This window comes from Macaca nemestrina, chromosome 4 (assembly GCF_043159975.1).
Source record: "Macaca nemestrina isolate mMacNem1 chromosome 4, mMacNem.hap1, whole genome shotgun sequence".
NCBI classification, from domain to species: Eukaryota; Metazoa; Chordata; class Mammalia; order Primates; family Cercopithecidae; genus Macaca; species Macaca nemestrina.
Genome location: NC_092128.1, coordinates 43,835,388 through 43,907,476, shown reverse-complemented (window position 1 = coordinate 43,907,476; position 72,089 = coordinate 43,835,388).

The window sequence follows — 72,089 nt, the reverse complement described above, 5'->3', positions numbered from 1 at the left end:
GACGAATCAAGAACACAGTCCCATTTACAACAGCCACAAAGAAAATAAAGCACATAGGAATATAATTAACCAAGGAGTTGAAAGATATCTACAAGGAGCACTACAAAACACTGCTGAAAGAAATCAGAGATGGCACAACTAAATGGCAAATCATTCCATACTCATGGACTGGAAAAATCAATATCATTAACATGGCCATACTACCCAAAGCAATTTGCAGATTCAACACTATTCATATCAAATTACCAAAATAATTCTTGAAATGATTAGGAAAAACTGTTCTAAAATCCATATGGAACCAAAAACCATAAAAGAGACTGAATACCCAAGGCAATCCTAAGCAAAAAGAACAAAGCCAGAGGCATCACATTACCTGACTTCAAACTATGCTATAAGGCTACAGTAACCAAAATATCATGGTACTAGTACAAACACAGACACACAGACCTATGGAACAGAATGGAGAGCTCAGAAATAAAGCTTCACAGGTGCGGTCATCTGATCTTCAGCAAAATCAACAAAAATAAGCAATGAGGAAAGGACTCCCTATTCAATAAATGGTGCTGGATTAACTGGCTACCCATATACATAAGAATAAAACTGAACTCCTACCTTTCATCATATACAAAAGTTAGCTAAAGATGGATTAAAGATTTATAAAACCTCAAGTTATAAGAATCTAGAAGATAACCTGGGGAATACCTTTCTTGATATCAGCCTTGGCAAGTAAATTTTGGCTAAGTCCACAAGAGTAATTTCAACAAAAACAAAAATTGGCAAGTGGGACCCAATTAAACTAAGGAGCTTCTGCACAGCAAAAGAAACTATCAATAAACTGACAACCTAGAGAATGTGAGAAAATATCCCCAAACTAGGTACCTGACAAAGGCCTAATATGCCTAGAATCTATAAGAAACTTAAAAAAATCAACAAGCAAAAAACAAATAACCCTATTAAAAAATGGACCAAGGACATGAACAGACAGTTCTCAAAAGAGGACATACAGGTGACCAACAAATATTTAAAAATGCTTATCATCACTAATCATCAGAGAAAAGTGAATAAAAAGCAAAATAAAATACCATCTCACACCAGTCAGAATAGCTGTTATTAAAAAGTCAAAAACACAACAGATGCTGGCAAGGCTGTGGAGAAATGGGAATGCTTATACACTATTGGTGAGAATGTAAATTAGTTCATCCACTGTGGAAAGCAGTTTGGAGTTTTCTCAAAGAACTTAAAACAGAGCTACCAAACAAATTTACAAGAAAAAACCAACCCCATCAAAAAGTGGACAAAGGATATGAAAAGATACTTCTCAAAAGAAGACATTTATGCAGTCAACAGACACAGGGAAAAAATGCTCATCATCACTGGCCATCAGAATGGCCAAATCAAAACCACAATGAGATACCATCTCACACGAGTTAGAATGGCAATCATTAAAAAGTCAGGGAACAACAGGTGCTGGAGAGGATGTGGAGAAATAGGAACACTTTTACACTGTTGGTGGGACTGTAAACTAGTTCAACCATTGTGGAAGACAGTGTGGTGATTCCTTAAGGGTCTAGAACTAGAAATACCGTTTGACTCAGCCATCCCATTACTGGGTATATACCCAAAGGATTATAAATCATGCTGCTATAAAGACACATGCACATGTATGTTTATTCTGGCACTATTCACAATAGCAAAGTCTTGGAACCAACCCAAATGTCCATCAATGATATACTGGAATAAGAAAATGTGGCACATATACACCATGGAATACTATACAGCCATAAAAAAGGATGAGTTCATGTCCTTTGTAGGGACATGGATGAAGCTGGAAACCATCATTCTCAGCAAACTATCATAAGGACAAAAAAACCAAACACCGCATGTTCTCACTCACAGGTGGGAATTGAATAATGAGAACACTTGGACACAGGAAAGGGAACATCACACACCAGGGCCTGTCATAGGGTGGGGGTAGTGGGGAGGGATAGCATTAGGAGATATACCTAATGTAAATGAGAAGTTAATGGGTGCAGCACACCAACATGGCACATGTATACATATGTAACATATGTAACATATGTACATATGTACCATATGTAACATATGTACATATGTAACATGTTGTGCACCTGTACCCTAGAACTTAAAGTAAAATTTAAAAAAAATAAAAAACAGAGCTACCATTTGAACTAGCAATCCTATTACTATGTATATAACCAAAGGAAAATAGATCATTATATCAAAAAGACACATGTTCATAGGCATCACTATTCACAATAGCAAAGACATAGACACAGCCTATATGCCCATCAATGGTGGACTGGATAAAGATAATGTGGTACACATATATCATGTAATACTATGAATCCGTAAAAAGAATGAAATCATATCCTTCACAGCAACATGGTTGGAACTGGAGGCCATTAAGGCCATAACCATAACTGAATTAACAAAATAACAAAATCAAATACCATATGCTCACACTTATAAGTGGGAGTTAAACACTGAGCACACATGGACGGAGATATGCCAACAATAGACACTGGGGATTACTAGAAGGGGACAGGGAGGGGATGCTGGGATGAAAAAATTACCTATTGGTTACTTTACTCACTAGCTGGGTACAATATACCCATGTAACAGAACTATGCATATACCCCTTGTATCTAAAATAAGTGTTGAAATTGTTTTAAAAAACATGGATACCTAAGTATAAGGTTAAAGTCAGCCATTCATATTACTTACAACATTATTTTGCATGTCTTAGAGAAAACTTAGAGGGAAACACAACCAAGAATTTATAAAATTGTGTGAAGGCAAACCTTCTATACAGTTGAACAATCTGAAGTGTTTTCATTACTTTGAAGTGATGACAACAACAAAAATATTTCACACTGACCATTTCATTGGCTAAAATCATCAATAAAAAAAATCACAGGAAATTTATTTTTGAAAATTGACACAATTTTAAAAAATAAAATAAAATTTGTTTTACCAAATTTATTGGGTTGGTGCAAAAGTAACTGCAAAAACCGCAAACACTTTTGCAACAACCTAAAATGAAAATACTTTCTATTTGTATGTGTTATGATTTTCTTTTCCAACAAGATAGGAGAAAGTAAAGAACATAAGTTCAATAACATGAAAAGAGATTCTATAACTACTTGCTGAATTGAATTTAATTGAGGATTATTTTTTCCCTTGTGGACAAATCCTTGTATTTTTCTTCAGAACAGAGTTTTAAGTTAAATGACTTGGGGTGGGAGCAGGACAGATAAAATTAAATAAATAGTTATATTTTAGTATTATAATTATTATTTAAGTAACTTTTAATTTTTTTTACCAATGTTTAAGAGATTCAGAATATGACTGCCACCTGTCACTGGATAATTATTTGAAGACAAACAATTTCACATAGTAAAATATCATGATTCTGATTGGTTCTGATTTTTGCAATAAGAATATTAAATTGTTTTCTCATCCTACCTAATTAGTATTTTGCCATTCACTACCATAATATTGAAAGGCATATTCTTATAAATCTGTTGGTTACACATAAAGCAAAAGTTCTCATCTAAGTGGTAGTTATCCTAAGTAATTAGAATATCCATCTTCTTTCTATTTTGGACAAGAAAACAGCTAAGTCTTCAAGACAGAAAGCTAACTCAGCCGTTTCTTCACTGGCCCAAGTTTAATACAGTGTGAAAATGGCATTTTATATTATGGCTGAACTCCTGCTTTTTCACTGATGACTTCATGATTCTTTTTCAAAATTTTAAAGCTAAAATAATTTTTTAAAATCATAGATTTTGACGGGGCCAAAGTGTAACATTCTGAAGCTGGAGAAGCTCAAGGAATCTCATGGTTAAATTTTAGTTCTGCAAGTGTATAAAGATAGAAGCTAGGTGGAGTAAATACTGGCATGCTCCTCCTCTAAATTCAAGACCCATACTTTTTCCAGAATGCCATATAACCCACTTAACTAACAGGAAGTACGGACGAGGATGCAAAAGATATTAAAAGACTGAAAGCAGGATTTATGGGAAACTAGTCTGGGTGCCCAACTGGTCATTAAAATTCAAAGTTGGGTAAATTTTGCATGATTTAGGATCATGGCAAAAAAAAAAAGAAAAAAATATTATGTTATCACAATTTCATCTCCCATTTTGCTTTTTGTTTCATTGTTAAATAAATATAAAATAAATAAACACATGTAAAAATCAATAAACATTGGCCATTTGAAAAAACTTGAAAACATGACATTTTCAAAGATGAATTCATAGAAATTGGAAATTAATGGTGAGCTGTTCACTTATTCATCCCTAAGGGTGACTCTTTTCAGTTTGACTGAGGAAAAGAGGTTCAGGTTTCTTTTATATAATATAAATAACATTGGAGTAAGATTGCACTTGTCATAGATGAAAATACCATATTTATGTCTTCTTATAATCCATTCATTGCTTTATGGACCCAAAGTCCTCCAGGGAGTGTCACAAATCCACATAATGTTCCTGAGTGTTACGTTTTGCATTTGGATCTATGATTTAGCTGACAGATTTGAATAAACACTTGGAGTCAGGGAACTCTGATAACTGCACATGTGTGGAGCCCAAAGAGTGCAAATTCCTCTAAGGTCATGTTGGCTTTTCCCTAAAATCTTCTATGAGTTCTTTTTTGCCGATGTTAAAATTGTCTTTTATCGATAAAAAGACATCTATTTTAAAAATTTATATTGTGTTGAATTTTGTTCTTTTTTTAATCAAGTTTTACTAAATTCATTAAAATGAAAATATTATAACTTTCATAAAGAAACAAAACCATTGAATGCTACAATTTTGAGACATACTCTTTAACAACAATGAAAATAAAATTCCATTATTTGTCCCTTTGCTTTGGAGAGCAACTTTAGGCATTATCCCATGCATGACACTGTCTCAAATATCAGCTTTAGACATTTAAAAATATTGGAATATTTCATTGGACAATTATAGAAAAAAATGATGAAGACATCTTTGCATATATATTTCTGTTTAATATTTAATTATTTTTTTAACAATCTCTGCCCCATCAAAAACAAACTCTCCTATGACCCACAAATTATTTAAATAACTTGTTTCTTTCTGCACCTCCCTTCACTTTTTGGGCTCCACTGAACTCTGATCTTTCTTTAAGGCCATTCCCTCTCTTGTACTGCATCTCAAAATGTTGACTACTTCTTGGCTCCTATCCAACATGTTACAAAGATAGGATACTGTTGACATTCGTCCACCATTTTAAAATCTTTCTTTTGAAGTAAATGACATATAACCAGCTCGCCTTTCTATACTTTTTAAAACCACTATATTCTACTAACTTCCTGGTCACTTCTTCACCTCTATCAGGTATTTTGAAACCTGTCTTACTATTTACCAGCTGTAAGTATCCATCCTATTATCCATGTAGAAAATGTTGCTAATATTTCAAAGGCCCCACCAGTCATATGAGCTGGAGTGAGATTTAGGTTCAGAAGGGAGTCACATGAGGATGGACAAGCACTCAAAGTCCACCTTGCAGCAAGAATGGCGCCAGAACTATTTGGCTTTACCAGCCAGTGGTGGTTGTGCATCAGTCATAAGCAGCAAGACTCAGGCAGTAGTTGAGTTTGTAGCAAAGTCAAATATTTGGCTCCTTTAAGACAAGCTGTAGAATCTACTGCTCAGTGACATTTATGATGAAAAGTTTTCAAAGCATGCTCCTTCAAAGCATGCTCCTGGAAGCTAGGTCTTGAACTTTGTTCTGGAATCTTGTTCTTTTCCCAAGAAAGCTGTGAGCTGCTGATATCTACTTACTAAGCCTCTTCTCTGGTGAAACAGCCAGAATCTGCATCCTTTGCTTGAAATGAAGAAGTCTGAGTAAAATCAAGTCAGCCTCGTTCCAAAACTTTCTTTAGCAATTCTCTGTGGCCTAGGAGCAGAAAAAGAGAAAGCAGTTGATTAAGGTGATTTACATAAATTCAATATGTTAATGACTCATTCTTATCTAGTTAGTAAAGCAATGCTAAATAAATCCACCTGACAAAATATCCTAGCAACAATTTTATATATTTTTAAATAATAAAATAACCTTACAGTAAATGTAGTTTAGGAGAAAAATATGCTCACCTTTAAGCTAATCACCATAACATGGTATTCCACTGGTTTCTGTCTTTCATTTGATCTTTAACCTTATACATTATATTTTATATTATAATGGTCATAGAATATAATATTTTATTTTCTGCCTGTGCACCATGAAGAGTACAGGAGAAAATAAATGGCACACTCAAATTAGATAATTTAAGAACAGTTTAATAAAGGGACAATTTATAAAGATGTGGGCTAGATATAAGGAACCAAAGGTATAGGGATCCTTGTACAGGATCCCAGGGATCCCAGGGCTGGTAACAGGGTGCCGCTCTCAACTCAAGGATGAAGAGGCCAGGGATGAGAATGTTTACTCAATCCAGATACGAAGAGTGTCCTCTGTAGAGGTCTGGGTGACAGAAATCATCACTTTGGACTGAGGAGCCCATACAGCTTTCAGTGATCATGCAACGAGGCACTTGGAAGAATAAATACCAATGCCCTACTCTCCTTCTTTCTGATATCCTGCCAGTGCTTCTCATTGCCATGAGAAAAATAACCTGCTGATAAAGGTCCAAGCAGGTCAGCCTCCAGTGACATGGAGCAGGGTGGATCTGGAAGGCAAAAGGAATATATGTATCCAGCAACACCTATTTGTATAATATTTTATTACGATGGCATGTCATTGTGAAACTAGTTACCCTTCCATTGTAAAACTTTTTAATTTTTCCTCTTAAAAAGAAATGAGCAACATTTTTATGAATATCTTGTTATACAATACTGTTTTTACCTGAATAATTCGTAAGAAATGACACTCAAAATTATATGATTGTTTCTCAGGAAAAGGATAGTTTCATGTGAGAAATACCTATTGTTTTAATTTGGGAAAACTGGCTAGCCATATGCAGAAAATTGAAACTGGGCCCCTTCCTTACACCTTATACAAAAATTAACTCAAGATGAATTAAAGACTTAAATGTAAGACCTAAAACCTTAGAAACCCTAGAAGAAAACCTAGGCAATGCCATTCAGGACAAACACCAAAAACAATGGCAACAAAAGCCAAAATTGACAAATGGGATCTAATTAAACTAAAGAGCTTCTGCACAGCAAAAGATACTATTATCAGAGTGAACAGGCAACCTACAAAATGGGAGAAAATTTTTACAATCTACTCATCTGACAAAGGGCTAATATCCAGAATCTACAAAGAACTTAAACAAATTTACAAGAATCAAACAACCCCATCAAAAAGTGGGTGAAGGATATGAATAGACACTTCTCAAAAGAAGACATTTATGTGGCCAACAAACATATGAAAAAAAGCTTATCATCATTAGAGAAATGCAAATCAAAACCACAATGAGATACCATCTCATGCCAGTTAGAATAGTGATCATTAAAAAGTCAGGAAACAACAAATGCTGGAGATGTGGAGAAACAATTTGTGTTTCTATATCATTTTTAGAGTATTTGAACTGTAATTCATTAAAAATTATGTTAAATTTGTATACAGTAAAATGTTTTCGGAGTTCTTAGAATATATTTGTCATATAGGAATCACACATAAATCAAGAGAGTTTAAAGAAAAGATATTTGTTTTAGGAGATAAAGAAACTCAGGCTCAGTAAGGTTCATGGTTTGCCCTCAAGCCATGTGGCCAGAAGTTACTAATGCTTAGGCTACATGCTAAGCTACTGCAAGAGAACTTTACTTAAAACAAAGCTCCACTTGTTCAAAATCTACTTGACTTCATCCTCTATACAGCAGAAAGGTGGAGTAACTTCCATTTAACAGCTGTGACCAGATGTTGCATATATCACATTTGCTTATCTACTCATCATGTTCTGTTGGCCAGATTTTAGTCACAGGCTTTCACCTACATTCAAGGATGGCTGGGAAATGTAGTTTCTACCTGATCACTCATGTTCTACCAGTAAAGATTCTATTAAGGAGGAGAGTAGAATGGATACTGAAGACAATTAGCAGGCAATTCTAGGGTGCCTCCCTCTGACCATCCACATATCAATATATACCTGTATTGTACACATACAACATTCTCATTCCTTCCCAATGGAAGAGCATCTAGAGTTAAAACCAACAAAAATCTGTGTATCACGGTGAAACATGGTACTCCCCAGTGCAGGAAGTGACCACCTATTGTTCTGTGACTTTTAAACTAAAAGGCACATGCCCTCCACATGCTCAATCTACATATAATGGTGCAGTAGGAATAATATAACTAAAAATTCTAAAGAGGGAAGAAGGTAAAACACACATGTCATTAAATCCTGATGATTGGAAATTCTGAAGACATCATGCTGTGAAAGTTCTTTTGTTAGCCCAGCTGTTTGCTCTGGGTTTTGGAAATGATTCCTTTGTCCAACATTCTCTGTAATTCTGTCTTTGTCCTCTTGTAAAATTTACTCTGTCGCCACAAATGAAAATGGAGTTGAAGAACACGTCCTAGCATTCTTATACTGCTTGCATAGACTTTGGGAAACAAAGATTAATTTAGAGGTTCTGTACCACAGGCTTTTGCTGGCCAGACTATGGGGAGCAAGGTTTCCTTTTCACCACTTTGCTTCCTGTCAGCTCCATGCAAAGAAACCAAAGCAAAAGAATCTTCTCTGGTTATAGATTTTATAACTTCAAACTTTCATTTATATACTAGTTCCTAGGCTCAGAATATTCCCCACCCATCTCAATTTAATGGCAGCTCCCTTGAGACCATCTGTAACATTAGCCGAATGAGAGGACAATATTAAACTGACCTCAAATGCTGGGTTGTTCCAATTTTTTGCTGAAGGAAATTTAATATGGCAATCTCTAGAAAGGCTCTCAGCCACCATGCTCTCTTCTGCTGTTTGGGCTTCAGATATATTTGGAATTTGGCTTTTTTAACTTTTTAAGGTTTCAAATTTCTGAACTCACAGGTTTTATATATATATATATATATATATATATAGTCTGTGCGTATACATTACATATATATATATGTAACGTAAGAGGTTTGCTTTGGTAACAATTTTCACATTGATTTGTTGTGTAAGAGATATTAAATTTCTTTTGTTAGGCTAATTTGACACTTCCACTTCCCCTTTTCTCTAGCAATGTATTCTTTGACAAGCAAATTACCCACAAAGCTGGCCAGCTAGAAGAGGAAGCAAAAATGAAACTTTCAACTAGTCTCCTTTCTCAAACCAAAATGGCCTATTTCTAATTCAGATAAAACCGTGACTTTGAAAGACCATTGCTGCAGTTTCTTATTGACCCCTGACTCTGATTTTATGATTAAAACAAACAAATTTTATGATTAAAACAAAAACAAAAGCAAAAAACAGAAAAATAAAAAATCCCTGCAAGAAAATATCGTCTCTTCATATAACAAGATCAGTGCCTGTTGTGATTAATGGGACAGAGAGTGCTCCATTAGAAAGGATTTCTTCCCTTCCATCTCTGCTTCAGTCTGGCTATTGATTGACTAAGTCTCTTTCCTAGTAACTTACTAAAAAGAGAAAGAATCTGCTAAAAATACACAGACGTTTGAACTTTTTTTTTTTCTAACCACGTACCCTAGAGCTTCAATTCTAATAAAGATGTGTTCTACCTCTAAAATGATCATAGTTAACTGTTTTATTAGATTTTGCCCCAATATAACAAGAACCACCAGCTTTTTAGCCTGCAATATAGATAGGTCCCTTGCCTCCCACCACCTGAAGGCAAAGCCAGTAACACCTTTTGGAGTTTATTATGGCATTACTCCACTTTTAGATGCCAATTTTCAAATTAGGATACGAGCTACTTGTAAAAAAGATACAGCAAAATACCCAATTTCAATAGAAGAACTTTTTTTTTTTTTCTCATTTTGCTGTTCAGAGGAACTTGATCCAGGGCAGATAGGTTGACCATGCCATTCTCAGTGAAAGATTCTGATACACGGATTCAAGTGAGCTGTTCCACTTAGATCTATTTTTTTTTTTTTTCCACAGTAGCAGAAAACAGTACAAAACAAAACAAAAAACAAGGGACATGGAAAGTAAGTACTTTTCTATGGAAAAATGTGACTTCAATTGCAAAGTTCACTTCAGCTTACGTTATTTTGGCAAGAAGTTAGTCACATTGCCACACTTAACTACAAAAGAGAAAGAGAAATGTAGTTTGGCCAGGCAGCCTCCAGGTAGGAGGTTTTAGCATTGAGGAAGAAGGAAATGGCTACTGGAGGAAAATCAGAAGGTGCTGTATTCCTCTCCACTGTTCTTTTCACTAAATTGACCTTGAGAAATAGCCTGGCTTTTTGGAAATATAAATGATGAGAGAATCGAGTGCCAAGGTTGAATTTAAAAAAGTAGTTTCTGGGGGGTAGGGTATGAGAAGATATTTATTTCCAAATTTTCCCTCAGGTCAAAACAGCTGAGAACCAAGATACTGAATTATAGATCTGGAAGAAATTTTCAGACTTCATCTTGCCTTTAGTTTAGATCACATCTGAAACACCCTGGGAAAAATGTTAGCCCAATTTAGCCTTCTTAGATCTCTGAAGGACATCTCTAGCTTCTTTTTGCAATATTTTCTGCTATTTAATTTTAGAGAAGGGCCGTAAGATCCCATTCACCACTTCTACTGTATATGTCTCTACAGTATAGGGTAGTGGTGATAAAAATGTAAACGTGCAGTCTTCTGCTTGGGCTCAAATTCAAGGAATTCCAGCTCTGTCGTTTACTAACATGATAACTCTAGAGAAATACTTAATCTTTTCAAATTTCCACTTCTTAATTTATCAAATGGGGATCATATTTGAACTCACTTGTGGGGGTGTTAAGAGGGTTAAAGAGTTGAAAAATGTATAAAGCATTTGGAGCAGTGGCTGGTATTTTATCAATTCTCAATAAGTAACAACTATTATTATCTCCTTGTATCTTTCTCGGGTCAGGAGATGCTCCCAAAATAAATAATACTGAAACCTTTTTAAAAAACAGATAAATTGTTTAATTATGACTGAAATGGATCAGAGAACAAAAACCTACATTATTTTGTATTATTAAAAAGTACATTATAATAATATAAATTAATAGCATACGTATGACAAAGTGGTACATTACTTAAGAATGAAAGCCCAACAAATCTTTTCAAGTACCACCTTAATGGAAGATTTTGCATTAGACATAAAACTATACTAATTAAAAAATAACTGTCTTCTGTTTGTTAAAGCACTTTAACAGTCTCTAAAATTACATCTCAGCTCCAACTTTTGGTGTTCTTGTTCTTGCAAACTGTTACAAAATGAAAGTAATAGAACGAAATGTTCTTTTTATTCTGATTATAAAGATAACATACACCCATGCAGAAAAATCAAGAAATAGAGAAAAACATAAGAAAGAAAATAAAAGTTATCTGAAATTCTACCATCATCAAATGACATCTAGTTAACAATTGAGGATTATTTTTCTAGGTAATTCTGGAATTTAAAAGAAAATAAGTCCTTTCTGGTAATGACAAGTAATCCTTTCTACAATAACAATTTTAAAATCTGGACAAAATTATTAAAAATAATTATTGGAAGGTATTGGAAATTACCAAAGTCAAGTAAAAATCTAAGAATAATTTTCTCTTAAAGATGACTGTTGTATTGGATACGTACTGTGAATTTGAGATTTTTATTTTTTTTTTTGGATGCTTCACAAACTATCCCACGTGCTCAAACGAGGTGGTGGAGAACTGCAGTCTTAGCAGCTGAAGGTGGCAGATGATAGAGAATAAGGCAACAGATTAGCTGGATATTTCAGAGGAATATCTTGTAAGCAAAATAGCCACAAAAGAGCTGTAATTTAAAAATCTAAATATAAAGTCTGCTTAAAATTTCAGTTGTCTCTAAACTACACACGAGTTTGGGAGAACACAGAAAGTCTGTTAAAAAGCAGGTGGAAACTAAAAGATCTACCTTTGAAAGGAAAACTAACTGCTGGTGTGACTTGAGAGTATGCTTATCTTTAACTGAGTGCATTTTCCAACCCATTTACAACTCTAAGGGCAAAAAGCAAATGCCTTACTGACTTGAGGTGTCAAAGGATAAAACTCAGGGCTAGAAACGACAGTGGGAAATTTACACTTAGTATATGGCCCAGCAAATCACCCAAAAGGCATGGGAACTTATGCATCTGCAAAGACTTGTAAATAAATTTTCACTGGAACATAATCGTAAGAGCTCCAAGTGGAAAGCAACTTAAATGTCCAACAATAAGCAAAACAGAATTTGTATATCTTTTAAAAGCAGTGTCATTCAGAAATGAAAAGGTAAAATATGAATTTATAGAACATTGATGAAGTTCTACAACATTATGCTAAAGGAAAAAAGTCAAGCACAAAGACTGTATGCTGGATGATTCAATTTATTGAAATTCTAGAAAAGGAAAAACTACACAACCAAAATGCGGATCAGTAGGAACCTGGGCCTAGGGTAGGAGAGGAGATCAACTTCAGGTGACATCGGACATTTTGGGGGCGATGGAAAGTTTCATAACTTGATGTGGTGGTGGTTTCAATAATTTCTACATTTGCCAAAACTCATTACACTGTACATTTAAAATGGATGTGTTTTATTGTAGGACAACGATTCCCCAATAAAAATGTTAAAACAAAAGTGCTCACACACCTTACATTTCATATCCCATCCCCCCAAATTGCTTCTAATATAATATATTGACCAAAATTCTTCCAGTGAAAATGACCCTTTGAAAAACAGAATGCATATTGAATTAACTTTTTATATGGTATAAAGAAGGGGCCAAATTTCAATTTTCTGCATATGGGTAACCAGTTATCCCAACACCATTAATTGACTAGGGAATCCTCTCCCCATTGTTTGTTTTTGTCAGGTTTGTTAGAGATCGGAGAGTTGTAGGTATGCGGCCTTATTTCTGGGTTCTCTATTCTATTTCATTGGTTTATATGACTATTCTTGTACCAGTGTCATGCTGTTTTGGATTAAAGACTTAAATGTAAAACCCAAAACTATAAAAACTCCAGAAGATAACCTAGGCAATACCATTCAGGACATAGGCACGAGCAAAGATTTCATGACAAAGACACCAAGGGCAATTGTAACAAAAGCAAAAATTGACAAATGGGATATAATTGAACTGTATGTTTTAAATGGGTGCATTTTATTGTATGACAATAATTCTCATTGATAAAGAGTTTCTGCACAGCAAAATAGACTATCAACAGGGTAAAGAGACAACCTACAGAATGAGAGAAAATTTTTGCAAACTATGCATCTGACAAAGATTTAATATCCAGTATCTGCAAAAAACTTAAACAAATTTACAAGAAAAAAGCAAACAACCCCATTAAAAAGTGGGCAAAGTACACAAACAGACATTTCTTGAAAGATGACATACATGCTACCAACAATCATATGAAAGAAAGTTCAACATTATTTTTCACTAGAGAAATGCAAATCAAAATCACAATGAGATACCATCTCACGTCAGTCAGAATGGCTATTACTAAAAAGTCAAAAAATAATGGATGCTGGTGAGGCTGGGGGTGGAACGGAACGCTTATACACTGTTAATGGGAGTGTATTTGTTCAACCATTGCAGAAGGCAGTGTGGTGATTACTCAAAGGCCTAAAGACAGAAACACCATTCAACCCAGCAATCCCATTACTGTGTATATACCCAAAGGAATATAAATCATTCTGTCATAAAGACACACGCATGCATATGTTCATCACAACACTATTCACAATAGCAAAGACAGGGAATCAATGATAGACTGGATTCCAAGTCTAAATGCTCATCAATGATAGACTCGATAAAGAAAATGTGGTACAAGTACACCATGGAATACTATGTAGCCATAAACAAGAATGAGATCATGTCTTTTACAGGGACATGGATGAAGCTGGAGGCCATTATTCTTAGCAAACTAACGCAGGAACAGAAAATCAAATATGGCATGTTATCACTTATTAGTGGGAACTACATGATGTAAATACATGGACATATAGAGGGGAACAACACACACTGGGGCCATGAGAGGGTGGAGATGGGAGAAAGGAGAGGATTAGGAAAAACAACTAATGGATACTAGGCTTAATACCTGGGTGGTGAAGTCATCTGTACAACAAACCCCTATGAAACACATTTACCTATGTAACAAACCTGTACATCCTGCACATATATCTACTCTGGACTTAAAGAAAGAAAGAAGGAAGGAAGGAAGGAAGGAAGGAAGGAAGGAAGGAAGGAAGGAAGGAGGGAGGGAGGGAGGTAGGGAAGAAGGGAAGGAAGGAAGGAAGGAAAGAAAGAAAAAGAAAGAAAGAAAGAAAGAAAGAAAGAAAGAAAGAAAGAAAGAAAGAAAGAAAGAAAGAAAGAAAGAAAGAAAGAAAGAAAGAAAGAAAGAAAGAAAGAAAGAAAGAAAGAAAGAAAGAAAGGAAGGAAGGAAGGGAGAGAGAAAGAAAGAAAGGGAGAGAGAAAGAAAGAGAAAGAAAGAAGGAAGGAAGGAAAGAGAAAGAAGGAAGGAAGGAGGGAAGGAAGGAAGGAAGAAAGGAAGGAAGGAAAGAAGGAAGGAAGGAAGGAAGGAAGGAAGGAAGGAAGGAAGGAAGGAAAGAAGGAAGGGAGGGAAAGGAAGAGAAAGGAAGAGAAAGGAAGACAAAAGAAGAGAAAAGAGAAAAGAAAGAAAATAGAATGACCTTTCAGCTTCTCCCAAACCTGTGGTCATCCATGGATTTTTAACTGAGATAATCCCTGAAGAAAGACAATGAGGCTAAGAATAGTAGCTGAGACTGTTACCAGATTTTACAAAATAGTATATAAGTTCCATGATAAAATTTGTCCTTAAGATTATGGGGACAAAATAAACAGCATCTATAAATACACACAGACTATTTTATATTTTATTTTATTCTTATAATTTAACGATGTATGCCTATGCTTCATATAATGTATGTATGTATATATACATATGGATTACTGGATCACTCATATGTTGCTGGTGGGAATGTCAAATAGTACAGTCATTTTGGAAAACAGCTTGTTAGTATCTTATAAAATGAAGCATGAATGTATGCATATATATAAATACATATAAATATGCATAAATTGTTAAATGTATATACATATTTATATACATGTTTATATGTATGATTGACCCTTGAACAACACAGGGGTTGGGGCACCAACCACTTGTGAGGTGGAAGATTTTTATATAAATTTCCACTCCCCCAAAACTTTAGTAATAGCCTACTGTTGACCAGAAGCCTGAACAATAACAAAGTTGATTAACACATATTTTGTATATGCATTATATACTGTATTCTTGCAGTAGAGAAAAAAAAATGAAGAAAATCGTAAGGAAGAGAAAATATTTCCTACTCATTCAATGGAAGTAGATCATCATAAGGTCTCCATCCTTGTTGTCTTCACCGTGAGTAGGCTGAGAAGGTGGAAGAAGAGGAGGGCTTGGTCTTGATGTCTCAGGAGTGGCAGAGGCAGAAGTAGAGAAGATGGAAGGGGAGGCATGAGAGGCAGACACACTCAGTGTAACTTTTATTGAAAAAAAAATTGCATATAAGTGGACCTGTGCAGTTTAAACCTTGTGGGGAAAAGAAAGAGAGATCAGCCTATTATTGTATTTATATAGAAAGAAGTAGACATAAGAGACTCCATTTTGTTCTGTATTTGAGATGCTGTTAATCTGTGACCCTACCCCCAACCTTGTCCTTGCAAGAGACATGTGCTGTGGTGACTCAAGGCTTAATGGATTTTGGGCTGTGCAGGATGTGCTTTGTTGAACAAGTGTCTGAAGGCAGCTTGCTGGTTAAAGGTCATCACCATTCTCTTAATCTCAAGTACCTAGGGACACGTACACGGCCAAAGTTCTCAGAGACCTCTGCCTAGGAAAGCTAGCTATTGTCAAAGGTTTCTCCCCATGTGATAGTCTGAAATAGGGCCTCGTGGGAAGAGAAGGACCTGATCGTCCCCCAGCCCAACACCTGTGAAGGGTCTGTGCTGAGGAGGACTAGTACAAGAGGAAAGAAGGCCTTTTGGCAGATGTTGACAGTTAAGATAGAAAAAAGCATCTGTCTCCTGCCCGTCCCTGGGCAATGGAACATCTCGGTGTGAGACCCGATTATATGCTCTGTTTACTGAAATAGGAGAAAACGGCCTTACGGCAAAAGGTGGGACTTGCTGAAACAATGCTGCTAAGAGGTTTATGGAGATGTTTGCACATGGATATCAAGGCACAGCATTTTCCTTTGAACTTTTTCATGTCACAGAGATCTTTATCTATATGTCTTACTGCTAATTTTCTCCCTACAATGATCCTATTGTCCTGCCACTCCCTTATCTTTAAGATGGTAAAGATAATTATCAATAAATACTAAGGGAACTCAGAGACCGGTGCTGGCGTGGGTCCTCTGTATGTTGAGTGCCGGTCCCCTGGGCCCACTTTTTCTTTCTCTATACTTTGTCTCTGTGTCTCATTTCTTTTCTCAAGTCTCTCGTTCCACCTAAGGAGAAACGCCCACAGGTGTGGAGGGGTAGGCCACCCCTTCAAAACCTGCCATTGTTCAAGGGTCGATTGTATATACAGTGTATATGGAAACAGAAGAAAATATTTGCAAACTACATATCTGACAAAAGACTGGTGTCTAGAATATATAAAGAACTCTCAAAACTCAACAGTAAAAAAGCAAACAATCCAATTAGAACATGGGAAAAAGACAGAAAGGAACATTTCACTGAAGAAGATATACATATACAAATATCTTTATCAATGTCAATATTCTGGTTGTGATATCATACTATAGTTTTGAGGATGTTATCACTGGAAAATTGGGTAAAGGGTATACAGGATCTCTCTGTCCTTACAACTAAATATGTATCTACAATTACCTCTAAATAAAATGTTTAATTTTAAAAAGTTTATGCCTTACGGTAGCGTACAAAATGTCATTCTGAGCATTTATATTTATATGTTTATAATATTGTACTAATATATTTTGTATATAGTCATTTTTAATACAATTTCAAAAGAATCTACTAAAAAGAAATATGAGAAATACAAGAAATGTAAGGGAAAAATTCAACCGAATACATTATGGTGGGGCTAATTCTGAATTCTCTAATCTATTACATACCTCCCTTTGGCATTATCACAGAGTCTTGATTACTGTTACTGTACAGTAAGTCTTTAAATGAGATGTTATGAGTCTTCCAACTTTATTTTTCCAATTATTCACAATATTTTTGGCTTTGTTCTTTTTCCTTTTAAATAAATTTGAGGATCAGCTTGTCTAGATCTATTGTTAAAAGCCCTGCTGGAAATTTGGCAGGGATCATGTTAAAACCATAGATTAATTTGGAGAGAATTAGCATCTTTTTTACATGGATATGTCTAAATCATGAACATGGTATGTCTCTTTTTATTTTGGTGTTCATTAATGGTATACTTTAATTTGTCAGCATTGTATACTCTTCAGTGCAGATCCTGTATATATAAGGGTTTCATATTTTGGAGCTATTTTAAATGATAATATTTTTTAAATTTCAGGTTCCAATTGTTCATTGGGAAAATTGGAAATATGATTTATTTTTATGTGTTGACCTTCTATGCAGTGATTTTACTAAATTTATTTATTAATTCTACCTTCTTGGGATACATTTCTTGGGATCTCCTATATAGATAATCATGTAATTTGCAAGTAGAAGTAATTTTTATTTGGTCTTTTTCCAATCTGTATGCCTTTTATTTCTTTTACAAATTATTATTTTGGCTAGGATTTCTAGTATGATGTTAAATTAAAGTGGTGTGTGTGTGTATATCCTTACCTTGACCCCAAGCTTCAGAAGAAGGCATTTATTCTTTCACTTTTAAGTATGATATTATCTGTATTGGTATTATCTGTATTATTTCCAGAAGCCTGTCATCGGCAGAATTATATCACCCCCCACCCAAGATATTACACTATAATCCTCAGAACCTGTGAATATGATGTGCTATCATGTACATAAATATGTTATATTTAATATGGCAAAACAAATTTTACAGAGGCAACAGGTTACTAATTCAATTGACTTTAAAACGTTTCCTTGAGTTATCTGAGTAGTCATTTCTATTTGATTATTAGATTTTCCATCTTCCTGCTTATAGTGTTCATCTGTTCTTGCACGCTGTCTACTTTATCTATTAGAGACTTTAATATGTTAACAATAATTGTTTTAAATTCTTGGACTGATAATTTCAACATCCCTGCTATATATGAGTCAGGACCTGACGCTTGCTCTGTCTCTTCAAACTACAGCTTTTGTCGTTTAGTATGCCTTGTAATTTTTTCTTGATAGCTAAACATGATGTACTGGATAAAAATAACTGAAGTAAATAGGTCTTTAGTAATGTGGTGGTAAGGTGTGGGGAGGGGAGGCATTCTCTAGTCTTTTGATTAGATCTGTCTTTTAGTAAACTCGTTGACTCTGGACTGTGAACTTCGCAAGTGCTCTTTTGTCACCCTTGCCCCCAATATCATTGAGAATGGATGGCTTGAGTGTGTATTTTCCTTTCCCCACTGGAAAGGAAGAAAGGCCTGAAGTTGGGTACTTCTCTTCTCCCGGATGAAAGGCTAGAGTGAGCTACAGTTGGCAATTTCCCTTCCTCCAGGTTGGTTATACTCTAAAAATTGATTTCGATTTAGACTCTGGTAAAACGTTCTTTTTAGGGCAAGCCCTGTTAAAAATAGAATACTTTGGAGCATATTAAAATGGTTACTTTTTGTCTCCTCATGCTGGAAAGCATGAGAAAATTTTCTGCAATATTCACTGATATAAGGACTTGATCAAACTCCCAGAGGTAAAGCTTACGAAAGTGTGGGGGCCTCCTACGACTGGACATCCCTGGCCTTTTTAACTCTCAGACTTGTCCACACTGAGATGCCAGCAATTTATCAGTTATAGGTTATGTTTTTCCTACCTGTTACTGGTTTCTGTGGAGGTGTCCATTCATGAGAATCACCTCAACTAAGTTGTGTTCCTCTCCAGTTTTGGGGCCATTGGTTTGCTCTGTGACTCTACTTCTCTGAGAGATCTAAGATAAGTTGTTGATTTTTTAGTTTGTTCTTTTTAGTTGTTATTAGGATGGAGTGACAATGTCCAAGCCCTTTACATGCCAGCCCGGAAACCAAAAGTCTACAAATTTATTTGTATTTATTTATTTGAGATGGAGTCTTGCTTTGTCATCCAGGCTGGAGTGCAGTGGCACAATCTTGGCTCACTGTAACCTCTGTCTCCTGGGTTCAAGTCATTCTCCTGTCTCAGCCTCCCGAGTAGCAGGGACTACAGGCGTGCGCCACCATGCCTGGCTAATTTTTGCATTTTTATTGGAGTCGGGGTTTCGCCACGTTGGCCAGGCTGGTCTCAAACTCCTGACCTCAGGCAATCTGTCTGCCTCAGCCTCTCAAAGTGCTAGGATTACAGGCATGAGCCACTGTGCCCGGCCCAACAAATTTATTTTTAAAGAGTTTTCACTGGTTCTAAAATTCTAAGTTGACAGTCTTCTTCTCCCCACCTCTCAGCCCTTAAAGATATCATTAATTTCTCTTCTGGCTTGCACAGTTTCTGAGAAGTCTGCAGCCATTCTTATTTTTGCTTCTCTGTAAATAATGTGTCTGTTTTTCTCTGGCTGCCCTAAGGACTTTTTCTTGAACACTGGTTTTTGCTATTTTGATTATGATGTGCCTTCATTGTGTGTGTGTAGGGGGGGAGGGTCTTTATCACACATTTGTTTTGTTGAGCTTGTTAGATCTCTGGATTTTTAAATTTCCTCAAATTTGAAAAAAATGTTCAGCCTACATGTCTCTAAATTTTTGTGTCTCCCTACTCTTCCTTTTTGTTTGGGATTTCCGTTAATGTTATGTTAGACTTTTTTTTAATTTTAATTTTAATTTTTTAAGTTCCAGGGTATATGTGTAGGATGTGCAGATCTGCTACATAGGTAGATATGTGCCATGGTGATTTGCTGCACCTGTCAACCACTCACCTAGGTATTAAGCCATGCATGCATTAGCTATTTTTCTAATGCTCTCCCTCCCCTACCCCACCCCCCAAACAGGCCCCAGCGTGTGTTGTTCCCCTCCCTGTGTCCATGTCATTCTCATTGTTCAGCTTTCACTTACAAGTGAGAACATGTGGTGTTTGCTTTTCTATTAGTGTGTTAGTTGCTGAGGGTAATGGCTCCAGCTCCATCCATGTCACTGAAAAGGACATGATCTTTTTCCTTTTTATGGATGCAAAGTATTCCATGGTGTATATGTACCATATTTTCTTTGTCCCGATGTTAGACTGTTTTTTAGGTACAGCAGAAGAGCAAAAGGACCTTTGATGTTACATTTAATATTTTTTATAAGTTTGCTAATCCCATTCATGAGAGCTTTGCTCTCATGACTTAGTTACCCCCAAGGCCTCACTTCTCAATACCATCACCCTGGAACTTAGGTTCCAATGTAGGAATTTTGGAGGGGCACATACATTCAAACCACAATGAAGCCCTAATCCATATTGTGACTGCATTTGGAGACTTTAGGAGGTAATTAAGGTTAAATGAGATCACAGGGTGGAGTTCTCATCTGATGGAATCAGTGGCCTTATAAGAAGAGACAAAGAAAGACAGTGATTTCTCTTGGCTTGAGCATGCACCTAGGAAAGGCCATCTGAGTGCATAGCCAGAAGGCAAACATCTGCAAGTCAGAAAAACAGTCCTCACCAGACCTAGTCATACTACCACCTGATCTTGGAATTCCACCATCTAGAAAGGCAAGAAATACATTTCTGTTGTGTAAGCCACTCAGGCTATGACATTTTCTTACAGCAGCCTAAGCAGGCTATTACAGGTTATACCATTGATATCTTGAGCAAGCCTTATTTACTCAATAGACATTGAAAAAAATTTACAACATTCTGATATAAAACCTTTAGAAATTATTTCGTGAATAAAACAGTTATAAGGTAATTTCATTAAGATAGTATATTAGGCCGGGCGCGGTGGCTCAAGCCTGTAATCCCAGCACTTTGGGAGGCCGAGACGGGCAAATCACGAGGTCGGGAGATCGAGACCATCCTGGCTAACACGGTGAAACCCCGTCTCTACTAAAAAAATACAAAAAACTAGCCGGGCGAGGTGGCGGGCGCCTGTAGTCCCAGCTACTCGGGAGGCTGAGGCAGGAGAATGGCGGGAACCCGGGAGGCGGAGCTTGCAGTGAGCTGAGATCCGGCCACTGCACTCCAGCCTGGGAGACAGAGCGAGACTCCGTCTCAAAAAAAAAAAAAAAAAAAAAAAAAAAAAAAAAAAAAAGTATATTAAAATATTTTTTGTTAAAACTAAAAAGCAAATTAAACTTGAACTCCAAGAAAGTGAGATGATCTCATAGTCGAGAGATAAAGTAGGTTGTATAGGATAATTAAGACAAATAATTTCTGAAAAAATTAATACTTTACCAAGTATGACATAAATTTCTTAGTGATATCCTTTCACTAAAATACACCAAACAAGCTCAGAAATGATGTTATTTTATTTATATAATATATAAGTGAGAGTAACTATTAAGCAATATGACTAAAATATGATTGAGATTATCCTACATAAATGTGCTAACCCCAGGCTAAATATACCCTAATATTTTGGTTATATTTTAAATATGATTGATATTGACATTATGACACTTATTGAACTAAAGAGACCAAACCACATACCCCAATTCATTCTCAGAATAAGTAGGCAATGGAGGAAATGTTGTGAATATTTACAGAAAATACCTTTACTAATGTGATGTTAGAGTCCAGAAGTTGAGTGAACAGAAACTATCAGGAGCACTATTATGTAAAAAGAGAAAATTAAAAAAAATATGATCCTGATTCTATTTTTTCTCTCAATAAGATGTTAGAAAGTGAAGAATTGCAGACCTATACATTATCGTCTGTACTCTGTAGTTTTGGTTCATATTCAACACAGTCAATTCACAGAAGACAGACATAGAGAAAGAAAAGGAGATCGTAAATGGTCAATCTCCTCTACAATGAGCTAGTTTTCAAAGAAGGGCATATGAACAGTGCGCTAATGTCTGGTGTTCATCAAAAAAACTCTCTATTTTGAAACATGAGATTTTATTAAAATTGTGCACTCAAAGTATACTCAGTGGTTTTATTTAACTCCTCAGTTTTTATATAAATATTGTTACATGGATCATCAGACCATATTTAAACTTCTATTTGGGGTTAAATAAAATAATCTAAAACAAGTAAATACTCAGACAGAGCATATGGCTCAGTTAAAAAATTTAGGGCGGGCGCGGTGGCTCAAGCCTGTAATCCCAGCACTTTGGGAGGCCGAGACAGGCAGATCACGAGGTCAGTAGATTGAGACCATCCTGGCTAACACAGTGAAACCCTGTCTCTACTAAAAAATACAAAAAAATAGCCAGGCGAGGTGGCAGGCACCTGTAGTCCCAGCTACTCGGGAGGCTGAGGCAGGAGAATGGTGTAAACCCAGGAGGCGGAGCTTGCAGTGAGCCGAGATCTGGCCACTGCACTCCAGCCTAGGCGACAGAGCGAGACTCCGTCTCAAAAAAAAAAAAAAAATAATAATAGTTATAGCAGATAAACTGGGAAGGTTGAGGTCTGACCAGCACCCATCGACATCTGTGGTCTTTCTCAATATATATATCACCCTGCTTAGGAAGCTGTTTGTATTAGTTGGCTTGATGACTATCTTCCAATTTAAAGAGAGGTACATATAACCTTGGATAGCTAGGTGGAATGTTTGGCAGTGGAAATGTATGTATAATTATTTACTTGCCACTGCCAACTCACCTCTGAGTTGAAATGAGCAGATACAAAAACAAAACCAGTGAATGTAATAGAAAGTCCGTTTAGGACACAAAGAGCAAGAATTGGAATCTTTATAAATGTTTGAAATAGTCTATCCTGGTAATATGTTTGAGAAGTCTTCCCTCCTGTTCTTTCTTTCTTTTCTTTTTTTTTTTTTTTTTTTAAGATAGAGTCTTGCTCTGTGGCCCAGGGTGGAGTGCAGTGGTGCCGTCTCGGCTCACTGCAAGCTCCCCATCCCGGGTTCACGCCATTCTCCTGCCTCAGCCTCCCGAGTATCTGGGACTACAGGCACCCGCCACCACGCCCGGCTAATTTTTTTTGTATTTTTAGTAGAGATGGGGTTTCACCACGTTAGCCAGGATGGTTTCAATCTCCCGACTTCGTGATCCGCCCGCCTCGGCCTCTCAAAGTGCTGGGATTACAGGGGTGAGCCACCGCACCCGCCCAGCTCCTGTTTCTTAATTGGTAATATAATTTTCTTTCTCTCTCTCTTTTTAAAGTAATTATATATTTTTGAGCATATCCTATTTGCAATGTCCAGATATTGGCAGTATTTTAAATATGCCTACAAAGATGTAGCAGGTACAGTTATTGTCTTTAAAGAACTTAAGTCTTGCAAAGAAAGATAATACAAGCATACTAATACCAATAAAGCAAGTCTCTTAAGAGTAGAACAAAACAAGTGCTAAAGGAACTTCACTCCTTCTAGGTCTAGGGCCCCAGGGGTGTAATTCAGCTAATCAAGAGGCCATAAATTCTAACTTTGTTCCACTCTACATTTCTCAGATGACAGGGCTAGAAGTCTACTCCCATTGAGATCTATGGCTTTTGCTACAAGAACAAAAAAAAAAAAAAGAATTATTCTCTGACAACATGGACTCCTATTTGGCTTGGTTAACTTGCTCTCACTTCCCTTAGGAGGATAATTGAAGTGAAGGAAGTTGCATGTAGCGAGCCAGAGGTTTGTAACTAGGAAATTCTTAGATTTAGGGGCATATGTAGCCTTTCATGTACAAAGTTCTCATTTTAACCTACCTCAGGCTACCCGGCTTTACTGATTTATAGTTAATTAGGATTGAGATTTTCGTTGAAAATTCAAATACTTATATGCTTTTTCGTATGCATTTCAGATCATGTTGGCTGAAGCAAATAATTGTAACATCACTCAAGAAATGAATGAATACCACAGGGAAGAGCTTCAACCACCACTGCCCCTGACAACCTGTAAGTAAATCCTGCTGTGTTCCCTGTTCACAGAAATATCTTTCTGACATCACTTGTGATAGCTGAAAGATTTCTTTCCTATCAGCTAACAAAATCCCAATACCATTTACTCACTTTGAAACCATGTCTCAAAACTCCTTAAGAAAGTTTCTGTTGTTCGCTGTTAGACTTTTACTCTAGTCAGACCATATAGACGCTTAGTTATTATATATGTGTCCAAGTCCCATTATGATAAATGAACAGCAATTGGGAAGAAGGTTGAGAGAGGAAATCCATATTAATTATGGCAAAGAAGGCAGAATATATTGTTCTGAGAATGATTCAATGACATTATACCATTGTGCATTCAAGGCATTTGATAAATACAGAATTCTAGCAAAGAAAGACAGTCTTCATTCTTACTTTTAAAAAGGAAAAGCCTAAAAGATCTAGATGCATCTTTTAAATACATCATTGAATAACTGTTAATGAGATAAGACTTTCTTCATTACTAATGGTCAAGAAAACAAAATAGGATCAAGTCCAAACTACCTACAACTGATTTAATTTGTCTGTAAGCTGTTCCTATATAGAAAAGAAACAGCTCTTGAAAAATAGCTAACCGGTCAGGTCCAGGGATGCCTTTTATAAGCTATTGAATCCTTTCTGTCTCTTACTTAACACTTTGCTGCTTATACACTGCTAATGAAAATATTTTACATATTTGGATGCCTGGAGTGAAAATATTTCTGTTGTAGTTGAACTTAAGAAACTATATGAATTCACTTGTTATTTCAGTCATCAAATTAGAATCTTATGGCAAGGAAATGTTTTACCTGTAGATTTATAATTAACGCAAGATTCCTTAAGAAAAGATATAGCTTCAAAAGTATCTGAAAGGTGGGTAAGCTAGATATTTTGCCTTTCAGAAGCTGAAATTAATGAGACCCCATAGAAAAACAGGAATTTTCTGATTTCCAAACTGATCTCCTGCCTTCTTTTGATGCTCACTTATATGTAAGATTATTTGCATGCTACAATAAACTGTAAAATAGTGACCAACTGAGAAATCACAATACAATGTGATGGTCATGTATTACTACGTTATATAAACAGTGTTAAACATGTTAACTTTGTTCCATTTTCTGAAAAAAAATAATCTAAATGTGTTCTTCTATTCACTTAATTCTTGATTCCTCAGTGAGAAGCAGCTTCTACAGCCTTAGCAAAATGAGTACCTAAATATCACTGAACATTAGCTTAATATAGAGAATTTTCCACCTGAGGAGATACCTTTTACTCACTAACTTGACACTTCACCTCTTAAGATTTATAGTTCTTAACTAAAACTGGAAGTAATTGTTTTGTTAACTGTAAGAGAAAAATCCTGATTCTGTTTGAGAAGTGAAAATGTCCTCATTGTTCATAGTTTTTGACTAAAAAAGAAATCTGAGGACTAAGGGTCTATGATTGGTTCAGCCTCCCCTAACTGGTGGCAATTAAATTGTATGAGTGCATGTTACCTTTAGCCAGTCAGAACACCCACCCCTCAAACACAACATATATACCGCACACATTATCTTTCTCTTTTCAATAAAAAGTGTATGTCCTGTGATCAGTAATTTCTGAGAATTACGTTGTGCCTCTATGAATAGTAGGTTTAAAACAGAGAAGATGACGACGCAATAGAGCACACTATTTTGTGACTTTCTAAACCTGGAATTAAGCCTGACATGGAAATAGGCTATTTGTTATTGTTTTCCAAACCCCATTGTTAGTCCGCATTCTTATTGGTGTATTTTGGCAGAGCTCTGAGTGATATGCTGCAGCCTTCTTTTCTCTAGGATACCAAGAGAACAGTTCTGTAATTTGCCTTCCGTTTTGAAAATTAGCAGAAATGTCCATTTGGTCATTACATTTGAATCCTGAGAATTAGATTCTCTCCAACGTCACTATGCACGATGAGGCTCTAGATGTTGTTTCAGCAGCTAAAACCAGTTCATGACTCAGGAACCAGCATAACATCTCAAGACCCTAAGTGGCCCTCTCCAAGATGGTTGCTGTTGCCACGCTCCTGGATTTTGTAGTGACTGACATAACTCCTCTATGGCTTTGTTTGAGACTATTTCTGTAGAATACATCCAGTGATTTCAAATTTTGTTACAACAAACTTTTGGGATATCTACAATACAGAGTACAGAGACACCCGAAGCAAGTCAAGGGTTTATTCTAAGGGGAGAGAGATTATGATTTATATTTTTTCTTAAAAGCATTAGTATATGTTTGTCAGGGAATAAGCAATACAAGCTTATGTAAAAGGATAATGATGATTTTAGGTGGTGGGTACTATAATTTTTTTTTTTTTTTTTTTTGAGACAGAGTCTCGCTCTGTCGCCCAGGCTGGAGTGCAGTGACACAATCTCGGATCTCAGCTCACCTCCTGGATTCACACCATTCTCCTGCCTCAGCTTCCGAGTAGCTGGGACAACAGGCTCCGGACAGCATGCCTGGCTAATTTTTTGTATTTTTAGTAGAGACGGGGTTTCACCATGTTAGGCAGGATGGTCTCCATCTCCTGACCTCATGATCCACCCGCCTCAGCCTCCCAAAGTGCTGGGATTACAGGTTTAAGCCACCGTGCCCAGCCTATAAAATATTTTTTATTTGTTAATAGTCCAGTTAGGTTTCTTTTTTCCCATTTGAACTCTTTAGTTCATTTCTGTTCTTTCTTTTCTATTATTTTCTTTCTTTAACTCATGGCATATTTTTAACACAAGGCTTGTACTTCTGCCCCGATCATGAGATTTATTTCTGTCATATACTTGATATGTGCTTAGGAATGTAGACTGAGGTCATAGAATGAATACAGTATTTAGAGTCAGATTACCAATTATTTCATTAACTGTCCTCAAGAACCAGGGAAGGTCACTTTATTCCTCTCCAAGCTCTATTGCCTCATCCAAAAAATAAGGATGCTAGAAAGAAAGGATTATCCCTAAGATCTTCTCCTGTGCTAAAGCCCTTCAAAGTTATTAACCCAAGTGCTGATATTCTATATGGATTCGCTTCAGTCTTGAGGAATATCAAGAATTGGACAACACATAACTTTTCTATTTACTGAAAAATAAATGAGATCTCATCATTGGTATTGACCTCTCCACTGAGAGCTTTGATCTATATTAGTAATCATATGCCGTGAGATTAAATGCTGTTTAAAAGCTCAAGGTAAATGTAGTTGACAGTGTTATTTAAAATCTCTCGGTAAATGTAGTACCACAGGCTTTGGTATCAGAAAGGTATGGGCTTGAATTCTGAACTATACAGTTATTAGCACTGAGGTTATTCAACAATTTGAGCTTTTTCTGCAGATTAGGAGTAATTCCTACTGCACAGTCATTTTAGTGGGTATTACAAAAATGTGCCTAAAGCATCTAGCGCAGCGCCTGTCATAAAACGTATATTTAAGATGAGAATTATTTGTTGTTATTGGTATTACTAATGAAAATTGTATTTATTCTTAAAAATATAATTTGAAAAGAAAATATAGAGTATGAATATAAGAGTGTGGGTGATAGGGAATGAGTGCTATCAATAGATACTACAATTGTAGAATATGAAAAATCTTATCTACTATAAAATGTTCTTTAAATTAAGATGGAAAATGCCATGTTAGCACTCCCCCCACCATCCTCCATGGCAGAAATCATTAAAACTAATCATCCAAATGAGCTTGGACATGGCCCTAGAACCGTCCTAATCTTAGTGCCTATTGGAAGCACTCAAGATAAAACCTAACTTACCATCTCTGGCCTAGATCTAGGCTTAACCTAGATTCTAAAAATAAAAAATCAAAAAGGCAAGAAACTCTGAATGAGGAATGAGGATGTGCATGTACTGGGGGTAAAACGTAAATTAAGTCACAGTTACTATAATTGCCTGCCTTACCTTATTTTGAATTTCTAGAGTTTTTTCATTAGCAAATAGCTCAAAATCAGTTGCAAAATTGTGTTTAAAATAACATTGCAAATCAGACTATAGGGCATTCTTGGATATATTCATTAATCAAACTAATTTATTGATAATCTATTTTGTATGAATCACTGTGATTTTATAAATGTAATGATACCTTCAACACAGTTCTTGAAAGTAACTTTTTTTGGAATTTGGAACATCATTTTGTATAGAGGAAGAAAAGGGATGAGTAACTTCAGAAATTCTGACTCTATGTAGAAATATTTCCTGGAGAACTACAAAATAAACATGGACAACATTGCAGATATTTTATGGCTGCATGGCAAATCCAAAACACATTTCTTCTTCTTACTCATATTTGAACAGCCTTGCAGCAATACTGACAATTGAGACTAGTGTAGAATGTTCAGTTGAAGGCTGCTTCAGAAAGCTAAAGCACTACTAGAATAAAAAAGAGTCATAATTGAATGAAATGAGGGGTAATTTAAGGTATCATAGTTAGTAAGAAAAAAAACTGAATTCGGTTTAACCTGTCTACCCTCTTTTTTGAAACAAAAATTACATCTTCTAAAACATTATTAATTTATCACCCTTGTTAATAAAGTTTCAATTTGCAGAGAATTTTATACCTTGTATTTTACTTCCTAATACATGTGGTATAAGTGAGTGAATAGCATATTTGGTATTTTGAAATATCTCTTAGTGGATTTAAAATAGATTATATTACAATTGATTAGATATAATTATCTAAAAAGACACTTGCCATTGTTTTATATAATTGCAAGTAGAAATTTACCAAATTTGAAATTGTTTTAATAGTTGAAAAGTGATTATAGTATACTCTCTTTTCCAAAACTAATTGGAGGTTAAATACACAGCAAATCAAATACTGATTTTTTGACAGTACATTTGATAAGGATATTTTTAATGAAAGTATTTTAGAGCAGTGATCATAGGCCTGTCAGATTTTGATGGCAGTTGTAAAGTGATTGAGGCTGGTCAGGTGATAGAAAACGTGTGAATACGCTTCCTCCATTTTGCTACAGTTAGGTCAGAATTAGTTATAGTAATGAAAGTCCTGGATTGTAATTTCAAATGTAATGGATGATGTGTGAAAGAAAGGAAAATGCTGCTGCTGCTTCTTTTAAATAATTTTTTTAAATGGAGCATCTAGTACATGCTAGAACTATTCATTATTGTGTAATTTAACTTTTTCAATAGTTTTCTATGGTTAGTTCCACTGTCTGTATTTGATAGCTATGGAAATTGAAACAGAAAAATTTAGAAACATATCTAAGTTACAGACCGTACGTTCATAGTAGTCTTCTGGTTCACCATGTTCTGAACAGTCTGACTGCCACTTTCAACTTCCTAAAGACATGAAGTCCTCTCTCATGGGCTTTATAGTTTCCTCTGCGTGGCATACCCTTCTCTTGGATAGTACTAAAACTGGTTCATTCCTGTCTTTCAGGTGTCACCTCAACACTCATCTCCTTAAATAGGCCTCCCTTGACTATGATATTTGTTCTTTGTTTTGGCAGGGGAGGTTTGAGACAGTGTCTCACTTAGTTACCCAGACAGGAATGCAGTGGTGCAATCATGGCTCACTGCAATCTCGACCTCCCAAGCTCACACCATCCTCCTACCTCAGCCTCCTGAGTAGCTGAGACTATAGGTGTACCCAACTGTGCCTGGCTATTTTTTGTATTTTTTGTAGAAACATGGTATCTCACTATTTTGCCCAGGCTGGTCTCGAACTCCTAGCCTCAAGAAATCCTCAAAAAACCTCAGCCTCCAAAAGTGCGGGGATTACAGGTGTGAGCCACTGCACCCAGCAGACTATGCTATTTGAATGAGCTCACCAGCCAGCTTCATTCCTTCACAATAGCACTTTGAATACTGCCTTCAGAGCTATATCTTAATCTTTATGGGCTGAATTGTGTCCCCCCACTCCCCAAATTCATTTGTTGAAGTCCTAACCCACCATACTTCTGTATTAGTCTGCTTTCATACTGCTGATAAAGACATACCTGAGACTGGGCAATTTACAAAAGAAAGAGGTTTAATGTACTTACAGTTCCACGTGACTGGAGAGGCCTCACAATCATGGCAGAAGGTGAAAGGCATGTCTCACATGACAATAAACAAGCAAAGAGAGCTTGTGCAGAGAAGCTCCCCTTTTTAAAACCACCAGATCTTGTGAGACTTATTGGCTATCATGAGAATAGAATGGGAAAGACCCGCCTCCATGATTCAGTTACGTCCTACAGCCCCACTCCCCCAACAATATATGGGAATTCAAGATGAGATTTGGGTGGGGACACAGCGAAACCATGTCAACTTCCAAATGTGGATGTATTTGCAGATAGAGTTTTTAAAGAGGTAATTAAGGTAAAATGAGGTTGTATGAGGAGGTCTTAATCCAGTGTTAATAATGAAGAGATAAGGACACAGACACACACAGAGTAAAGACCATGTGAAGACAAGAAGAGAAGGTGGCGATCTATAAGCCAAGGAGAGATGCCCTCTGAAGAAACCAACTCTACTGATATCTTGATCTTGAGCTTCTAGCCTCCAGAACTGTGATGAAATAAAGTTCCTTTGTTTAAGCCACCCAGGCTATGCTATTTTGTTGTATCAGCCCTAGCAAACTAATACACTGTTGTTTTCTTCGACTTATTTTTCTTTGCCCCACTTCTAGAAAACTGAATCCTAGATGCAAAAAGACTGTCTTATTGTCTTATTTCCAATAATTTTCCCAGTGCCTGACAAATTGGCTGGCATTTATTTATTCTCAATAAATTATCTCTGGATAAAAGAATGACAGATTGCAAAGCTAGAATGGACCTCCATATTTGCCTAAATCTAAATCTGATTCTCTTCCTCTATTTAACATATGCCTTCTGTAAACAGGCTACACCAAAGGGCTCTTATAATAAAAAGAAAAGCAGGTTCTGACTTCCAGTTATCCACATAGAAGCATTTTAGTAAAATAATTCAGGATTTGAAATGTGGACACTGTATCCAATACCTGGGAAACAAGAGGAGCTACAGACTCCTCGCTTGTGTAGTCTACATGGAGAAGGACAGAATTTACACTCCACAGCGTCAGTGTTAAAGCATCTTATGAAATAATCTGGGACAGTTGATATGCTCCTGAACATAGTTAATATGATCCTAATAACTCAGGGATCACTGAAATGACGAAGGGCATCTGTGTATCCAGTTATGAGGAACTGGAAAAGACAGAGGAGAGAAATGAGACAGGGTCTGAAATAGGTAGCTCAGACATCATTTCACCCAGCAAATTATCCATAACCTCCTACGTTATTTGCTTCTAGAGTAGCCTGTGTATACTTTTTATTATTCTGTCCACCACATTGTAGTGACATTACATGTTTATACACATTTCTACCACCAGAGCTGTATTGTTCAGTTATCATGTCTTATTTATTTTTGTATCTCCAGCACTTACTATATAGAGCCTATCATATAGTTGGTCTTAAATAAGTATTCAATATAATCTGAAATTGATATGAAGAATATCCAGTATACTTATATCATATAAAGCAGCCAAAAAGTACATGTATCATTATTTACTTTGTTCTTGTTTCTTACATTCCATCTTGTTATTAATAGAGGGCCACTAATTATAAATTCTTTTACAGATATAGATATTATTGAAACTTGAGTTGACCATTGAACAATGTGAAGGTTAAGGATGGCAATCCTTGCACAGATGAACACATGAGTATAACTTTGGCTCCCCCAAAACTTAACTATTAATAGCCTACCATTGAAGAGAAGCCTTATCAATAGCATAAACAGTCAATTAACACATATTTCATGTATTATATACTATATTCTTACAATAAAGTAAACCAAATACAAGAAAATGTTATAAAGAAAATCATAAAGAAGAGAAAATATATTTACTATTAATTAAGTGGAAGTGGAGCATCATAGAGATCTTCATTCTCTCTATACATTAAGTAGACTGAGGAGGAGGAGGAGGAGGAAGAGGAGGAGTTGATCTTTTTGTCTCAGAGGTGGCAGAATCAGAAGAAAATCCATGTATAAGCAGATCTGTACAGTTCAAACTTGTGTTGTTCAGGGTCAGCTCTATATATCTCTGATGCTAGTCCTTTTCCCATTCAATGATCACCTGACTTCCTCATCCATGATTAAAAACACATTTATTCTGAATTTTTTCTATTACTTCCTTCAAAGGCAATATTAGATTATAGACAAGTGTCTCAGATAAGTACCTCAGTCCCTCAGAGGTTGGCTAAGAGTTCAGCCTCACACAAATAACCTAAATGTCATAACTCAGTCTGGTATCATGACCTTGCCATTCACTCTAGTTCAGCCTGTCATTTAGAGTCTCTCTCTTTTTAATTCAATGAGGTTTAGAAAACAAATGCTGGGGGCTATAATAGCCAAGTCTACTGAGGGAGGCTAGGCAAGGAGTAGGTCAGAATACAGAAATTCCAAAGAGCCTAGGGTAGTCCACTGGGACTTATCTAGACATCCTCCTGCTCAGGGAGGGTATGAACTGTTATATTAGGAAAACCTCTGAAAGTTTCTGTCTTTCCTGAATCTGGGTGAGTCAAAATATGTAACATTCAGGAAATAATGTGTTGGTATAAGAAATATCTTTTTTTTTTTAAGTGGTAGATATCCAATTATTTGAATTACAACTGACTTTGTTCTCTCAATATTATTTTTACAAAGAAGTGAAGAAAAAGTAGAACTTGAGTGAACTTAAATCATAATGAGATAAAATAAATTATGTGAGGCAAGTTGTTTATGCTGAATTAAGCCTCAGGACAACTGAACCTTAAGCCTTATCACACACTGAGATGTAACATAGGGAAGACACTTGGAGAGGCTGCTCTTGACCCATAGGGTCTCCTAGCCATTATCTAACTCATTAACTAGTCTTATTGCTTTATTAGCACCAACAAATACTTGAATTTTTATTTTTTTTACTTGTTTATTGTCTTTCTTCACACATCCTCTGAAAGAGTAGAGGTTTTATCTTTTGTTTCCTGCGGAAGAGCACCTAGGACACTTCCCAAAAAATAGTTAGGGCTTAAATGGTCACAGTATCTACCATGTAGTAGGTACTCAAAAAAAGTTTGCTGAATAAAGAGATGATCAACTCACAACCTCTTTCTTAATATGTGTTTTAAAAAACCCATGTAAACTCTGATAATATGTTTGCTGTCTAGGTTTATAATTTTTTAGTTGAGAAATAAAAATTGTATGTATTTACTGTGTGCAATGTGATGTTTTGAAATAAATACATTGTGGGATGGACAAGTCAAGCTAATTATCATATGCCTTATTTTACACACTTATATTTTTGTGATGAGAACACTAAAAATATACCTTTAGCAGTTTTCAAACATATAGTACATTGTTATTAACCATAGACACCATGTTGTACAATAAAATGCTTGAACTAATGTCTCCTTTCTAACTGCAATTTTCTACTCTTTGACCAAAATATTCTAATCCCACTTCTCTTTCCAGCTTCTGGTAGCCCCCATTTCTACTATTTTATGATTTTGCCTTTATAAGATTCCACATATGTGAGATCATGTGGTGTTTGTCCTTTTGTGCCTGGCTTATTTCACTTAACATAATATCCTCCAGGATTGTCCCGGCTGTCACAAATGACAGGGTTTTCTTCTTGTTAAAGAGTGAATAATATTACATTGTGTATATATTAAGCTATTCCTATCAAAATAACAATATAACTTTTCACAGAAGTAGAAAAACTATTCTTAAATCCACATAGAACCAAAAAAGAGCTCAAATAACCAAAGCAATCCTAAGCAAAGGAACATAGCCAGCAGCATCACATTACCTGACTTCAAACTGTGCTATAAGGCTACGGTGACCAACATATCACAGTACTGGTGTGAAAACAGACACAGAGACCAATGAAACAGAATGGAAAACCTAGAAATAAAGCCCCAAACCTACAGTAATCTGATCTTCAACAAGGCCAACAAAAATAAGTAATGGGGAAAGGACACCCTATTCAATAAATGGTGCTGGGGTAACTGGCTACCCATTATGCAGAAGAATAAAACTGGACCCCCACCTTTCACCATAACCAAAAATTAACTCACAATGGATTAAAGATTTAAATGTGAGACCTCAGAATATAAGAATTTCAGAAGAAAATCTAGGAAATTCCATTTTAGACATTGACCTTGGGAAAGAATTTATAACTAAGTCCTCAAAGGCAATTACAACAAAAGCAAAAATTGATAAGTAGGACATAATTAAACTAAGGAGCTTCTCTACAGCCAGAAAACCTATCAACAAAGTAAAGAGACAACCTACAGAATGGGAGAAAATATTCACAAACTATGCATCCAACAAAGGTCTAATATCCAGAATCTATAAGGAACTTAATAAGCAAAAAGTAAATAACCTCATTAAAAAGCGAACAAAAAACATGATCAGACACTTCTCAAAAGAAGACGTACAAGTGCCAACTAACATATGAAGAACTACTCAGCATCACTGATCGTAAGAGAAATGCAAATCAAGACCACAATGCGATACACCTCACACCAGTCAGCTATTATTAAAAAATCAAAAAACAACAGATGCTGGTGAGACTGCAGAGAAAAGGGAACTGCTTATACATTGTTGGTGAAAATTCAAATTAGTTCAGTCACTGTGAAAAGCAGTTTGCAGATTTCTCAAAGAGCTTAAAACAAAACTACCATCCAGACCAGCAATCCTATTATTGGGTATACATCCAAAGGAAAATAATTCATTTTCCCAAAAAGATATATGCACTTCTGTTTATGGCAGCACTATTTACAATAGTAAAGACATGGAATCAACCTAGGTGCCCATCAGTGGTGAACAGCATTAAGCAAATGTAGTACATATACACTATGGAGTACTACACAGCCATAAAAATCAACAAAATCATGTCCTTCTCAGCAACATGGATGGAACTGGAAGCAATTATCCTAAGTGAATTAATGCAGGAATAGAATAATCCCACATATTCTCACTTATAAGTGGGAGCTAAACATTTGGTATTCATGGACATAAAGATAGCAACCATAGATGCTGGGGACTACTAGAGAGGGGAGGGAGGGAGGGAGGAGGTCAAGAGTTGAAAAACTATTTGGTGCTTTACCCTCTACCTGGGTAATGTGATCAATAGTACCCCAAGGCTCTGCATCATGCACTATACCCATGTAACAAACCTGCACATATACTCCCTGTATCTAAAAGTTGAAATTATAAAAAAATGTAAAAAGACAATTGAATTATTAATATGGGTGATATGCCCATTTAAAAAGTTCAAATGCTGTATGGAAATTACCATTGGAATTGTTATTGCTTTGATTTCTTTGAACGATAAACAAGCATGTATAGAAGAGAGAAGCAAAGGCCATAACAGATAGATCCAAAGTCTCTTGTGTGTGGCTTCTTGCACTGTTAGTCAGACTAATGGTTGGATTTTGGCTCTATCACTTCCTGGGTGAACTTGGATGATCTATTTACTCTCTGTAAGCAACAAGGTATTTATTTGATTGTCTTTATGGCAGGCACATTAAACTAAATAATGTAAATAAAATGCCTAATGTGTTCTCATGAATTCTAGATATTCTGGAAACAATTGGCAGTATTGTACTTTCTTCTTTAATTTTTTCACTCTACACAAATGTTTATGGAATATGGTCACTTAAATGACCTTTAAAAGTATTGACTGTGTGTATGTGTATTTAAACATGTGCCTTCTTTTTAGAGAGGATATAAAAATACATAGAAGAAAGTAGGGTATTGACACTGATATATCAGCATTCACATATGAAAGGCAGAACCATTATTTATGGATTTCAGACAGGAAATAGTAAGTTTCTTTATGTTCCAGATTGTCTTTCCTGAGACCGGCTTTGTTAACACTTGTTGATTTCCCTTAGGTTCTACAGAAACACTGACCAGTCTGTGTTCTGTATTTTTAAGTGATAAAATGATTCCCTTCCAAAATGCACCATTACTGGCAGTGTGATGGTGGGCAAAGCTCTACATTCTCTGGACCTCAAGTGTAATATAACCAAGAATAATATTGGTTTGTGTCTCTAGTTATTTATATAACAAACATTTATTGAGCGTCTACTACTTCTGTGATATTATACTAGTTGCCTCAAATTCATCAATGCACAAACAAAAAACCCTGCCCTCTCAGAGCTTAACTAGAAAGGTAAACAGACAACATAAAAATAAACTTGCTAAAATAAACATTAGGTAAAAATATCCTTAAATTAAAAAAATTCAACCAGGGAAAAAGAGGTTAGGAGGGTTGACGGCAGGTGCTTGGCAGATTGAACATTAAGCAGGTCACCAGGCTAAGCGTCAAGTAGAAGTTGAGATTAGCCCAGATATTTGAAAGCAGTGAGATAATTAATCAAGAAGACATCTGTGAGAAGAACGATCTAGAATGATGAAACAGCTAGAGTTAAATTTCTCAGGTAGATGCCTGCCTCGTATGTTCCAAGAATAAAGAACTTTTGTCAAAATCCAAGGAAGTCATTCCCACTTGGGAAATCTGTCAGCTACGAAGTTACACACGTGAATGTAGATGTCGTCATGGTTAGTCGTCCTCTGTCACTAGGTAGCCATGGCAACTTGGGCAACTCACTTTCTCTTGACACCTTTTTTTTTTTTTTTTTTTTTGAGATGGAGTCTCGCTGCTCTGTCACCCAGGCTGGAGTGCAGTGGCACAATCTCGGCTCACTGCAAACTCCGCCTCCCGGGTTCCAGCCATTCTCCTGCCTCAGCCTCCCAAATAGCTGGGACTACAGGCGCCCGCCACCATGTCCGGCTAATTTTTTGTATTTTTAGTAGAGACGGGGTTTCACCACGTTGGTCAGGATGGTCTCCATCTCCTGACCTCGTGATCCGCCCACCTCAGCCTCCCAAAGTACTGGGATTACAGGCATGAGCCACCGCGCCCGGCCCCATCTTCTCTTTTACAGGGGATCTTGAAAGTTACAGCCCCTCGTAGTACAAAAATTCTATAATTAATGTTATTTTGCCAATTCTTTTATCTTTAAAATTTTTCTTGTACGCTTACTATGATGAAAGGAAACTAAACAGAGTTCAGATGGGTGTGAGAATTAATGAGAAGGAGAAAGAGTTAAACAAAAAGTTTTTAATATAAATAACTACATTTCATCATTTAGACTACAGACATAAGTTATATATTATTTTTTAGGTTAAAAAATGTCATGCTTCAAAATAATCAAAGTCATAAAAAACAAAGGAAGTGTCAAAGATATTTGGCAAGCAGGAGATGTGACAAATACAATGCAGCATCTTGGATATGATCCTGGAATCGAAAAACTGGTGAAATTCGAATGAAGTCTGCAATTTAGTTAATAGTGCTGTACCTATGTTAAATTGATAAATGCACCATAGTTATGTGAGATGTTACCATTAGGGGAAGCTCAGAGAAGGGAATGGGAGTGCAAGCGTCCTCAGGTGACAAAAAGACTATCTTTACAGGTCTTTTTGGTCCCAAATTAATTCAATATTAAATTCTGTTTGAAAAGCGTATAGGAGAACATTGCCTCATGATTTATGCTTTCCTTGAATGTCCATATTCATTAATAATTTTCAATTTTTAGAAAATTTGTAAACAAATAAGATATAAATAGCTTCATGAATGTATAAAATAAAAGTATATCTTCCTTAAAATAACATTTAAAAAATAAGTTTGAATGGAATACCATCAATAAGCCCAAAGGAAGGAAAAACAAAACCATAAAAATATTGTCCAAATAAAAAACATGTAGAGAAAAAACTACAAAACGAAAGTCAGCAAAATCCTAGCCTGTCTATGCTTGGAAATAAAATCTTCCTAAAATGACTTAGTATGGAGCCTTGCACGTAATAGGCAAAGATGTATTTGTTTTTGCCTATTATGTGAATGTGAGTCATGGCTTTAATGTGAAATCATGGCTCCATTTATATCAGCCATTAAAACCTGCATACATTTCTGATGAGAGGTGTTGTGATAGATAGAGTTTTCTACATAAAGACATTCCAAACTATGTGTCAAACAGGACCTGGCATAATCTTCTCTGTGTTTGCCAAACCTCCTCCTTGCCAAGAACCCTTCATTTATAAAATAGAGTTGGCAATCTCTCTCCTTGACCTTGAGAGAATATTACAAGAATAAGTAAGATAATGTCTGAATAATGCTCTGGGATCTCATGTGAAGGAACCCTGTCACTGCAATGTAAGAAAAACAAAATTAGTCTTTTTTGTCTTTTTTTTTAAGTTGGTAATTAATATAATGGCTAATAAACGGATCTGTCTGAAAGTTCAGTGTGATCGTTTTTATGTCTAATGAAACAATTGGTCTACTTGCAATCAATATCTTATGCTTCATCAGATCACAACTTCTTGGCAACAAATTGCCAAGAAAATCACACATAATTGGCGGTCATCAGGAGGCTATGAACACTATCTCATTGTCAGGATGTTCCAAGTTTGGGACAGCGATGCCAAATCTGAAGACGGAGTTCTCTGCAATTTGTCACACTGTTTGATTTGTGCCAGTATAAAATACTCGAACATGAGGCAAAGGCTACAGGGAAGCACTGCCCAGTGTGAAATAATCAGGATGAGAATAAGGGAGAAATGATTCACAGGGTCTGCTTGTTGAAATAGCCTATCAGAGAAAAGAATAATTTTTTACCAAAAAAGAGAGTAAAATTTAAACTATCAGCTGAACTCTAAAATAGAAGACTTTTATAAGCACTATTGGTGTAAATAAGCATTTGCATACAGCAGAAAGAAGAATAGAGACAATGGGATTTGAAAAGGATTATCTTTCTTCATAAAATGCAACTATGAAGAATGCCCAAATAGAAAGTATACAGAACAAAACGGGGGGGAACAGGCATAATAGTTCTTCCTAATCCTCATTCAAACTTGAAATTCTGAATATAATGTGAATAGAGAATACACTGCAGGATTTCCTGTTGACTTGAAATGGTTTCATCAGGGGTATCAATATGATATTTCATATTGATATGAAATATGATAATATCAATATGATATCAATATGATATATGATATCACATGATATTTCAAAGATGTGGTGTTTGTCTGCATAAGAAACTGGATTTACGTATTTTGAGCAATTCTTAGCTCTTCCTTTACATTCAGCTACTCCTTTGGCTTATTCACACACTTGAGTAAATTGAAAATGTAATGAGAAACATACTTTCTCATGGTGTTTCTAATTGGAAATAACACAAAGTCTTTACCATATTATATCTAAATGAAAATTCTCTCTGAATGCATGTTTCCCATAATATATCCTACTGGCTTTCATAGGTGGGCACTAAGCAAAGAGCCTTTGGCTGTACATTGTGTGGTGAAGAGCAGCATCGACATTTAACTCATTAGGCTCTGCCACCATGCAAATATTTAAATACTTTCTTAGCAGAATGCTAAAGTGCTTGCATAGCCCACTGAGGTAATGCATTACTTGTGCTTTCTAGAAATACAGGTTCTCACTAGTGTGCATGGTGAATTAGGGTGGAGGATTGCATAAGGCAAGATACTGACAGGTCCTACTGAATACTACTTTTGGTTAAGAAAGGAAAGAAGGAAGTAGGGAGAAAGGGAAGGAGGAAGGGAGGTAGGTAGGAAGGAAACAGGGAAGGGAAGGGAAGGGAAGGGGGATAAGGTGAAGGAAAGGAGAGAGCAAGGGAGGGAGAGGACACAGAAGGGGGAGAAGAAAATGGCTTTATAGAGGAACAGATTTATAAGAATTCTGTCTTTCATAGGCTGATTATAGTCAACCATTTAAAAAGCAAAAATAATCAGTGTTTCAGGGGTTCACTAATTGATCATGCATATTGCTTCAGTACAAATACCAACTGTAACAAAACAAAAATGCAAACATTAATTTGAAGTAAAATTCAGGTTTCATTTGCCTTTTCAGAAGCAATGGACTTTTCTTTTAAGCAGAAAAATAATCATTGATTGAAAGAATAGCCAATTCTCCTGATGAATAACACTTTACTTAGAGGATATTATTATATACTTTATTTACAATGGGGAGGGTAGGAGAACATTTCAATTTTATAAAATAAGTTTTGAAAATTTCCTGAACTATAAGTTATAAATTTGTAATGCTACTTCTGTTTTGAGTGCAATTTTTAAATCCATAGTTTAAGAATGTTTAAAACATTAAATTTTAACTCCACTTTCACACTATTGCCTTGCTGAGTAGTCTAAATAATCGTTTGTTCAAGAGAGAAGTATTTGAATTATGCAAATCATTTTACTCTGCTCTATTAGGGACTTTATCAGAAAAAGCTAAGCAGTCAAACGTTTATAATTTGTAAAATTCAGTTGATTTTTAATCAGCATTAAAGAAAATAGGCCATCTTGTTTTTCAAAAATAAAACATATAAACAATTATTCAGTACCTTTTTATTTTTATTACAATGTATATATCATGATGAATTATGAACTCAATAGAGGGCAATATAGTATAATGGAAAGACTAAGGGATTTAAAGTCAAAAGACCTTTGTTTGAGTCCTGGTTCTGCAATTTACTAGATACGTGACCTCAGGCAATTGATTTAATCTAGCTCAATGTGTTTCTTGCTGTGTGTACCTCTTGTGGGGATAAAATGGGGTAATGTCTGTAAACGTCTATTCCACCCAATAGTAGGCATGAAATGGTCAAAAGGCTGTCCTCTGAGCTACAGCAACCAGGGAGAGTATTTAACAGCATCACACAAGAGTGTCATGGTGCTGCATAAAGGAGGAATCAGTTTTCAACTTAGACCTCAAAAAGAAAGTTACTTTTCAGCCCAAGAGAGTACAAAATAATCCTCCCCATGCCTCAGTGTGGTAGATAGAACACTGTGGATGAGAGATGAAATACAGACATAAAACAGTGCACCAAGACTGAAGAATAAAGGAAACACCACTCCTGAAGCATTAGATTAATACAGCAGACAGACATTCTGCAGCATATATGGGAAAGAATAAACCACCACAGAAATTAACTGATGAAAGTGTGGGTACTGGCAATAAACGATGAACAATGGCAACCAAAGAGAGAGAGATAATTTACAAACATTTGGAACTGTGAAAAAATATACTTCTTGATATATATGGAACAAGAACATGATCATAGCAGTGAAGATTAGGTGAATTTGAAAGAAAAAGAATTTATACCATATCAGAAACAAAATTATTTGCCTAGTTTGTATGTATGTGTATTTAATGTGTGTTTATGTGTGCATATTAGATGGATGTATCACACTAATGTGTGTGTGTGTATATATATTACATATATAATTTATTGGATAGTAAAATGTACAGACTTCATTCCAGACTTCTGTCAGTCTTATCTATTATGTTGTCCTCCACTGACAAGCTGAATTACATAGAAAGTCTGGATGTCATTATCATACAAAACTGTATTTGAAAGGAAAGGGTTCTACTCTACCTTAGAAATTCAGTTAAGATATCAGTGCCTCGGTTGCACAGATGTCAGTAAACACCTTGCTTAGTAAACTCTGTTTTTGTTTGGAGATGTTGCACTGAAAAAAGATCTTAGGAAACTTAGAAGCTTGTTTGAAAATGTCACTATTCCAAACTGTATCTCAGCTACTGAAATATCTTTGACCAAAGAATGGTCCTTCTCTGTCGGGAAATGTCTTTGAGCAATGCCTCTGAAAGAGATGCCTATGGAAGATGAATCAAGTTTTATCCATTCATCTTTTGGAGTCAGTCAGCTTAAACACATGATTTAGACAATCAGTAGAATAGAAATGACAGTAAGAATGTTCTTTTATTTAACTTTAGAAAACATAAAGCATTATTTTGTAAATGTAAGGGATAATAACTGAAATGTAATGTGAGGATTAACGTGGAATTTTCACGGACTTACGAATATCTTGGTCATCACCATTACTAAGTTATGACAAGACAGAAGAGGGATCCAAGCTGTGCCTAGAGCCTGGGTCTGGCACATTCTGCCAACTGAGAAACAACTAACAACAACAATAACTCTTCTCCTTTCTCCTGAGTAGGTGTTTAGACTCTGCATTCAATGGAAAATTCATTCACGTTATATTGTCAACAAAATTATTTAATGAAAACTTCGTGTTTTCCTCTTAGCTTTCATCTTTCCTTGCAGTGTGGTTTCTTCGGGGAGACAGATATATTTGCACTTGGTAATTATGAGCCTAATTATGTTTTAAAACGTAGTAGGCATTTTAGGAAACACTCTATCTATAACTTTGTAGTTTGGGTATTTTTGTGTTTACAGGTCTGCACAAAAATTGATTTTTACAACAAGTTTCTATAAAAGCTAGTCAGAAGTGACGTTTAGGGGCTGATTAACCCAAACAGGCCTAATCCTTTTCCAGGAAGTATTCTATGATGATGATTTCCAGAAGTTATAGAGGTGGGATGCCAGTAGAATGACTGTCTTCCTTAGAAAGGAAATGTTAAGAAAGCTTCCTTTTTAGTATTTTAAGAGGTAGACACTCTTCTAGGATTTTTTTACATGCGTATTTTTTTTTAAGTTGCAATAGTCCTGTGAAGAAAATATGACCTTTCACAGATGGAAAAAGTAGTGCCCAGAGAGGGCGAGTGACTTATGTGACATCATACATCTGGGCAATGTTGGAACAAAGTTTTGAACTTAGGTGTTCTGATTCCAGAGTCCCCATTATTAACCTATACATTGGCTTTAAAACATCCATCTCCTGTCGTTTTTTCCTACGTTTCCTAACAAGTGCCCTCCAGTGAAATCAGCTGCTTCTGGAGCTGAAATTTAGCTTAGCCAGCTGATCCAGGGATTTGCTCTTTAATTGTACTTGCCCACAACATTTACACAGATCTGATAAAGATATCGATCACTTAAGGCCCATGAATATCCAGCTCCACTTCATGTGGCACCAAGTATAGTATTTCTCTTTTCTTTCTGCCTTCTGCAGAAGCCTAAGTTGATATTAAAAGGTTGTGGTAACATGAAACCTGCTTTCAGGCAATCAGCTTAAGTCATTGGCTCTTCAATGTTATCCTATTTATACCAGTTCATTATATTGTACTTAATATGAAATTACAATGACTCACTCATAAGTGCAGCTTTCTTAGACTTAATTAGACACAGAAGAATTATTAAACATTTGACAGCATATTGTACATTTGATCTTGGTATTGAATTCTCATTGATATTAATGCACACACAATGTAATATAACATGTTCCTCTGACTGTGAGCTTATGTAATTTTTCTCAATTTAGCAGTTTTTTGGATGCCTGATTCTCTTGGCTATTCGGCACATAAATGTTTTCTAACAAGCTAGATGTTGTTCTTAAAGATAAGACCATTTGATCAGATAGAGAACAGTGTAAAGACCATTTCAATTAGAGGAAGGTCATCTGGTTTCTAAATTTCAGGTCTTCCCCTGACTACGGGAAATATCAGGTGTGTTATTTAACTGTATCAGTTTCCTCATCTCTAAAAATCAATGTATTAAAAAGATGGTTCCTATCCCTTTCTAGCTCTAAAATGTAATGATTTAACAAATTGATTTTGTAGATTCCATCATAGAGCCGTTTTACTTAATTAGAAATCTGATTTCACCAAATTCAAGTACCTCATAACTCTTGTCAAGTAGTTCATTTTAATAGGCAGAGGATGAGTTCTACTTGTGTTAATCTTATAGTTCTTCCTTATTTATTAAGGTCTTGAAAATATTTATGTTGTTAGAAACACATAATCGAGTAGGAAAATGAACAAACTGAAATTCAATAGCATTTTAAATGAGTAAGATATACATCCAACTATTTAGTTAGTAAATAAATAATTCTTATACTACAAAACGTATACATAGGAAACCTGCGTAGGTTTCTGCATAGGAACATGTGTATACTTAGCTTAGCTCCTGAACAGTTTCAGCAGCACCACCAGCAGGGCATACTGACCTACAGAATGGATCTTCTAGTTTAAACACGTTTTCAAGCTTCTTGGATTTATTAGTTGTTTAAAAAATGATTATTAGTAGAAGAAAAATAAATGTTAACTTTCTACCATCTAATATGTAATCATATACAAACGTAGCATAATAAACTGTTTTTTATTACAATTTCATCACCTGAATAGAAATTATAGTGTTAGCACTTTCCAGAGATGGTTCTATCTGCATGCAGAGTGAGGGAGAGTTCGCATAATGGTCTGTAAGGCATATCAAATTTATTCTGTGAGGTAGATAAAGGTCTTTTAAAGGTCTTACTCCACTTGTGGAATGAATTTCTTACCATGTATGAATTCTGAGTATAACATGTTTTTTTCCCCCTCTGAAATGTGGTTTGTTTTCAAAAAGAAGAGAATTACTAAAGAATTTCACTACTGTATATTAGAGCATCTTTTTAATTAAAGAAAAAATATATCTGGCATGATCATTAGCATTAAAATTCTCTCAATATTATACAAACATTGTTTAAAAATTATACAAATATATATACTCATGAAAGGAAAGAAATATGAATACTCAAATTTGACCATAAGGAATAAAACTGATTATTAGGAAACTGATAGATTAGGAAAAAAAAAAAAAGCATGGGGAAGGGGACATAGCACTTTTCCCTCTCTGAAACATACGTAAGGGAAAGTTGAAAAGATACGCTAAAAGCATATTTTTCTCTTAGGTTTCATCATCACCGAGTTTCTGTTTGTAATAATGCTTTTAAAATATTTTAAAATTTGGCTAAAAAATTGAGCCTCTTATGCCTGACATCATGTAAATATTTTTCAATACAATATGTTATTCTTCACAACCATGTAAACATTGACATAACTACTGTTACTATCATTATTATCTACATATCTGTAATTAAAGAAATGGAGGTACATAGAGATTGAATACTTGTTTAACAAACCTTATTGAATTTCTTATATGTACCAGTTATTTCAGTAGGTCAGGGAGCAAGTAACTGTTTTGCCCCTAAGAAGACAAAATACGGAGGGGAAAAAAACCAATATATGTATACATATATATTTAGCTTTTAAATTATATATATATATAATTATTATAAGATTTAGCACTAAATACAATATAAAAAGCAATATACATTGCTTTTTAATTGTATATAATTATAAGATTTGGTACTAAATATAATATATTAATTATATTATTCTAATGTTAGTCATGTGAGAAACATAAATTCAAACATTTTAACTTAATATAACAATTTTCACATTTCTTGATACATGAGAATATAACCAGCATAAGGACAAAATTGTCTATTTTATTCACTGCTGTACTCATATGTAGGTAACTGGCACATAAAGATCCTCAAAAATATTTTGTTTCATGAATTAGCATTGAATAAAATCATAACCCTTTTTCTTATTTCCCTCACTCATGCTAAAGAAATAAATATGCTATGACTGGCATGGCCTTTTGTTCATGATATAGATTTAGTCAAAATTTGTTGAATAAATGAAGAAATAAACCATGGATAATTTCAATGCCAACTTGGAAGTATTACATTGACTGACAAAACTTACAGATGAAAGTATTTTCCTGTTTATTTTCCACCAAATGTGACTATTTTGCAGTATTTCAATGACACAAAAATATATTGCCTTACCCACAAATTATTTTTATTTTCTGCATCTCTAGTTTTATGGCTATTTTGGGTATCTACAATATTGTAACTGATACTTATTTTCCTTTTGCATTTTTCTGTTTTAACTGAAAGTCCTGTGCAGATGGAATATATCAGGCATTTAAACTAAAAACAAATAGGAAGGAATTACAAACATAAATCAATAAAGAAGAAATATATTTTGGAGAAATACTATGACATTTTCAGAGAAGGTAGATAGATATGGTCTGCTGTAGATATTTACATAGTCTTTTAAAAGCAGGTAATCTGATAAGAAAATGCTTTGAGTTTCTTTTTTACATAGAGTCTTTCATAAAATAGAGTTTATAATAATTTAAAATTACAGTTCACGATGAAATGCCTCAATTGAAGAAGGCATCTATGGGAAGTCTAATTACTTGTCCAGGATAATATAGCTGGGAATAAAACATAATTCTGCTTTCCCAGTTTAAGAGCATAGCCACCTAGTTTCCTTTAGGTTTACAAGACTCTTCCAGAAGATAAAAGATGAGGCTTCCATCTGCAAATATGGGCTTTTCTATTCACTACCTGAAGTTTGGGCTCACCTTTATGCTCCCTGGAACTACTAAATACTGTGAGTCAGTCAAAACAAACACTTTCAAATGTAAAACATTTACTATATCATCAAACAATGTTGCTGTAAATGTCCGTTTGTTCTCTTGGATACACATGCATATGTGTGTTCCTCTACAGAATATGTCAACAATTGAAATCAAATATCGGTATCTATATATTGTCATCTAAAATGGCTTTCCAATTCATACTTCCACTACACTGTTTCAAATTCTAATTTCTTGTACCCTTTGCTGACACTTCCTATTAGCACACTTTTTGTTTTTCACCAATCTTACATTCAAAAAAGATCAATTGGTGCTTAAATTTGCATTTTCCTAATTACTAGTGAGGTTAAACAATATTTATCAATCAGACATGTTCCCTCTTCAGATAATACTCTGTTCTCATCCTTAGTCTTATTTATTATTATTATTATTTCTTTTTGAGACAGAATCTCACTCTGTCACCAGGCTGGAGTGCAGTGGTGCGATCTCTGCTCACTGTAACCTTTGCCTCCCAGGTTCAAGCGATTCTCCTGCCTCAGCCTCTCGAGTAGCTGGGATTACGGGTATGTGCCACCACGCCCAGCTAATTTTTGTATTTTTAGTAGAGACAGGGTTTCACCATGTTGGCCAGGATGGTCTCGATCTCCTGACCTTGTGATCCACCTGCCTCGACCTCCCAAAGTGCTGGGATTAGAGGCGTGAGCCACCGCACCCGGGCCTCATCCTTACTCTTAACTTTTATTGTCTTTTTTCTTATTACTAGTTATTCATATAATTTGAACATTAATTGCTTTATTTGTTCCATTTAGTTCAAATATTTTGGATAGTCTATTACTTGTATGGCATTTTAATTAAAATACACAGTCATATGTGTACATATTTTTATTTATTAAGCTTTTGTGCATAGACTAACCCATTTCAAATTTAAAACATAGTTTTCTATATTATTACCTAAGGAGTTATAGTTTATTTTCTAAAAACAGTGTTTGTCAATTTCATATAGACTTTATTAGGAATTTTATGTGTACGTATTTCCATGTGGGTGAACAATACCATTTATTATGTAACCTATTTTGACAGTCCATTGTTATAACTAAATTTTCTTATGTACATGAGTTAACTTCTTTCCACATTCCCATGTATCATCTAATTTTTAAACATTACTTATGTAAACTGAAGTTTTATTTATTACTTTGTCCATTAATGCTATTCACATTCCTATTCTACCCCCTACAACTATATTTCATTTGCAGCAGTATCCTCTGAGAACTCTGTAGTGGTAATCTTACTGAGTCTCTGTATTTCTGAAAATGTCTGAATTTCAATCTCATTGAATAGTCATTTGGCTGGGTTTAGGATACTAGTTAAAATATTCACTCTCAGCTTATCCTGTCTATTCTTCTTAAGCATTGCTGATGATGGCAGTTTGATTCTCATGTATTTGTAGGTAATATGGATATTTTTCCTCTTCTCTCACACTTAATAAGTTCTAAGGTTTTTTCCTTTATTATTATTATTTTTTTTACTTTATCTTATTTAAACTCACTTGTTTGTTTTTGTGAGGGTTTTCTTTTGAAATTTATTTTTACTGAGTCCTTAACAGACCCCATCAATCTCAAAACTTGTATATTTCTTCAGTTTTAGGAAATTCTGCTTGCTTTCTCTTTATTGTATCTATTCTTTCTTTCTCAAACTCCTACTGAAATGATTTTAAAAACTCTCAACCCATCCTGCATGAGAAATTTTTGAATGTCATACATGCATATTTTTATGCCATCATCTGATAACACTTCTTGCCTCATTCAACCAATAAGCTAATTTTCCCTCACCTACCTCCATTCTGTTATTCATTTCAACAACTGAAGTTGTGTTTTGTACTAAAAACTACACTATGTATTTCAGTGACCTCTGCTCTTATTTCTCTCAGAATTTTAATACAATTTAAAGTCCTCTACAGCTTACATTTATTAACTCTGCTTACTTTGTTGTATTAGTTTTTGAGTTGATCATCACTCACTTATGATGTTGGCTGATGTGGTTTGGCTGTGTTGCCACCCAAATCTCATCTTGAATTGTAGTTCCCATAATCCCTACATGTCGTGGGAGAAACCCAGTGAGAGGTAATTTAATCATGGGGGTGGATACCCTCATGTTGCTCATGCTGTTCTTGTGATAGTGAGTGAGTTCTCACAAGATCTGATGGTTTTTTAGGGGCTTTTTTCCTTTTCCTCAGCACTTCTCCTTGCTGCCACCATGTGAGGAAGGACATGTTTACTTCAACTTCTCCCATGATTGTAAGTTTCCTGATTCCTCCCCAGCCCTGCGGAACCATGAGTCGGTATCTCTTTCTTTTATAAGTTACCCAGTCTTGAGTATGTCATTATTAGCAGTGTGAGAATGGACTAATACATTGGCTTTCCTTAATTTTATTAATTTTTTATTACGCATACTTTTTGGAGTTGAGATGCTTTTCTAGATTCTGTCTGCACTGCCTGCTTAGTGGAGGGGCAGGGACATATCATGGCTTTTAATTTGGTATGTTTTTAGCGGGAGTAGCCATGGGTCATGCCCACACCTGAGGCTAGTTTTGTGGCCTGCAGATTCTCCCCACTTCTCCCAAGTGTTACCATCTATCTGGGTCATTGTTCTCAGAGCAAAGTCCCCCTCCATTGCACCCATGTTAAGATAATCAAGCCATGCCATTGCTGCTGCTTATCTCAAGATGTACAAGAGACTGGCTACTCTGTCTGTGTCAACTCGAATAATCTTGTTATTTTCTGCTGTGCCTTCTCTTCCAGAGATGAGTATCCACCATTTCTGGGCAAGAAGCATCCTTGCCACATCTTCCATTTTTGCTATAATAGCATCCTTCATTGATTTTGAGCTGTGATTTTATTGTTTATTTATATTTCATCTACTTTTATGTTTTCAAGATTCATTAGTCTATCATGGTGTCTCCTTCTTATTTTCACAATCATTAGTCCATCGTAGTGTCTCCTCCTTATTTTCCAAAATGATTATACATTTTTGGAAATATATATTTTCTCTAATCTGTATGGCTTTGAAGAAGGTGGGGTAAACCATAGAGTGTGTATTGTATATTTTCTTTAAAAGAATACTTTACTGTTTATTGTATTTTTTCCAATATGGCTAGTAGTTATGTTTAAAACTCCTTTAAGAGAAAATATTTATTTATTTATTTATTTTTATTTTTATTTTTTTTTCTGAGACGGAGTCTTGCTCAGTCTCCCAGACTGGAGTGCAGTGGCGCGATCTCAGCTCACTGCAAGCTCCGCCTCCCGGGCCTCACGCCATTCTCCTGCCTCAGCCTCCTGAGTAGCTGGGACTACAGGCGCCCGCACCACGCCTGGCTTTTTTTTTTTTTTTTTTTTTTGTATTTTTAGTAGAGACGGGGTTTCACCATGTTAGCCAAGATGATCTCGATCTCCTGACCTCATGATCCGCCCGCCTCGGCCTCCCAAAGTGCTGGGATTACAGGTTTGAGCCACCGCGCCCTGCGGGAAAATATTTATTTTTAATATTTCCCTGAAGAACATAGGATGGCTTAAATTCACAATAAAGTGTAAATTTCTGATATAAACAGAGTTAAAGAGGACTGTTCCTCAGTTACTTGCTATTTGAACTTAAGCAAGTTGCATTACTACTCTGAGCCCATATTTCTCATACATAAAATTGTGATGATTGCCTTATTGTAATGGTTTTTCCCTGATTTAGAATATTTCAGAAGCCCTCTCAAACTATTTATGGAGAAAGAACAGTTTTTGTTTTTATTAATACATAATAGGTATGTATATTTTCAGGGTATATGTGATATTTTGATATTTTCATATAATATTGTCATATCAGGGTATTTGGGACATTCATCACCTTAAACATTTAGTTTTTAATGTTGCTGTTGTTTGTTTTTTAATTTCTAGTCTCTTTAAGATGCATACATTTGTAAAATATAAAGTCATACACTTGGATTTCCTGGTAATACTAAACTTCCATAAAAGTTTCTAAATGCTTTCTCTCATGTTTTCTATTTATCTCATTGAGGACCAGTAAGAAAATTGGCAGATTGGCTTCAGTTCACAGATCACGCTTTGAATGGGACTGTTCTCTTGGACAAAGTGCCATCTTCTTATAGTGGAAATGCAGATGGAGTACTCTGGTTTGTGTTTGCTTTCATCCTTGCACACTACTGACTGCTTCCCACTCTCTGCTTCATCAGGCTATCTGCAGGTCCCAGAAGATGATGCAGCCTCTCACATCATTGTGCCTGTGTGCAGATTGCCTAGAATTATTTCTCTCACTTGCTGAAGCAGTAATCTTCCATGTTATTTGCTTTTTTCAAAACTGAGCTCAAGCACCATTTCATTTTAAGAACTCCCTGACTTTGTGAGACAGCGATGGACCTTCCTCCTCTCCAGTCCCTTAGTTACACTATACTTTACCGGCCTCTATGAGACCACTGTGGTTTTATCTATGTTTGCTTATTGAACCTCCTTGTATCAGAGTGTTAACTTCCCGACTGCTTATGTTCTTGTTTCATTGTATCTTAAGAGCATAATGGCATAGTACCTGGCACGTGGAAAGTGTTTGACATGGTTTGGCTCTGTGTCTGCAGCCAAAATCTCATCTCAAATTGTAATCCCCATAATCCCCACATGTCGGGGGTAGGACCTGGTGGGAAGTGATTGGATCATGGGGGCAGTTTCCCTCATGCTGTTCTTATGATTGTGAGTGAGTTCTCATGAGATCTGATGGTTTTACAAGTGTTTGATAGTTCCCCCTACACATGCATTCTTCTCTGTCTTGCCTGCCGCCATGTAAGATGTGTCTGCTTCCCCTTCTGCCATGTATGTAAGTTACCTGAGCCCTCCCAAGCCACGCGGGACTGTGCGTCAATTAAACCTCTTTTTTAAAATAAATTACCCAGTCTTGGGCAGTTCTTTATAGCAGTGTAAGAATGGACTAACAGTGTTTCATAACTATACATATTTAGTAATAAATGCAAATAATTACCATTATTTGCATAATTGCTAAATATGTAATTATGAAACACTGTATTTAATGTTTGCTTTAGTACATAACTCGCCAGTGTTTTAATTTTTCTTCTATAGATTCAGTGTGCCTTTTTCAGTCAGATGACTCCTGCTTTTATTAAATTCTGAGAAATTATTAGCCATTATTTTGTCTCTTCCCTAGTCTTCCTCTTCATTCCTTTTGGAATGCCTGTTTGACATGTATTGAACTTTCTCATCATTTATTCTCTGAGTTTTTATAACATCTTTATTTTCTATTTCTTCATCTTTTGTTCAATAATAGATTTGATTTCCTCAGTACACCAAACTCACCTCCAATGAATTTACATTTTTTTAACCAGTGTTGAATTTTTAATTTCAAAAGCTACATTTTTTAAATTTTCAGACTTTCTGTATATAATAAAGTCTTGTTATAACATATAAGAGAAAACACAAAAATGTAATCGTATTAAATATAGAACCAGGTTTTTTGAGAAATATGTTATGAATTGCTATCCTCAACATAGGCACTAAAACTGTCTCCTAGTACAAAGCATATATCTATAGAACATTCCGTTAAACTCCTCTTCATCAATTTCACTTTGAAGTGCTTATTTTGGGCACTCAAGAATTTCCCTTTCATATTTTTGATTTGCTAAGTAAATATTAAATTATTACATTTTATATTCGCTGCTTTGTGTTTGGTATGGAGAAGTTTATGATGTCGGTTCACCTTACTCGATTTCTCCATCAGGTGAACTGTGTTTATGCTAGGCTGGGAATTTATCCCTTGCTTTCTGCTTGATGTGAGGGCCAGAGCCAGGCCAAGTGTTCTGAACCAATATTCCCAGACTTTTGACATCCTGACCTAATAATTCTGGACATTAGACATTCAATTGAGGCCCCTATGCACTCTGTATGAATTTCACTCACTCATACTATGAGATTATTGCAGTACAGACCGGCATTAGGTATTTAGGGAATTCTCTATCCTTTTCTAAACACATTTCAATGTAATATGTTTAAAATCATTTGCACTGCAGTAAGTTTTCTAACAGTTGGCAGGTATGTACATCAGAATTCTGCTTCTGGAAACAAGTGCCATTCACAAACTTTGTAATTGAATGCACTGGCTTGAATGGTATCTCTGATGTAACAAATGAGAGCTTCCAATCAGGAAAAAACATTGACTTCAAAGTTTGTTTTTCATTTAGAGCCAATATAGTTTCACTGTTTTCATTTCTATTGCGTGTTAAAATGGTACTGTCGAAGGAAGATTACAGAAGTTTCTTTCCCTACAAGTTAAGAAGAGTAACAAAGAAAATTAGGAAAACAGATGAAAAAAAAAATAGCGTTTATAATGAGATAGGGTCACAAGTGTATACCATAAATGGTGACATGTGCTATCCGGGTGTGGAGAAAAAGAAAATATCAACACAAGCAGCTACCATTTTTCCACCCCAGAAGCTAGCTATGACAGAGGACAGTGAGTTACCATTATCTTGCACATTTTTGTTAATACCCCACAGACAACTTTAGGGAAAGCAGACTGTAGGGCATGGGTAGGAGTCCATAAGAAAACACTTATGATTAACATGAAAAAATAGAAAACCTCTAAAAACAGGAAAGTTGTCTCACCATTCTTCCTAGATGGAAAGAAGGTGGGGGGAAAATACTGGATAATGTGATTAGTCTCTTCAACTTCAAACAAGCAATTTTAAGAATAGGTGGAAAAAAATGAGGATCTGAGAGAGGGCAAATGAGGTGTAGGGAGAATCAAATGAAACTTTGCTTGACATTTTACTCCTCCAAAGAGAAGTAATAATGACATGAGCCAAAACATTGAATTCACCTACAAGAAGGAAATGCGTGTTAAAAACTCCTACAGAGGTAGGAATGAAAGGAAATTTTCTTCATTAGATAAAGGTTATGCTAATCTAGCTCCTCATAGAAGAAAACAGATGTCAACACAGGATTAAATGTACAAGTATTTTATTAAATGTCTGTATGAGAGAACAAGGAAAGGGAGCCGAGGAGCTGGGAGAGCTGTCAGGCCAAGAGGCAAGTCAGACCCTGTGTGAAGGAAAGAAGGTTGTGTGGAAGCATCTGAGACTCTTAGGCAGTTTAAAGAAAATTCAGCCAGATTGTCAGGGATTCTTAAAGCCAAATTCAGCCATCAGTGGAGTACCATGTGTTCTAAGAATGGGCCTCACCTAATTTCTTGCCATGCTCAGTCATTGGCTTGGAGCAACCCATTGAAGCATGGCCTCAGAGCAAACACAGCAGTAAGTCTCAGAGTGTGACCACTGGGGCCTTTGGTCAATTAGGTCAATTTCCTATAACTGTAAGGCTTCAAAGTACATTTTCATGGCTGCCATAAATTCATAGGCATAATCTGCAGCAAATATCATCATCATGCACCACCATGACAGTGGAAAAATAGAAGCATTCTCAAACTTAATAGGAAGATACATTATATTGATGATTTGAGCCAATGCAATATGATAGGTAAAGCAGATGGGAAAAAATTGGAAATCAAAGGCACAACTGTTGTACTTTGTAGATAATGTAGTTGTTTATAAAATCTAAGTGAATCTATTTATAAATTCTGAACACTACTAGTTAGATAATTCAGCAAATTGACTGGGTATAAGGTTAACATGAAACAATCTCATATAAAACCAGAACCAAAATTTATTAATCTTCCAAATGAATAAGCAAAAATCAAAAACAAAAACATGAAAAGAGAAAGCATACTATTCCACTTCAATTAAAAAAATAAAAAAGTAAAAAAGCCTGACATTTCTAGCTATTGGTGAGGGTTTAGGGAAAATTGAAACCTGCAGCAATGCTGGTCAGAGGGTAAGCTGGTATAATCACTCTGGAGAGAAATTTAAAGCTGATATGTGGGAAAGCTGAATATGCATACAGCCCAATTCCCAGCAGTTCTACCCCTAAGAAGGAATGCAGAGAAACTCTTTTGCTAATGAACCTGGAAGCACATTAAATATATTTTCTGAATTATGAGTAATATGTAAGAAAAATTGCAACCATCCCAATGCTATTCAAAAAGTGCATAGTGTTGCTCTGTGAACAGTTTGTTACCAATCTCTTGTGAAATAAGGGGGTTGCTTCAGAGGCAAATCAATTACCTCATTGCACATACTCTGGTTTAAACTGCCTCGTTTCCATATACTGTTTTGTTTTGTCTTTTAGCATGGCTTTCTGGATGAAGGAAACAATAGATTGATATGCATTGTGGTACAAGCTTCTTATCTCATTACTGACCAGGTCTAAACAGTTTGTAGACCATATACTTTGAGTAGCACTGACTCACACGAATACAAAAAGAGAAGAAATTAAAAAATACAGAATCAATATAATCTGTAGTAGCATATCAAGGAGGAAGGTGGAGCAGAGGTGGTGGGAGTGTTCAGCATAGGTGCAAACAAAAAGGGGGAGAATTGTCTGTATTTAACAACAGTAAGACAACAAAAAGTTAGCAATTCTAAACAATGTCAGTGACAAAATACACCCTCTTCCTGGCAGATAGTTACCACCCACCCCTGGCTTCTCTTCCCACTCTCACCATGGCTTACCCTGGTATAAAAAAAAAGTATATATATATACACACAAATTAAATAGGGGCCAGGCACAACGGCTCATGCCTGTAATCTCTGTACTTTGGGAGGCCAAGGCGGGTGGATCACTTGAGGTCAGGAGATCAAGACCATCCTGGCCAGCATGGTGAAACCCTGTCTCTACTAAAAATACAAAAATTAGTCAGGTGTGGTGGTGCACACCTGTAATCTCAGCTACTTGGGAGGCTGAGAGAGGAGAATCACTTGAACCCAGGAGGCAGAGGTTGCAGTGAGCCCAGATCGCATTACTGCTCTCCAGCCCAGGCAACAGAGTGAGACTCCATCTCCAAAAAAAAAAAAATAATAACCATGGCAACAACAACACATAACCATATACAAGTTAAATGAACTATAATTATGTGTATACACATTTAAGAAATGTCAAAAATTCACACTAAGACATTTCTGGATGTTTGTCTTATGTTATAAAACTCTAAAACTGTGGACAACTAAACTAAATAGCAACTTCTTGTTAGTGGAAAATAATGGAGGGAAATAAGATAGGGAAGAGGCACAAAAGGGACTTCAACTGAGTTTATAATGTATTATTTTTTAAATGATTTGAAGCAAATATGACAAATGGAAAGATATACACGGAAGATTACTTTCAAACTTGTTTTCTTACAAAATACGTATTTATTTTTTAACACAATGCACTGTTTCAAGCTTTTTTTCACCGTGATCCATATTTCTTTACTTATTCTTTTTACAAAAATTATTATTAGATATAAAGATAAAGAGAAAGAAAACAACAGTTCATGGCATCTGGATTCTCCTGTCATGATTATTATTATTCTTTCTTCACATTAGTAGAGTAACTAGTAGCTATTTCATAATTATGAATTCTACTAAAATATTAAGTTAGCTGTTTATCATATACTCACACTTTTCAACAAAATTTTCAAGCAAAAAGTACATAGGGTAACACAATAACATATCACCTCACACCTGTTAGGTTGGCTATTAGATAGATAGATAGATAGATAGATAGATAGATAGATAGATAGATAATAGGTAGATAGATGTGTTGGCAAGGATGTGGAGTAAAGCAAAGTGAAAATGTGAACACTGTTGGTGGGAATGTAAGTTGGTGTAGCCAGTATGAAAGTTACTCTAAAAATTAAAAATATGACTACCATATGATTCAGCAATCCCACTTCTGAGTATATATCCAAAGTAATTGAAATTAGAATCTTAGAAAGATAACAGCACCTTCATTTCATTGCAACATTATTTACCACATTATTTACCACATAAAAAATTAAATTCACCTCAATATTGATTCAACATATATATCAACAAAGAAAATGCAGAATGCATATGTATATATTATTCAGGATTAAACAAAGAAGGAAATCCTGCCACTGAAAACATGGATAAACCTGGAGGACATTATGCTAAATGAAGTAAGTCAGACACAGAAGGACAAATGCTCCATGATACAACTTACCTGAGGAATTTAAAATAGACTCATAGAAGCAGTGAGTAGAATGGGTGGTTGTCAGGGGCTGGGGCAAGTGTGAATGTGGAGGTATTAGTCAAAGGCTACAAAGTTTCACTTATGTTAGATAAACAAGTCCTAGAGATATACTGTATGGCATAGTAAATATGGTTTAAAAATACTGTATTGTCTACTTAAAAATCTGCTCAGAGTAGATCTTTCGTTACGTGTTCTTGTCCCCCACTGAAACTTAACAATAGTAATACATAAAACTTTTAGAGATGATGGTTATGTTTATGACAGATTGTGGTGATGGTTTCACATATGTATACTCATCTCCAAACTCATCAAGATGTATACATTAAATATGTACAGCTTTCTGTATGTTCATTATATCATAATAAAGTGATCTAAAAATCACTAGTGAAAGTATGTTTACTCTTATTAGGCACTGCAGAGGAATATTTTGAAACCATTACAAACATATTTATGGTTTTTTTTAAGATATAGAAAAATGTAATGCATTGCTTTGAATGTCCAAAATAAAAGTTAATATTTAAAAAGCTACAGTAAGATGTAGTTTTAAGTGCTAGAAGGAAAGAAAATTGAATAATATTGTATAAAGTTTCTTTTTATAATATAGATAAAATTATAAAACGTATGGTTACTCTGAAGAAATAGTCAAGATATTATCCTTTTACAAACAGAAATATATATGAACTATCTGATACTTTCCATTATTGTTTTATTTAAATCACATTCAATTAAATAGTAGATAGCAAGAAGAGCTTTGTATTTTAATTAAGTATTATTAAGTTCCCATATAATGAAATTGGCAGATGCTCTCTGTTTGGGGGAGGTAATTAGGAATTAAAGCAACTGAGAAAAGCAATGAGGAATCAAACATAATATGAGATATAAAAGCATCATATGACATCTATTATTAATCCATTGTTTTTCTAATACTGCACTTATAAACCTGAGTACTGACATTAAAGCTAAACTAATAAAAATGAGTAGAGAAATTCTTTTATAAGGAATGTAGTTTGGGGGTGATTTTTAATGAAAGAAGCTTTTTAAAAATTCTAAAAGTCATATTATGCCATCTTCACAAAGTTATTTCAATTTTCTGGTTTTTAAAAATCCTTAGGGTGCTGTTTTTAAAATACTATGTCTGTTCTTTTTGTTCTCTTCCATTAGATAAAAGAGACTTATTCTCAAATGCAGGTACAACAAAATAGAGCACTATCATTTTTTATTTAATAATGCAGATTAGATTTAAATTTACTGCTGAAATCTGCTTAAATTGATTATTTTCAAAATGGAATGCTACAATTTACCTATTTAGTGTTATTAGAATATTCTTCCTACTAAAATGCTAAGAAAATAGTTTTAATTTATTCTTCCTTTCAGTGTTAAAAAATCTGGTTTATTGGTACATTTAAGAAAAAAATTATCATAGTTTTCATTTTCCAAAAGGACCTCAGTGCATAACCACATAGGACCCAAAGTACCATTATCACAGCTATTATTAGCCTAAGAAAGAGGAACATAAATAATAATGCCAACCTCGGAAAAAAAAAATTGTGGAGTTAGTCAAGTGCATTTTTGTCATCTTCAGTTATTCCCACTCCAAATTTTAAGTGTTAAAGAGCTAAAAAGCTTTCTCCCTTCTTCAGAAGGAAAGAGCAGCTTTTCCTTTAAAGTCACTTGAGATGTACAATGGAGCAAAGATCCAGAAAACAGTTTCCCCTTCACTCTGGCTCTATTCCTGCCCGCACCAGTGCAAGGCAGTGAGGATGTGTTTTGGCCCTTCGTTACCTACACTTAGAGAATATCCTTCAATGGGATTAGTGATGAAAGGTTTAAGATGTAAATTCCCAGGACATTCTATAAAAATGAGTTTCAGTCAGAATGCTATTAACAAGCTGGTAGTCATTTTCTGCTGCCTAAAGCTCACATGCAACCAGGGAAATTAACATGGGTAGAGGGGATCCAGTAAAGAACCCTTCAGGGAGCTGAGGAACTATGGGAATATTGAAGCGGAAGATCATGAATGGAGCACAATCATAAAAATAATGATAACCATAGCAATAATAGCTAACACATAGTGTTTAATTTGTGCCAGGTATTGTTTTAAGTGCTTTGCATAAATTACTCAATCCTCACCACAATCCTTTGAAGTAGGAAATATGATTATCCCCATTTTACAGGTGAGAAACTGAGGCGTGGAAGGGATGATTAACCTGCCAATGTTCGCAGCTTTTACGGCTCTTTCAGTGGAAGCCTGTAGGAACCAAATACTGTAGTTATTAGAAATAAGATTTAAACAAAGCAGCCTTTCATATTTCTGTGTGTGTGTGTATGTGTGTGTGTGTATATATATATATATATATATATATATATATATATGAATGAAAGTGTCAATTTTTGGTGTGTTTATGGATGATAATGATAATCACCAAATAATATATGTTTTCCAAGAAAACTCGTGACACTGAAAACAGCTATTATTCTTATTAATAATTATTTTTTGGGACAGAGTGTTGCTCTGTCACCCAGGCTGGAGTGCAGTGGCATGACCTCGCCTCACTGCAACCTCCGCCTCCTGGGTTCAACTGATTCTCATGCCTCATCCTTCTGAAAAGCTGGGATTACAGGTGCCCCACCACCATGCCTGGCTAATTTTTTGTATTTTTAGTAGAGTCGGGGTTTCGCCATGTTGGCCAGGGTGGTCTCAAGTTCCCGACCTCAGGGGATCTGCCTGCCTTGGCCTCCCACAGTGTGGGGAGTATAGGCGTGAGCCACTGCTCCCGGCCCTAATAGCAGCTATTATTAAGGACAGACTATTTGAGAGGTACTGTTTTAAGTGCTGTTCATGTATTATCTAATTCAATCCCCCTGATAATTTTTAAAGAAAAATAATAGTATTATCCTCTTTTCATATATAAGGAAACAGAGGAGATGGAAGTTAAGTACTATGTTTAAGGTCATACAGAAGGCAGAGTAGCCAGGATTGAAACCAAGGCGTTCTGGCTTCAGAGCTGTGGCTCTACACTGATATGTTATAGATTATATATACTTGACAATAAAGTAAGATGAGAAACCATTTTTTATTGCACAAAAACAATAATTATCATGTATGTGACTGATGATTTCTCCTTAATTACTTTAAAGAATAATGAGTACTATGTATATTAGTTGACTAATTTTGCCATAAAATTTGATGAACAGCATAAAACTCTATTCAAGAATAGTCAGTCTTTATGGTTTGCAACTTATTCATCATATCTGCTTGTTTACAAAACAAATTCTAAAATTTGGAATACTACTTCAATAATAATGACATTTCTTGATATTTGAAAGTAACTTGGATCAATCATATACCTCCATAATAGCTATCTACTGCTTTTCTCCAAAAGTAAGTAACAGTAACCCAGATAAACTTCCTCCTTAAAGCAATTCCCAATTACCCTGCCCCATATTATTACTTTAATACTTGAAGTCATAGAGCAATTTTGACTCTTGACAGTAATTTATCATAGATGAACCCAGTTCTTTCAATTTTATGATAAATTATTTAAGGATAAGACCCATGCTTCATACATTCCTCTGCCATTCTAAATAAAGTATATTCTATGTAGTCAGGGGACTATTTTTTTAATGAATTAGTGATTGGTTGATTGGTGCAAACCAGGGATTATAGGCTAGTACACCCAGATTAAATTATTCTACAGTTATTTGGCACCTACTGTGATTCTCAAGCTTATCTACACAAGAAATTCTTATTCAATTGATTTTGGATGAGATTCAAATATAGACATTTTTTCAAAGATCCCAATATATTTTTAATGTGCAATAAAGCTAGAGAACCACAGGGTTCAGGGATATGAAAAGACCCTGAGGTTGATGGCTAACCTGCCAAATACTGCAAGTAGATGAGATTAATTTATCCGTTGATTAGTCACATCCTCAATATACAATTATTTCAAATGATCAGCACCCAGCTGAGGCATTAGCTCACACATTAGTCAAAGTACCTTGTTTCTAGAGATCCAAATCAGAATAGCTCAAAATCCAGTACATGTGCAGAGGGATCCATGTGCATGTGTCCCCAAATCTCCTTGGGGATTGCAGGGGCCAGATGTCTAATGTTTTTCTAGTCAACAGTGGCTCCAAATTCCTGCTCTGTCATAGTATTTCCATGTATTGACATTTTCATTCATTAACTCACATATGGATCCCAGGCTTTTTTGTTTGTTTAACACGTGTCAACACCATTACCACTTAAAGAAGGCATTGGATTTGCTATGTGGACTTCACAGGAAATTTAGGAAGATGGAAGGACATTCACATGATGATAAAAGAATGGAATTGAAAAAGTTAGTCATTATTTTTTTAATTTCTTTAAGCTGTTTTTCTTCAGTTGACTCTAACTTCCCTGGCTTTCTCTGCTTCTCTCTCTTCCTTAGATTCTCAGTAATGTTGAGACATATTCCTTATACTTAGGCAAAGTAACTTACTTGTAACTGACAAATGTAGCTCTGTCCTTTTCTTTGAGTATTCAAAGATTTAATAAACGTTTCTAAATAATAGGTCATCTTCTCTGGCTGTTACCATTTCTCTTTCTCCTGCCTATCTATAAACAAAAAGAGAAGAGTATAGAGATATACTTCTGCAAATCTCAGATTTTTACAAGACTTTCCATTCCTCTCCCATCTGTTAGCAGGAAGAAGCAGTTACACTCAACTTTGGAATAAATAAGAGATTTCAAAAAAATCTTCATTAACACATCAATTATGTTTAATGTAATTTTTATATAGTTAAATTACATATTTCCTTGAAATAAGCAGTACAACTTGATAATTTTTTATTTATTCACTAATATTTTGCCAATTAGCAATTGTGAACTTTAATTTCAGTCATTTGTAGCTTTTTCATTTGGTGTCAACTGATCAGCCTTAGGTCATCTGCTATCACTAAATGATATCTGAAACAAACTCATCTGTTGCTAAAGAAAGTACACAAGTTGTATAATAAGCTGCCACTATTTTGTAATTGTAGACTAGGGAGACTCTATACAGCAATGTCATCATATTGGACTTACCTAGAGTTATCATGATGACAAGTAAACTTTGTGTATGGATACCCTGCAAAACTGTACATTCTGGACCTCTCAGAATTAATTATTGGCCCAAGATACCATCATTTCTCTTCTGCATTTGAAATAGCATCTTAATAGGTCTTCCTGCTCCTACCCTTGCACCCCATTATTAATTTACAAAACACCAGAAGCATAATCCATTTAAAATACAAGTCAGATCTTGTCATTACATGGCCCTGAATGCTCCAATGGCTTCCTATGTCACTTGAAAGCAAAGCCTTAGTCATCTCTCACCTCACCTCACTTCACCTCACCTCACCTCACCTCACCTCATCTCATCTCATCTCATCTCATCTCATCTCATCTCATCTCATCTCATCTCACTCTTCCTTCTGCTGATACACTCAAGCCACATAGCCCTTCCTCTCCCTCAGATATACCAGATGCAGTTGTAAGAGATATATGAATACTACCTTTTCTAACGCTATCATAATATAATAGTAGGTACTATTATAATTGCAAAGTAATGGAGGAAATTTGCTTCGAAAAAGATAGTTATGTGCCCAAAACCATACAGCTATTGTGTGACAGAGCAAACTTGAGCATTCTAACACTAGGTTCAAATATGTCACTGTCACAAAACCACAGAACTTGTCATTTTTATTTTATTTCTTAATTCATTATTTCAACATGTGAGCACCCATTCACAAACTTTTATTTTTCTTGGCAATGCCATTAATTTTTAGTGGGTCAAAATAGAATCAGTGGTATCCTTGGATTAATCAGGTACTGTCTCTCAGGATCTATTTCCTTATCTTTAAATGGAGTGATAATATATACTATATTGGCTTTTGCTGAAGAACTGAATGAAGCAACATATATAAGACACATGGATGCTCAGTGATTGAAATCAATTATTATTTTTAAAAATATAATTTTTAGGTAGGTTTACTAATCACAAAATAATAGACCTGTATTATTTGGGAAATTGTAGATAGAAATCACTTTTTGTAACACCACCACCACAAATATCTATGTAAGCAATGTGAAGTATTTTATTTCATAGATTTTTTTCTAAGCATTTTATATATAATATGTATTTTGATAAATTCTGATTATACCTGAGAAATTTTGAACAGGGAAATGATGCATATCTAACCTAACTAGAAATGCTTCAAAATGAACTCTAGCAGACATCTTTTCGTGGAGGCAGGTTGTCACAAAGACACCATAATAAACTTGTGAGGTCTTCTAGGGATTTCATGAACAGCTAAAGCTGTTTCCTTTCATACTGACTAGTTGGCCTATGTAAGAACAGATGGGCTAGACTCACTTCCTGGCTAATTGCTTGCTAATCACTAGCCCCAAATATGTGCAAACAGAAAAAAATCTCCTTAGATTGGCTGTAGTTTGGTATTCTTCTCCTCTCTTCTCTTTCTCTTCTATCAAGCTTGCTTTGTCTTTTGTTGGATAGAATCAACCTATGGGTTCCTCTCCTTTAGCACTGAGTAAACAGCATGCTGGTAATTAACTTTATATCTTGACACATTCATTTGCTTTTTGTCTATTTGATTTGTCCTAGAATGATAGTGATAAGTAACATCTACCAGTGCTCATGTTTTCATTTTTCTTTTCGCATCTCCAATGGCTTTTAATTTATATGATTAGTTGGCATTATTTTGTTACATAAAAGTTTTTAAGTATTATAAGGACTGCCTAAAAGATAGCAGTACCTTTCATTAAATGCAAAATTTATTTTTATGGTTTTCACCTTGAATTCTATTTTGTCTTGACATTTGTATTGCCATCTTCCATTTTATTTTGTTCCTCTGCATCTCATCTACTTTTACCATTCTTTCAGTTATACTTATTTTATAATATGTATTTTAGAATATGTTTAAAGATAACATTCATTGAGGGTTTTCATATTCTTTAACTTTGAATATTTTATACTCTTGTTTTAGTGTGTAAATTGAATATAGTTTTGTGTAGTGTTCCCCTTTGCCTCAAGAAGTATGTATTTTTTGCTTTTAGTTTTTATTAAAATTTGACAAATAATTATATCATTTTTAATTTAAGTAAGTTGGACTGAGTCTCTTTATGCAAGAAGTGCAATTTAGTAAGCTTTTACTTCTACTCTCAAATCAGTGATTCTTTATTAATGTCATGAAGGGTTATAGATCACAATTATTACCATTATTATTTTAAAGTTCCATAACTTCTACTTCAAATGCCATTTTACCATATATTTGATGTTGTTGCCACATCAAAACAACTATTTATACAATTGATTCATTTAACAATTAACATTCACTAAAGTTTTTATGGCCCTAATATTCTCATTTTTAGATTTGCGAATTCTTCTATTTCATCTTTTATCTTTTCATACTAAAACCTAGTTAAGCTTGGATGCAAGATTTTCTCATTCCTTTAATAACTGATGATATAGTCTTGCTTCTTTTGCTCATGAACTGCATCTGTCTCAATAATGATAATATTTTAGTCATCTAAAAATTGGAAAATACTCATTAAACTGCACATGCTCTAACTTTCAAACTATTGAATTATTTGAAGATAAACTTGAACTTACAATATATTTTATATAAAGTAAATGCACAAGAAACATTACTCTATAGCAAGCCTATATAGCTCAGTATTTCACATTTTACAATGGTGCATTTTATGTGCTTATAATAACTTTTCAAAATTTAACATAAAATGAGAATGACTGACTCTGAATTCTCATCATCTATAGTACTGGCTCTTTAAAACAATGACTTTGTAAAAAATAATATATATATTATATTAATTGTATATTTTTTATAAATATATTATAATATATTTAGAATTTATCTAGACATATCTCACATAAGTAGACACCAACTCTTCTAAGAATAATTTTGAATTTAAAAGGAATATTTTATTTTTATACAATGTTTTCTAGTTTTGAAACCATTTTTGCCTCTATTGTCCCATTTAATCCAAGATTACCATCAAGATTACTAACAAGATGACTGTCTTCATTTTACAGAGAAAGGCACTGATTGTCAAAGCCAGTAAGTGAATTGGTCATGTCTGCAAACATTTCGAGTGGCAGAATTGCTGCAAAACCACAGGATTTGTGTCTGCAAGTGCAGCGTTCTAGTTTTGGAAGGGATACTGGCTTTCTTAGTCAGCTTGGATAGCCCTAATAAACACAATAAACTGGATGGCTTAAATAATAAAAGCCTATTTTCTCACAGTTCCAGAGGCTAGAAAGTTCAACATCAACGTCCCGCATAGTTTGGCTCCGACGAGGGCACATGGCCACTTTCTTTTTGTGTCCTCACATGTCGTTACCTTGATATGTGAAAGTGGAGGGAGAGATCACTCTCTTTTCCTATTCTTATAAAGCTGAGAATCCTATTGTATTAAGATCTTACCCTTCTGGCACCATTTAACTTTAATTACCTCGTAAAAGCCCTATCTCCAGATATTGTCATTGGGCATAGGACTTCAACATGTGAGTCTAGGAGAAACACAATTCGATTCGTAGCACGTACTTTCCAAAATCTGGTCAATTATTTTTTAATTGATGCACTCTCCTAGTATCAATATCTAGAAAGGATGATCCTACCTTGAGTCTAAATAATTCATAAATCCTTGAAAACAAGGCAGTTCAGATTTATTGGAACTAAAGAAGTTTTTTTTGGAATGTTGACTCTCAATAGATAAAAATAATGAATATACTGTTTCATTAATAGCTACAAGAAATATAAAAATTAGATGCTTTTTCTAAATAAATAATTCCAAAGAAAATTTTACATTGATTTGAAAATTGCTGTAATTGTTAATGAAGTCAAACTTTGGATCTAGAACCAGAAATAACATTTGACCCAGCAATCCCATTACTGGGTATATACCCAAAGGATTATAAATGATTCTACTGTAAAGACACATGCACATGTGTATTTATTGCCGCACTATTCGCAATAGCAAAGACTTGGAACCAACCCAAATGTCTATCAGTGATAGACTGGATAAAGAAAAGTGGCACATATACATCATGGAATACTATGCAGCCATAAAAAAGGATGAGTTCATGCCCTTTGCAAGGGTATCGATGAAGCTGGAAACCATCATTCTCAGCAAACTAACACAGGAACAGTAAACCAAACACTGCATGTTCTCACTCATAAGTGGGAGTTGAACAATAAGAACACATGGACACAAGGAAGGGAACATCACACACCAGGGCCTGTTGGGGGGTTGGGGGCTAGGAGAGGGATAGCATTAGGAGAAATACCTAATGTAGGTGACGGGTTGATGGGTGCAGCAAATCACCATGACACGTGTATACTTATGAAACAAACATGCACATTCTGCACATGTATCCCAGAACTTAAAGTATAATAAAAAAATTAGCTTTAATTTCTTTTAAGAATCAAAATCTATGAGAGTGGTAGAAGAATATATCTTGGAAACTTAGAGAAGTTTGAAAGAATTACATATCCTATAGAAAGGTTTCTCCAAAATTCGTGCGTGCCCAGTGAAAAGCAAGACAAAAAAAGGAATGGTGGGGGACAGGGAGAGAAGCACAAAGAAGATGATCACTGTAATCTGGTGGGATAGATAACACTTCTTATTTCATTATCCTAATTTTGTTTCATATTATAAAAATTAATGTTGCAAAAAATCATTTTAAAAATCATAAAAGGTATTCTGTAACAAGTAAACCTTAAGATTTTCTGATAGGTAATCTTAAATGTTTCTGATTGCTTCTGCTTATTTTCTTGACCAGATTTCTTTTGTAATTCTATTATGTGGTCAGGAAATTTCCCACCAATTATAGGGGGGACTATCTGTAATTTTAAGGGGCTTAAGAGTGATGGTATTATCCTGATGAGCTTCCTTTAGAAATTCTTTCGTACCAAAAGTAAAAAGTCTAGCTGACATTCTATGTAACTGATATGATGGGGGGAAAAAAATTTAAAAAAAACCACTATCATCAATCTTCCATATATTGCCGACGCTTATTGGTAGAAAAACTAAAGTGGATTTTCTCCCCAGTATCTCTGTAAGTATGAAAGGTTTTCACTCTTCAGCCCTCTCTTTTAACTTACATTCAAACATGACTACTGATTGCTACTTTCTGTATCAAGAAAGTGGCTCAAATGAATCACCTGTGCAATTGGAGCCATCCATAGGTAAGTGGGACTGTTGGGGAGCTATAAGCAGGTCAATGGCCTTACACCTTAGGTTTTAATGTTATTGTTATTTATTAAATGAGTGAATGAATAAATGAGTATTGGGTGTTTGGAATGAATATAAACAGGCGCACAGGTCCGCTCACCACTCTCCAACCTCACACACATCCCTTAAAAAACCTTGCAGGAAATTCCATTTTGCAATGATTACACAAAGAACCTTCAGTTTAGACGGACAAATTCAGTCCTACCCGCATATGAGTTTGATTTAATCACAGACTAAGTATGAAGAAACATTTAAAAACATAGCTACTTTAGTGGGTCCAACTATGTGTCAAGAGTATTAAACATGTTATTTCATTTAATCCTCAGGAGGATGCCTTAGAGAGGCTGTTAATGCCTATTGTACACAGGAGAATATAGAAAAATGGGAAGATTCAGCAATTTATTGGAGTCTCAAAATTAGTAGTTAAGATGTATTCTTGGAGCCTGGGTTCCCATTAGACAACATCCTCTCCTCTCAATTGCCCCCCAAAAAAACTGCTTTTGAGTTTCTGGAGTCAAAAGAGAGAATCCAAGTAAAAACTAATGAAACAAGAATTAAGTATCAAACTTTACATCATAATGGGTTAGGTTTAATCTTTATGAATTTGAAAAAGAGTTTCTTTAACCCTATTCTATGAAGTAATACTTAAAACTATGCAAAGAATAACTAAGAGAGGGTACTTCCACACCATAGTTAAATCTTACCTCTATTATTAATTTCTCTATACAAGGCAATATGTCCCCTTCAGGTTTATATAGTATTGGCATTGCTACGCTTCTTTAGTTGCATGCAATGTTATGATCATTCTATGATCTCTGCATACTATGGCCTCACGTCAATTTGCCCTAGACAGCTGTTCACTTTGAAGCAACAGCTAAGAGATTTACAATGTTCTGAGCATCAGACCAGCTATTTCATATATATTGTCTCAGTTCATTCTCTCAGCAGACATATTGTTATTAACTATAATTAAATATTTACATATAGTTATTCATATGATAAATAAAATAATAAGTAAATCGAACTACTGCTACTTAGTGATGGAACAAGAGTAGGTGCCAGATCTATATAATATTTAATAAGCAAAGTCAAAGTCAGGGTACATAGCTACATAGCCATCAACTACAGTTTCCCAAATTTCCCTCCTTCTTGTACCACCAAAATTATTTTTGCCATATCGAGAAAACAAACTAATGCTATAATATTACTTGTACCGTTCTTAGCCAGTAGTTCAACTTTCTCTTAAACTACTTATTTTAAAAAGGAAACTCTATATAATAATTGAAAATCAATTAATACATGAAAAGTAACCTAAAATATATATGCAACTATAAAAATGTTAAAAGAAATATTGATTACTCATTGTTGCTTGTGGGAATGTACAATGATACAGTCACCACGGAAAATAGTTTGGCAGTTTTTATTAAAGCCAAAAATGCACTTACCATACAATCTAGTACTCTTAGGCAGTTAATACCAATGTTCAGAAAAAACCATGTATAGAAATGTTTATAAAAGCTTTATTTGCCATAGACAAACACTGGAAAAAACTAAAATGTCCTTCAGTAGGTGAAAGGTTAAACAAATTTTGGTAAATACATATAACAGATACTACTCCACAATAAAAAGAAACCAGCTAATTGCTATGTGTAACAAACTAGATGAATTTCTAGAGAACTATGTAAAGGGCAAAGTCAATCTCCAAAACTGATATTCTCTGTGGGTCCAGTTACATAACATTCTGGAAGTATGTCATGATAGAAATGAAGAGCAAATGAGTGCCTGACAGAGATTAGGGTTTGATGGGGAGTAGTGGGTATGAAGTAAGTCTGGGCGGAGATAGGAGCTACAAAAGTGTAGCACAAGGGAACCTGTGGTGACACAACAGTTCTGTATCTTGATTTTGGTGGCAGTTACATGAAGCTATACATGGAATAAAATTGAATAGAAACACCCACACACACGAAAATAAGTGTGTGTATGACTGGTGAAACTTGAATCAATTCTATGGGTTGTGTGAATGTCAGTTTCATGGTGTTGATGTGCCATAGTTATGCAAGACGTTAACATTGAAGGAGGCCAGATGAAGGGTGCATAGGACCTCCGTGTACATTTTTTTTACAGCTTCCTGTGAAGCTGTAGTGACTTCAAGTGAAAAGTTTTTTTTAAAAACTGCTCATTAGTTTGTAACCTGAAATATTACCTTTGCCACCCAGCAGCATGTGAAACACACTCTGCCACTATGGACTCTGTTATGCTGTCCCTTTTCCTTGTTCACTCAGCTGACAGTAGGTTCTAGCTCAGTCTAAATTTCCTCTCAATGCTACTGCTTCTGAAGTCTCCCTAATTTCCTTTCTCTAGGACAGACTTAGCAAGTCCTTTCTTTATGGTCTCACTGCATTTTATATATATGTCCATAGCAGCTGTTACATTTCTTGTATTTTTCTTTTTAGTTCTGTATCCACCTTTAAACTTCAAGAACCTTGGTGGTGTTTCTCCACTATTCTCTTTTTTTTTTCTTTGACCTTATTATCCTCACACTACCACATTTTATTGAATGAAATCTATTTAGCCTCAATGGGAATTCTTATAAGAGATAATACCTTTAAGTATCAGTACAATTTTGCAAAGCACAATTGTGAAGAGCCCATTGGTTAAAACAGGTTTCTTAAATTCAGCATTAACGGAAATGAGTGTTATTGAAACAGGACTCCAATTAAGTGTAGGTGAACTTGTGTTTATGCGTGAGTATGCATGTGTCTATGTGAGTATACGTACACACATACACACAAAAGTGCAATAGGAATATTCTACAGATAGTCAACTAACTAGTATTATTATAAGCTCCTGTTGACATCTCTAGTTATAGACTTATTTGAACACAACCCAATGCAGAATCCCTTGATAGCATAAATGTTAAATGACAATTCCAATATGATTTTAGGCACTGGAAAAAAATAACGAAAGAAATAAAGAAAGAAACAGTGATTAAATTACATATTTTGTTTTAATTAGACCTACTAGTCACTCTTTAATAGGTAACTGTGTCCTCACGTATTTAGTATGAAAATTTTAACAAGTTTATCACCACTTATCCTGAAAAATAAACAACTAAATGGGATGTTACATTGATGGTCAAATCGTTCTTTGTACTCAGTGAATTGTGAAGAATTATTTTTTGACTTAAATATACCTAGAAAAAAGTTTAGGTTTAATGATAACATCTTGCCTTTTTGCTGTTTTATTTTAGAAGATTATTTGTTTGACATTATAAAATAAGTATGTGGCTATTAAAGAAATCTGGAAAACATATAAAAGCTGCAGAAAAAATTATTTTTCATCAGCTTACTACCTAAAGACAATTAGTATTTACATTTTGACCTTAGTTTCTCTGTCACTTTCTTTCTAAACATACCTTTAAAAGAAACTGTAAGTGTTAATACATACACATTTATACACATAGTGAAATATTTTTATTAAACATAAGCATTGCTCTTAGGGTATCACTTAAGTTTATTTTCTTATTTTTTACGTTCAGTGCTTGAGAATCAACACACATAAATTATCTCGCTCACAACAATTCTTCAAAGAAGGTGTTTTCTCTTTTATAGATAAGAAAACTGAGGCTCAGAAAAGTTATGGAAGATGTTCAAATTAAAAAATCTAGAAAATGGCTATGATTCCGTGTTGTTTTGCTTACCCATCATCCCTTATACTGAGAACAGAATGCAATCCTTTTTCTTGGGGAACCACTCCTCCTTTTATCAGTTCCAGTGGTTTAGATGTGACTCACACATTCCCTGGCTTCTGGGTCTGCCCAGACGTGGGCACTCAGAGGCTGCCTTCCAAGTCCTCACAATAAGTGTGTTAGAGATGGTTACATGACCCATGCTAACTCACTTCCCGCCTTATCCAAAATCCTGGCTTCATCACTTATTAATAATTTCAGCCCTAACCCTTAAAACTTGGTGTTTTTCTCTAGTCTCTCCAGCTCCCACATTCCAGGGTGCCTTCAAGGATTTTGGATTCAACCCAATCTTCCTTAAGGGCAACGCTGAGGAACAATAAACTAGGTTGTTAAACACCTAGTTTTAAATAATGACTTTGAGCAATGACTTAAATCTTGACTAAAATCTTTCTGTAAGTAGGGTCAGTGTTTTCTTAGAAGGAAGCTGCTGATCAGTATGGCCACATATGACAGAACACAGAAAATGATGGGCAAAACTGAGCAGAGTACAAATTTGGTTTGTGCCAGAATACAGACTACACATATACACACACAAGAAAATGCTGAAAGTTGTCATCAATTCTTTAGTAAGCAAATCATTAGCAATTAATTCAGGAATATGGCTGCTCCACTGTGCAGTATGCATGGAAGTTAACTGTATAATCATACCCACATTGTGCTAACTACAGGGTTTAGTTTCCATCATTCTTATCAAACTTAAATAGTGTTTATAAGTTACAAGTTACACCATCCCAGACATAGTAAGAGAGAGATCTGGCTACAGGAGACCCTCCCCAATTATATTATGAAGCAACAGTCTGAGGCTAGTGTAGACAAAACCAGAGATAGCGATGCTCAGTCTGAAAAATAAGTTACTAAAGTCATAAGATATAATATTTTTGATAATTGATCCCAACTTTTTGGAGCTATGTCTGAATGAGAATAAACAGGAAACTGAAGGAGACAACAAACTAGTGCAGCAATGATTAAGAAGATTATTTTGCATAGACACCCAAATCCATTTCTTCCTTAGATAGACCTCAACTTGCATGTGTACATTGTCTCAAAAATTGAGAAATCGTCTTGTAAGGTTTTCAATGGATCTCTTAGAATTCTCTGCTAATTTTTTTTTCAATGCTAGTTGGACTGTTTGTTTGGAGAAACTTGTGCTACCCCAGAAGCACTTAAATGCTATATTGCTTTTTTTTTTTTTTTTTTCCTTAATTCCTAGAGTGTCAAACTGTGTTTTTATGAATAGGAATATATCTTCACAGGAAGCAAGTCACATCTGGAGAACACTACAAGGAGCTGTGTGCAAGAGAAGTGTAATCTCATCCCTTTTGTTTTGACACAACGTGAACATACTAAGAAAACAGAAACAAGTGATTCTTTCACTAAAATTCATTTACATCGATTTAGCTCTTAAAGTTCTGAATGTTGGAAAAAGTGTATAGTCTGTACATTGTTA